The sequence below is a fragment of the Brachyhypopomus gauderio genome, chromosome 4, assembly GCF_052324685.1.
Source record: "Brachyhypopomus gauderio isolate BG-103 chromosome 4, BGAUD_0.2, whole genome shotgun sequence".
Lineage (NCBI taxonomy): Eukaryota > Metazoa > Chordata > Actinopteri > Gymnotiformes > Hypopomidae > Brachyhypopomus > Brachyhypopomus gauderio.
Genome location: NC_135214.1, coordinates 11,927,675 through 11,989,499, shown reverse-complemented (window position 1 = coordinate 11,989,499; position 61,825 = coordinate 11,927,675). Strand labels below are relative to the sequence as shown.

The 61,825-nt window shown below is 44.4% G+C and overlaps 3 protein-coding genes and 1 long non-coding RNA gene across 9 annotated transcripts; 3 read left to right on the top strand and 1 right to left on the bottom strand.

Annotated features, from left to right (window-relative positions):
- Positions 1 to 18,474: 18,474 nt before the first annotated feature.
- On the top strand, positions 18,475 to 29,101 carry LOC143512199 (speckle-type POZ protein-like A). 2 transcript variants are annotated; one of them, XM_077002230.1, is made up of 12 exons: positions 18,475 to 18,643; positions 19,384 to 19,528; positions 20,136 to 20,275; positions 21,088 to 21,209; positions 22,415 to 22,566; positions 22,890 to 23,017; positions 25,517 to 25,694; positions 26,232 to 26,287; positions 26,392 to 26,514; positions 26,790 to 26,932; positions 27,044 to 27,097; positions 27,521 to 29,101. In XM_077002230.1, the coding sequence occupies exons 3-12, from the start codon at positions 20,198 to 20,200 to the stop codon at positions 27,663 to 27,665; spliced, it is 1,179 nt and encodes a 392-aa protein (XP_076858345.1). In that variant the 5' UTR covers positions 18,475 to 18,643; positions 19,384 to 19,528; positions 20,136 to 20,197; the 3' UTR covers positions 27,666 to 29,101. The 2 variants fall into 2 exon arrangements, with proteins under 2 accessions (XP_076858345.1, XP_076858346.1); XM_077002231.1 differs by lacking the exon at positions 19,384 to 19,528.
- Positions 29,102 to 29,288: 187 nt separating this feature from the next.
- Positions 29,289 to 34,905, top strand: LOC143512201 (uncharacterized). 2 transcript variants are annotated; one of them, XR_013130386.1, is made up of 4 exons: positions 29,289 to 29,899; positions 30,423 to 30,536; positions 32,875 to 33,054; positions 34,644 to 34,905. It is a non-coding gene; the product is annotated as an uncharacterized LOC143512201 (long non-coding RNA). The 2 variants fall into 2 exon arrangements; XR_013130385.1 differs by having other exon boundaries at positions 29,289 to 30,536.
- nxph2a (neurexophilin 2a) lies at positions 30,805 to 43,554 on the bottom strand. Of its 2 annotated transcripts, XM_077002233.1 has the most exons (4): positions 43,035 to 43,554; positions 42,813 to 42,910; positions 42,425 to 42,582; positions 30,805 to 32,913 (listed from the first exon to the last, which is right to left on the bottom strand). In XM_077002233.1, the coding sequence occupies exons 3-4, from the start codon at positions 42,545 to 42,547 to the stop codon at positions 32,167 to 32,169; spliced, it is 870 nt and encodes a 289-aa protein (XP_076858348.1). In that variant the 5' UTR covers positions 42,548 to 42,582; positions 42,813 to 42,910; positions 43,035 to 43,554; the 3' UTR covers positions 30,805 to 32,166. The 2 variants fall into 2 exon arrangements, with proteins under 2 accessions (XP_076858348.1, XP_076858347.1); XM_077002232.1 differs by having other exon boundaries at positions 42,813 to 43,554.
- A 2,920-nt stretch (positions 43,555 to 46,474) lies between these two features.
- LOC143512198 (UDP-glucuronosyltransferase-like) lies at positions 46,475 to 57,265 on the top strand. Of its 3 annotated transcripts, XM_077002228.1 has the most exons (6): positions 46,476 to 47,464; positions 53,258 to 53,389; positions 54,920 to 55,007; positions 55,253 to 55,472; positions 55,600 to 55,882; positions 56,670 to 57,265. In XM_077002228.1, exons 1-5 carry the CDS (start codon positions 46,622 to 46,624, stop codon positions 55,877 to 55,879), a joined length of 1,563 nt encoding a protein of 520 aa, XP_076858343.1. In that variant the 5' UTR covers positions 46,476 to 46,621; the 3' UTR covers positions 55,880 to 55,882; positions 56,670 to 57,265. The 3 variants fall into 3 exon arrangements, with proteins under 3 accessions (XP_076858342.1, XP_076858343.1, XP_076858344.1); XM_077002227.1 differs by having other exon boundaries at positions 46,475 to 47,464; positions 55,600 to 57,265; XM_077002229.1 differs by lacking the exon at positions 46,476 to 47,464 and adding an exon at positions 47,501 to 49,918 and having other exon boundaries at positions 55,600 to 57,265.
- Positions 57,266 to 61,825: the final 4,560 nt, after the last annotated feature.

The window sequence follows — 61,825 nt, the reverse complement described above, 5'->3', positions numbered from 1 at the left end:
AAAAACTCTAACAGAACTGCACGCAGGTTCCAGCATGTGCTTGCGTAGTTTTTGCAAGAGCAGGTTTTGTAGAATCAAGAGAGTGATGCAAACCAATACCCGACAGAATTATGGGTGCTCAGTAGCTCTGACAGTAATAAATATCAGACAGCATGACCCTCGAAATCATGACCTCATCATTAATGTGGGAGGTGATGGAGGTGCTCGTGCTCTAGCAGAGCGCTGCCCAGCTCAGACTGGCCTTGGCTCATATATCCACCAACCCAAAGTGGATACCTTTACAGGCTCAGGCAGAACAGAAGTAGATCAAAAAGCCATATTTTAACTTTGATGGTAAGGCCATTTTAAAATCAAGCTGCCTTGCCCCTGCCGGCGCTACGGTGTTCGGCCCATCTTCTGGAGGTCTGCCAGGTTTATCTCCAACCCTGATCTGACACACCTGTTCCCAGTGTTCACAAGGCCCCTGAAAACCTTGTTTATGTGTGTTGGATTCAGTGGTAAATCTCCCAGAAGAACAGTTAGGTGGATGTAGACCAGTGTGTAAACCATCGTAGTTGTTTATTTATTAAGGCTTACAGTGATGATTCTGTTTCAATGACTGCCTGAAATATTCTGTTTTGATGGCTGAAACGTTCTGTTTCGATGACTGTCACCTGTCAAAGACACCCGAGAGGGACTACGGCTCCTGTTCTCTAAACAGAACAGAGCAGTTAAAACCAGGAGACATAAAATGATTCAGATGTTCCAGAGGAAAGACCTGCAAGATAATACAGTGTCCAATAATAAAAGTCTGGTCAGCATACAGGATCTCGTACATATGATGGCAGGTGACGGCATGAGACAGTATTTAAGACATTAGTCACATAGCATCTTAAATGAACAAAAAATGAACAAAATGTGCTGTATCCTAAATAAATGAATATTTTCTTGTTTTATGTTTGTTTGTTTTTTGCCGTTCTTTGGTTTTTCTATCAAACAGTTTCTTCATGTTCTACCCAGTTGCCACAGTAACACAGCATGGATTCAACATCAGGACCCTGAGACCCTGAAACTTCTCTCTGAGATGTCAGTCACCTTTAATGTTTGGTATAATGCCTTCTGTGGCACCTCAAAAAAACTTTACGTCTCTCTCTCCAAATTGCAAATTGAAATGAAAGTTCTACTTAAATTAGACCTATCTGAACTTCTACAGGTTGGAGAAACCTGTTCATCTTTTTCTCTCCCCTTCTCTCTCACTCACTTTCTCCTGCTCTCTCACTCTCTTTCCTTCTTGCTTTCCTCTCTCTTTCTCCCTCTCTGTCTCTCTCTTTCTCTCCCTCTTCCTCTCTCTATCTCTCTCTCCCTCTCCTTCTCTTTCTCTCTCTTTTACCCTCTCTCTCTCTCCCCCACTCCTCCTTGTGCACAGGTGTCAGGAGTCGTTGCGCCCGCATGTCAGAGCTGTTCTGTAGCATGTCTGGAGTGATTCATCTTGTTGCCAGGATCATTAACTTCCTTTTGGAAGGACTGACAAAGAGAAACTCAAGGCAGACTCAGGAAGAGTCTCTGTGCCAGCCAGTCTCCCATATTAATTAGACAGAAATGTCTCAGCTTTTTATCTCCATAAATAATTCCTTTGTGCTTTAGAACATGAAATAATAAAAATTAAAACAGGCTTAAATCTATGAACTATGAAACATTTTTGCGTATATTTGTGTTGTGTTACTCTGCGTGTTTTGAAAGCAGCTCAGTTGTGCTGATATAGGTTATTTTGTAATTTTGCAAGCAAAATAGTTGTGTTGTGTTGTGTTGTGTTGACATAGGCTGCAAAGGGCATAAGTGTGAAAGGAGAAGCTTCTAGAGAAACAAGAGCTTAATGATAAAGCAGTAGACGATGCAAACTAAGAGATGGGCCACGTCACAATCACCAACATCACCCTGGGCAACAGCAGCATCACCCTGAGCTACAACAACATCACCCTGGGCAACAGCAGCATCACCCTGGGCTATGCCAGCATCATATGGGCAACTGTAGATGTTGTCTGTGGTGCAGTTCACCTGCTCACCTGCACTGGACTCTGGAGCAGGAGGAGTGTGTTCTCTGGAGTGATCATGCCCCAGGGGGAGTGTGTTCTCTGGAGTGATCGTGCTCCACTAGTTGGCTGTCAGATGGGCGATTCTGGGTTGGTGGGTGTCAGGAGAACTTTATACCAGCATACACTGTGCAGACAGGGAAGGTTGGAGGAGGTGTGATGATGGTCTTGGTCTGATATTCTATGTTTCTAGGCCTCTCAGCCCCAATGAAGAGATATGATAGACAAAGACATTCTAAAGTAGATATGTCTCTTATGTCTCCTAGTGCGTGGGCAGGGACAGCTATATACTAAAGTGTGTAATAAGACTTAATAGGATAGGAATAGGATGTCCAACAAGCTCATATAGATGTTTGATGGTGAAGTGTCTGGATACATTTGGCTAGTTAGTGTACACTGAAATTACTGTATTGATTTCTGCTTACATTCATTGTGTATGTTGCGGTGCTATTCATTAGCATTCTGTTTGTCTCATTAGAGAAAACGAGAGGTTCTGGATTTGGTCATTAATTGCCTCATTTCATTAATGTTGCTGTTGTTTATTTCCGTCCTGACATGCATTTTGATGTCTGCTTCGTTCCTTCCTTCACAAAGGGCAGCACAAGCTCATCAAAACCTTCAATTAATTGTTAATAGAAATGTAAAGACCAATCAAATTAACCTCTTTTCCAGTACATTACACCCTCTGATTAAAACCAACTGCATGATAGTCCAGGAGTGATAGAAGAGCACACGCTGTCTTGTTTTGGGTGCGTAATATTGTGCAAAAAATTTAACTTTATTATGTTCAAAAAAAAAAACGCAGTTAAGAGCAAAATCCCCAATGCCCAAGGATACACAGCGTTACTTTATACGACAGTTTAGACTTCCTGACTTCACAACAGTATGTGTGAGATCTGGGGAGAGGCTGAAGATCTCAACCGGCCACTCCAGCACAATCCAGCACACTCCATTATTCTCCAGTACACTCCATTATTCTCCAGCACACTCCATTATTCTCCAGCACACTCCAGTATACTCCAGCACACTCCAGCAGCACTCCAGGACACTTCAGTATACTCCAGCACACTCCATTATTCTCCAGTACACTCCATTATTCTCCAGCACACTCCAGTATACTCCAGCACACTCCAGCAGCACTCCAGGACACTTCAGTATACTCCAGCACAATCCAGCACACTCCATTATTCTCCAGTACACTCCATTATTCTCCAGCACACTCCAGTATACTCCAGCAGCACTCCAGGACACTTCAGTATACTCCAGCACACTCCATTAATCTCCAGCACACTCCAGTCTACTCCAGCACACTCCAGCAGCACTCCAGGACACTTCAGTATACTCCAGCACACTCCAGCACACTCCAGCATCACGCTTTCCTTTTGCACAGTTGAAGACGCTAAATGTGTAGACATATGTAGGTGTATGGACAGAGATACACACTAGTGTACACACAGAGGTACACACAGACATTTACACAGGTGTACACACAGAGGTACAAGGGGCAACACTGCTAACAGAAGGTGATCACCAGTAGCCATTAGTGTGTTAGTGTCTGTTGGGTGTCTCTCACCTTCCTTACACTCTGGGAACATTTAAATGAAGGAACACATTGTTGGGCGTCCTGAAGGCTAAGAGTTTCTCAGTGACAGATCCACAGTATTGATTTCTGCTGGGAAATGAAAGGTGCCCATCATCCTGACCTTTCCTCCAACATACGCCTCTGTTGTTGTTGCTTGGTAACACTTATTACTTAGGCTCTACGTTTCCCTCCCTGCGTGGAAGGAGGACCACATGAACATAATGAACATACATGAACGTACTGAACATACATGAACATACACACGGACGTAATTTGGGGGGGGGGGACATGTCCCCCCCACTTTTTCAAAAGCCGGTTTTGGTCCCCCCCAGTTTTTACGGTTAAAACCAAATATTTAAATAGCGACGAATCTAGCGCAAGGACCATGCAGAAAACGACCTCTCCGAGCTCCGCTCCGGTAGCAATTTTCGTTCGCTGAGTTGTTAAGATTTCCTTTGAAGTCACCCTCGTTTTACCCTGTTCCCAATATTATAAAAGGTCAATGAAGACTTGTTGTGTTCCCATGTTTTATTTGGGAGAGGAGTTATCTGGCTGTCGACTCTGAGAAGGCGTCGAGACAAGACAGCACATACATGAACATACATCTTCCAGGACACCTGATTCTTCACATGGCTTTCAGACTGTAGGCTGGTGGTGGGAAATCAGGTTGGGATGTTTGAGACACAGCTCTTTCTGAACAGTGTTAACTGCTTGCGTGTGCACTGTATAGGCCTACAGCATGTTACCTCCGTACAGAATCACCTGATCCTGGACCTGCTCCTGGAGGTCCTCTGCATGACCCTTTCAGTGGAGAACATTTGTCTGCACCCACAGGCCACAATGCATTATGAGTTTAAAATAAACTTATTAGGGAAGACACAAAGCTCAAATGACAGTGCTGTGTGCTGTTAGTCCTGGAGTAGGTTTAGGAAGACACAGAGGACACAGGAAGACACAGGGGACACAGGAACACACACAGGACACAGGAAGACACATTATTTGTCTTTTTGTTTAGTTATGTTGCACTGCTCAGCTTCGAGATTTCTCTAAAGGTGTTTACTCTTCACGGATTCTTGGATCAACTTTATCTGCCTTCTGAGTGTGAATATGATGTGTGTGACTACCAGAGAGAATTGGTTTCACAATGTTGCAGACAACTGAATGTGTTAAATCGTGCGTGTGTGTGTGTGTGTGTGTGTGTGTGTGTGTGTGTGTGTGTGTGTGTGTGTGTGTGTGTGTGTGTGTGTGTGTGTGTGTGTGTGTGTGTGGTAATAGGGTTACAGGAGGGGTGACACCATAATAAGAAAACTAAACACTAAACACAAATGTCATCTTTTGTTCAGCCACTTGACTAGTTTAACAGCTCCGTTGATCTTTCAGTGTGATTGAGGTGTTTAACTGAACCACATAAACTCAGGGGGTGCAGTGTGGGGGTTTGGAGCAGTCTCGTGTATGTGTGGGGGGGTCAGGTGATGGGGGGGGGATCTGCTGCACCTCACACCACCTCGTGCCTACAAGGCATAAGCATCTTAATGTCACACTGAAATTAAAACACTTTCCCATTACCTCCGAGCTTAATTCACTCCTCTACATACAATACAAAGCAGGTGACAGGGTCAGTGATTTTTTATTGAACAGGTGAATGTTGACCTTTGGAGACAGCAAATGAAATAAGAGTTTTAATTCATATACACTTATACATAGCAGGGCCTGTAGGTTTGACTTTTTTTGTGTTATTGACTGACTGGCAACAGATGGGAATAATGACGGAAAATGACCTTTGTGGTTTGCTCAGATTTAAGACAGCAGTTATATTTCTCTCTCCTTCTTATCTGATGTCTGATTGTGATATCTGATTGTGATATCTGATCGTGATGTCTGATTCTGATGTCTGATTTGTTTTGCACCTTTGCCATGTTTCGCAGTCTGTTGACTCATTATTGCTGTGCTTTCATGATGCAAACACAAACACCACCAACTTTATCATGAATCCTGAATCTAAATATTCAGGCATCCATGCTGGAACACATGTACTCCACAGATTTAACTCACAGTGACTTTATTCAATGTCAATGCAGCACACTGAGCTGTAGCAACATAGTGTTGAGTCTCTGCTGTTTGTTGATAGCTGACGCTCTAAAGTCCAGTTAGTTATTTTTGTTGATAGCTGACACTCTGAAGTCCAGTTAGTTTTGGAAAGAATCACCACAGCTTGGGGACCAGGAAACTAATAAAACTAGAGGAATCTCCAAGATACACTCCACAACACAAAACAATTTGATACCTGTAATGTTATGTCAATACATCCTGACAGAAGATAAATGTTGTTATTGTTTGGTCATTTTAGCGTTCGCAGGATTTTTGGGGAGCAGGAGTAACCGTCTCATTCCTTACAGAATGCCAAAGAGCACACAAGCACTTTTAAAAGAGCACTGTATTTGTTATGTCTGACAAAGGCTGATGATGGATCCTGTCTCACCTCTTCAAAGCGGTAACACATCTGCAGCCTATGAGACACATCTGGGATAAAGACCTGCACAACAGCTCCTGGTGTCAAACATTCACTTTCAAAGGATCTGCTTGAGTTCCCAGAGCACCAGCAGGTTTTGGGTGCTAGGGTTAGGGTTAGGGTCCACTGGCTTAGCTACGCAGAAGAAAGCACGCTCAAATTTCCAGAGCCGATTAAACGGATCATCGTCCCCAAGCGCACTTTCTAGGACACGATGCCGGAGAACTGACAGTGGTGTGGAGTGGGTCAGAGGTCAAGTCCATTGAGGTATAATCAAGATCATACCCTCTGTGTTAAAACAATCCCTAAAATCACATTCTGATCAATACAAATACATCTAATTTAAATCAGATGACAAACGTATTTCAGCTCCTAGGCTAATTGTCCTATATTACTAATGAATGTTATTTTTATACGTTTCCTGCTCACAGAGTACAGTGCTTTCAGTAGTTTATATGCAGTTATGCAATTATTATGTATTTAGTAATAACAGTAGTCATTATGTAATATGCAGCAACAGAACCAGTAGTTATTATTGTGTGATCTGTAATAGGAAATTCAGTAGTGCATATAGAAAGCTTGCACCAAGCATGTAGGTTCACATCTAGTTACTGACACATTTAGGATATCGTTTGGCTATGCTATTCAGTATCTGTGCATGAGCTTCCTTAAGAAGTTTAGCAATTTCTTGATCATGCCATGCATGAACTTAACGAATCTTTAAGTATGACTGAGGTGCTTATTAGAAGAGAATAACTCTGTGATTGTCTGTCGGAAACAAATCGCTCCAATTACACCTGCTCCAAAGTGACTTTTCCGGCATCCATCCGGGAATTCTGTTGCCATCAATTAGAATTGTCGCTTCTAATCTTTGCTAGCTTCCCAGACACTGGTCATGTCCCATTACAGTTATTTTCTCCAGCATCCCGTCACACGATAGACATCTCAGAGGTTTGCGGGGGGTGAGGGGTTGGGGGTGGGTGGTGGGAGGCTAGACAATAATTAAAGAGGTGGCATTTACTCCCTGTCACACACTCAGAGATCTGAATCTGCAATTACCTTCCAGAAAATGGCATTGTCAGGACAGGACCAGCGTTAATAATGGTCCCCATCTCTGTGCCAGGACAGCACCGTGTGTTTCTACTGAAGTTGCACTTTGATTGTTTGTGAGTGTAGACCAGGTTACCGGCCTAGTGCTGAGACACCCTTCTCAAAGTGTCAGGGTGGGACACCCCTCTCAAAGTGTCAGGGTCAGACACCCCTCTCAAAGTGTCAGGGTGAGACACCCCTCTCAAAGTGTCAGAGTGAGACACCTCTCTCAGAGCATCAGGGTGAGACACCCCTCTCAAAGTGTCAGGGTGAGACACCCCTCTCAAAGTGTCAGAGTGAGACACCCCTCTCAGAGCATCAGGGTGAGACACCCCTCTCAGAGCGTCAGGGTGAGACACCCCTCTCAGAGCATCAGGGTGAGACACCCCTCTCAGAGCGTCAGGGTGAGACACCCCTCTCAGGGCATCAGGGTGAGACACCCCTCTCACGGCATCAGGGTGTGCCCCCCCTCTCAGAGCATCAGGGTGTGCCCCCCCTCTCAGAGCATCAGGGTGTGCCCCCCCTCTCAGAGCATCAGGGTGAGACACCCCTCTCAGAGCATCAGGGTGAGACACCCCTCTCACGGCATCAGGGTGTGCCCCCCCTCTCAGAGCATCAGGGTGTGCCCCCCCTCTCAGAGCATCAGGGTGAGACACCCCTCTCAGAGCTGTAGCAGCAGCTGCTGGGCTGTATATGGTTCTCCTGCCTGGGGACGTATCGCCATGGTAATGGTGCAGTGGCTCACATTTAAAAATGGGAAGCAGCTTTCTTGATTCCCCCACTCTTTATTCCCTCTTCTGTCTTTCTTCCTGATAGAATTTCTTTATCCCCATTTCTGTCTCTTTCTAAGTCTCTTCCTTCTCTTGCAGACTCTCTCTCACACACACACACACTCACACACTCACACACACTCACACACACACACACACACTGACTCACATTTTCGCGGCATGTCCAAGATCTCCAACACTTGATAAAGTGCAAAAGGACCATTTGCACAGAAGGCAATTAAAGGCAGCTCATTTGCTGGTTCCCAGACGAGGCATGAGTGGCCGCCGTGCTGGAACGGACCGCCTTGCGCACTCAAATGGCGTCAGTAATTTACATTAAATGGGCTCCAGGTAGCAAACAGGAGCCAAAAGGAAGCATCTGCATTAATCAGAATGAAATGAGCCTGCGTTTAATTTGTGCAGCCAGACTCCTTCCCCAGTACCAGACCGCATGGTGCACGCAGCCCGGACACACTCTCCGAATCACGACTGAGAAAACTAAACTTGTGTTTTGCCATTTGTGTCAGTATAAGCAAGGAAGGTATTTTATGAACCACACAACAAAAATGAAAAGGGTTTCTGTGTGTGAAATATGCCACAGTGAACACGTAGCTATGGCACAGTACGGACAACCCTTTGGCTTACAGGTAAAACAGAGATTCTTTATGTTGTCACACTTTGGTGCAGGAGGGTCACCGAGTCAGAACAAGGGCGCTGGGTCCTGGTGTGGGAGATAAGGCCGACCCATCAACCGCTGGAGAGGCTGCTCAGTTTACAAATGGCCAGATAATGAAGACACAAGGAGGGTTAGCACTTTTGCATATCTACCAATCGCATCACCTCTCTGTCCCCCATTGGCTCACTCTCTCTGTGTTTGTGTGTGTGTGTGTGTGTGTGTGTGTGTGTGTGTGTGTGTGTGTGTGTGTGTGTGTGTGTGTGTGTGTGTGTGTGTGTGAGTGTGTCTACATTAGAATCCATCAAAACTAAAACAATCCCTCCAGCTTCCATTTTTCATATGAATTTATTCCCTGTGGGTGAACATGTTGGTAGAGTTTGCGATTGCAAAGAGAAGATTTCAGACTGACTTTTCACCTTTAAACTTTGAGCATATTTAGTAGACTGTTAAATGTAGTGTCTCCATACCTACTAAACACCGTGCTCTAAACTAAAGGCAGTGTGTTGTCTTTGCTGACAGTGAAGTTCATATATTAACATGAAAAGCTGGGTTAGATGACCTTTTGAATTAGATCTCATAGCTATAATGACGAAATATGAAAAGGGAAACGTTTCACGATACCTTAAAAATCTAGATAATTTCATACATACAAATACGTAACTGTAACTCAATATGTAACTCAAATTAACTCCTTTAACTCAAATCAGTATTGCACCCGGCCGGCAGAGTCGAGGCGCTTCACGGTCATGTACCCTAGACCCGCTCCGACTTCAGTATCGCGCTCCAAGCGTCTCTGCATTCAGCCCTGCAGACGGCTGCGCGCGTTATCGCGAGCCACCATCAGCAATCGCTCACTGACCACTCTCGCATTAACGCGGCCCGTCTGAGGAGCTGTCTCGCGCTCACCGAGCTCCGCCGACACAATAGACGTCGGGGGAAGGAATCCAATACGGCGGCGGCTGTAGAAGGCGCACAGGCGCTTTTGAAGACGGATTTCTGTTTTCACAGTTGGGCGGTGAGGCAGCGTGCATGCGTACACGAAGGGACACATTTCATGGTTGAATGAAATCACATTTGGTTCGTTTAGAAAAGCAAAGTAAATCAACATCCTCCTGGCCAAAAGGTTGTCAAAATAGGTTTATTTAAGCACAGAAGCAGACATTTTCAACAAAAGGGTTAAGACATTTGAGAGAGTAGAACGAAAATCAAATAAAGGACAAGAGTTTTTAAAGTAGGCGCTGCCATAATCACTTAATATGTACATCCATACACACGTATTCAGTGTTCAGTCTTCTCAGAAGCTCTAAACTCGGAGGAAGGGCTCCAATCTCCAGAAAAACGCAGCTAAGCTCCCATTAGCTACCAGTGATCAGCAGCACTTGAGATAACAGCGCGCTTTAAGCTTCTCCCGTATCGCTTCCTCCGGGAAATACAGATTTGGACACAGGAAAAATAAGGGGCTCTCTGGTGACCTGTCATAGCAGGAGATTAGAGAGGAGTGAGCCGACAGGAGTTTGTCAGAACAGGAGCATCTCAGCCGCGAGCAGATACATGAGTCAGACTAAAGGTGCTGCCTCTCACTCCCTGCTTGAGAGGTGACATGTACACCTGCTCTTTAAACATCTGACGAACGGACATGCCCGCCCAAGACAAACATTGTGAACACTGCGACAAATGGAAATCAAGATTCCTTTGATTTAGTTAAGTATCCGAACAAAGTATCCAAAAAATCCCTTTACACAGAAACAATACTGATCAGACAGACGGGTACGCGCCAGTGTTGGTGTCAGGGAACATGTGTAAATGAATTTCCTTAATTCCCGGACTAAGACATCTTAGTGAACAGGATTGTACCACGCGATTCTTTAATACATCTCATCAAGTGAATTTGTGTGTTAAAACGAGACAGGCTGAGACACCGCGCATTTTGTTTTAAACGATATCGGGCCTTTTAACAGCATGAATCTTGCGTGCTGTTTCTCTCGTCGTTCTGTGGGAAATGAGCGTTGAAGAATGATTGTGATTGTCAGCGGACATCTCGGCAATAAAGCGTCTGTTCGTGCTCCTGCCCCGTAATCAGACCTTACTCTGCTGATATGTTAAAGGGGACAAACACTTCGAGAGTGTAATCAGATTCCCAGGAAGACAAGAGGTGCGGTTCATTTTAGTGGTGTCAATTGCTTCCCTGTTGTAACATCTCAGGGGAAGGTATCGCATAACTTATACGCCGTCTATCTGCTACCTTTCCTCATGGCCAAAAGCAAAAGGTCAAAAGTAAGTTTGGTCAAATTATCTGGCACAAGTTCCAAAGCCTCTCCTCTAGAGTTAATTTAAAATCATGAACGGGTTTTACAATGTAATTATTTCGTGTAGGATATATCTTATTGATCTCCCCACTAAAATGTTCCTCAATACTATGAACAAACAAACAAATAAATTCGGACAATTCAGGTTGATAAAATGAAACCTGTACTGACACCTGCCTCGGGCACAGTTACGTCATATTTATTTTCGAAAGACTGCCTGGGTGCTAAAATCCAGAGTTTAAGTGAAGATTTAACATTGTTGTCGATACATAACATCTGTTGTTATTAATGTCCTACCATGAGGAAATCAAAAATCTGAAAATAGTAAAGCCTGTAAATCAAAATCACAGTCATCACACCAGTGTAAGGTATCGCCATCGATTGTCATTGTGATAGATGCTGCACGGGACAGACAGACCACAGCCTGGTGTGTTTCTCTCCCTCCAGTGTGTCATCTGCTCCATACATCCTGCTGCAAGAAAACAGTGCAGACTCTAGTCAGGCCACCGTCCACATCAGCTCAGTCTGCAAAATCTGCTCTCCTGCAATAAAAACTGTGCAAAGACCCACAGCCATCAGCGTACACTGGGACACGGAGGAGCAGAAGAGGCCTGGAGCACCTGGTCTGAGCAGGAAGACGGTGCACCAGGTGTCTGCAGGGGGAGAGCGGCTTCCTCATACAGACACAACTAGCATCTGTAGGTCTAGCACACTTTTCTCCTCAACATCTTTCCCATCGGTGAAAGCCTCTGTTGGCAGACAACTACATGTCTTTCTCCATCTTTTGACCTCATGCATGTATTCATCATGCTGGAGAAACACTGTGAAGAATGACAGTGAGCGTGTAGAGGTGCAGGGCTTCAGACGAGGAACTTCATAGAGTGGATTAGTGGAAGAGTGGCAGCACATGCAGAAGGCAATGCGGTGAAGTGGGTCTGCATACACAGGCACTGGCAGTGATGGATTTAGCTGGATCATGCTCATTATACATGCAGTTATTCACAAAGCTGCCAGTGGATTATGTGTGTGTGTGTGTGTGTGTGTGTGTGTGTGTGTGTGTGTGTGTGTGTGTGTGTGTGTGTGTGTGTGTGTGCGTGCGTGCGTGCGTGCGTGCGTGTGTGTGTGTTGTGTGTGTGTGTGTGTGTGTGTGTGTGTGTGTGTGTGTGTGTGTGTGTGTGTGTGTGTGTTGGAGACAATAGAAAGAGACTGAGGGAAAAGGAGGGAAGGAGACAAGGATAAAGGCGTGTGAGAGAAGAGGAGTGTGTGTGTGTGTGTGTCAGGGAGCAAGCAAGAGTGTATGCACATGTGTTTGTGAGACAGAAAAATCTGTGTCTGTGTTTCTCTGTGTACACACCTATTCCAACATGAAAGTACAGTACAGCAGTAGCAGAATGCTTAGAGAGGAACAACACACATATTTCCACATCATGACTGATGCATGTAGACCATTACTCTGAACACGAACTCATGTGATAATAGACCAGAGATGACACTGATGTGATCAGAGATCACGCTGACATGATCATAGACCAGAGATCACACTGATGTGATCATAGACCAGAGATCACATTGATGTGATCATAGATCAGAGATCGCGCTGACATGATCATAGACCAGAGATCACACTGTTGTGATCATAGACCAGAGATCACGCTGACATGATCATGCTGACTGGTGTAACGGTTCGCTTGCGTGCGACTTGTTTCTGTGATGGATAGTGGTGGCTGTATTACTGTTATAGCCCTCGTGTCTGACTAATAGAAGATCTCCTAGCCGCTATTCAATATTCGTAAATGTATTCAAATGAAATTCTATTTACAATCTTAAAAGGACATTTTGGAAGTCAAGGAGAATGAAACATTGTTCCTGGTGAAATGAGTAATTTTCTCTTGACATATGTATTAATGGGCACAGGGGTAAGAAGCGTGAACAGTCTGAATTTGTCGTTTATGTGAAGTAGACAGGTTTTGTCATGCATTTTTTACTGCACTTTAAACAACAGCTGATGAGAAAAAAATCATCAGCTGTTGGTTAAAAACAAAGTCATTGGGAAGAGACTGAGATTAAGAGCTAGTCAAGCTTATCAAAGTGCTGAGTGGTGTGGGGGGGAGGGGTATCTGGGTATCTGGGGTGGGCATCTGCTTCTCCCCGATAACAGACAAGCTGCAAAGTCAAATGACTGTGCTGAATGTCATTTTGTCCACAGTGCACTGACCCTTTGTGGTTATTTGCTGACTTCTTCATTCACTTATTTTAACATTAGATTCAAAGCACCAGAGTAGCTCTGTACATTTAAGGCCATATACTCGAATTTACAGAGATCTTTTATTGCATTGCAGTTTTTGTCACATCTCGAGTGTCATCAGCCACATGTGTGTTGTTACTGTGTGTGTGTGTGTGTGTGTGTGTGTGTGTGTGTGTGTGTGTGTGTGTGTGTGCGCGCGCGCGTGTGTGTGTGTGTGTCCAAATGTGTGTTCTCACTGAGTGTAAAGACTATAAGAATCAAATATGAGAAGAGAAGGTATGGTTTTCTCAGTCCATCTATTAAAGCAGGCTTTTACGACACAGTGTGCTGCACAAACACTGATGGAAGATCAGCTTTCGTTCTGTTGCCATCAGACGGAGTCTCTCTGCTCTGATTAGGTCAGCCTCAGGTCATGTGGTCACCAGTCACATTCTCTGTCTGTCATCAGGTGTGTCTGGGCATTCTGGTAAGGCATTTTGCAGGATGTCATAAATAATATCTCTCTCTCTCTGATTGACAGTCCTCTGAAGCTCGGGCATGCAAGGCTGTCAGAAATACTTTGTAGTTTAGTTGCAGTGGGCAGCTTTGCTGTCATAAAATTACACTGAAAATATTTTCTGAAAGTATCACCTTTGTCATATAATGTATTTGAGGCATTCCTCTTTCTCCATATCATGGTTGATTCCAAAAAAGTTTCCAAAAATGCAAAATAGCAAACCTATATGAAATAGGTTCTTGAAGCTAAATTATGAAGATATTATGGTTATTATAATAATAATTATTATTATTATTACATTTTTTAATATACAGCTGTATGTGCTCAGTATTACCATAAATAACTGGCCATGTTGAAGGGAATGTGTTCATCAGACGTGTAGTACATTTTGTCTTACACATATAATATCAGCACTAAAAGGTAATTATAGATTAACATCATATGTTTTGGCATTGGTATTTAGCTGGAAAACGTCAGTGAACATTGGGTTTCCTGCGGAGGGTTCTTCTAAATGATCCATAATTATCGGTCCATCTCACTGGTCCATTTCACTGGTCCATTTCACTGAACTCTTCCACCTGACCATGTATCTGCTTGCATAAGTACTTGGGACCATGTTTTTAAAATTCATTTAAGAGACACAAGACCGCTAGACACATGGATTTTAGAAATAAACATCACATCCACATTTTATGACCTTTCACCTTGTCTGCAGTAACTGTGTGAAATGGATCGTCCTGACAGGCAGCAGTGAATAGTAGTTTGATTAAATTAGAGGATTATTCTTCTTGGAGGAACTGTTGTTTGTTTTCTTCTGAGTCATCTGGATCCTCTTTAGGTTTTTAATGAATACCTGTGGAAATATCACTGTCCTCTTTTCTGTGTACAAATATTCGCAGTTTGTGATTCTGATTTATTTTGGGTATTTATCAAAGGAAACCAATGTTCTCTTCATCAATAACCCTGTGAAATAATGTTTAAATGCTTAAAGCTACCGTATGACTAGTGTGGTGCACCAACCTGGTGGAAATGTCATTTACACTCTTCAGATGAGATCCCTTCACCTCATAAAGAGATCTCTTCATTTCACGTTGAACCTCTCTGAATCCAGAAGTCTCCATCAAGGCACTCTAGTTATAAAAACACAAAGTCTGAAGGACTTTCTTGCTGGAGTGAATGCAAATGAGATACCATAGGACCCCAGGGTGTAATCACACTGCATTGTTTCAGCATAGCTTACTGAAAGCTTCTTTATCTTTGACAATGGCAGAAGACACAGGAGATGCCACACTAACCTGCACATGGGTTGTGCACCCCATGCACCACAGTGTGTGTTTTGTACATTAAACAGTAAGGCTATTACATCTGAAGTTGCTAACTACAGCCTATGAGAGGTTTGTTAGGTCTGTGCTCTACTGCTGGTGGGGACGTGGAAGTGTACATACGCCTCTCTCACACCTGCCCCAGCGTGTTAGGGACTACATTAGCAGGCCCCACGTTAGCTCAGCCAGGTGTGCCAAAGCAGAGAAATGCAGATGTAGCTCCACACAGTCAAAAGTGGGAAATTCATGTTTTTTTTTTTTTTTTACTTCAGGTATCATGTCCCAGTGGTGGCAGTTTGAAGCAGTTAGGCTGTTTAGACATATTGAAGAGAAAATTCTTGGTGATTGCACAAAATTATTTAGAAATGTAAATTCGGCTTTTATAGCTTCATGTCCATTGTTAGAATGGATGAAACAAACAGACATAAAGATGCCTCTTACAGCCTAAACGTGTCTTAATTTGAACTGATGTTGATGCCCAGAGACCATTGCTAATAGGGATCCAAACAAATAAAGAATAAACAAGCATCCATGAAGAATATCAAACAACAACTTTGTGCTGTAGTAGCTTTAACTCACACAGCAGACGTTTTCACATATAATGAAAGATGATCTGAGTGGGCACAGATCAGTGGTGGACGAAGTACAGCAATTATGTACTTGAGTAAAAGTACAGTTACCTTGCATTGAATATTACTCAAGTAAAAGTAAAAGTATTCACCTCAATTTTTTACTTGAGTAGAAGTACAAAAGTATCTGCCTTCAAAAATACTTAAGTATTAAAAGTAAAAGTAAAAACTTTTTTTTTCTTAGCGTCATATCAAAACCCCTAGGCCTACTCGATCAACAAGTGAACAACGAAACAGTGCCTTACATTTGCCTAGCAAACACAAAATACTCAAAACTATATTATATTTAAGTAAGAACAAGTGCTTTTGAAGCAACAACACAAAAAGCATTCATTCAAGTTTCATTATTTTATTTTTCATTCATTTCGCTTGTCATAAAACTAATAACAAATAACAAACACCATCACAACTGATGAAAATCAATAAAAACACAACTGATAAATCATTCACTATAAACATTACATTTGATGAAGCATTACCTAAGTTTTGAAGAGGCGATACAGTATATGAAGAGGTTATACGTTGTCCACCACATGGCGGGATAGGGAAGCTTAGCACATAGAACTAGAACTGTGTGCAGCCCAACCAACTGAACTCATAATATTAAACTTGGCCAAATAATTAATAATTATTATTATACCACAGTTAGTTCCGACCCTACAATGTGATTGGCTGAGAGGCGATCTAGGAGTGCCAATATTACACGTTATAGCACTGTAACCGAAGCTCTCCATGTATTACTCCGCCACATACAGGTAACCTAGTAACGCAGCAGCGTTTACAGGCCAAACAGCGCAACTACGAACAAGCAGCAACATTATCAAAATGAATTACAGGGAGTTCGTTAAATCTATTGGCTTCGAAAGCATTTGTTTCGATCTGAAACTGGAGGATGAAGCTATAAATGACCAGCCTGATTCCTCCAATGAGCCAAGGTTTGTCACGCTTACAAACAATGATTTGGATGGGCTGGAAATACAGAGAAACGAAGTTAATACCGTAAAACAAACGTCCTGGGCTCTTAATGTATTTAAATCCTGGTTAAAGAGCAACGACATTGCAGTCGATTTTAGTATTATCAACAAAAATGAAATGAATCAGCTTTTACGACGTTTTTATGGATCCGTCAGAAACGTGAAGGGAGACTTATATAGCATCAGCAGCTTCGTTGGTTTAAGAGCTGGACTGAACAGATACCTGAACGAACCTCCAATCAGCAGTGGATGGACAATAATTGTTGTACTTTATTTTTAATAAATACAACTTAATCAACAGTTGTTTTTGTGTATATTTACCTCTATAATATTTTTTGGGTAAGGCTGTTCCAGTGTTGTATTAGCAGCGAGCCATTGAATGGAACTATTTTAACTGGCGGAGTGTTTTTAACCAAACAGGTCGTATTTTCTCGTCCTCTTTAACTCAAAATCTTTCAATAAACAGCGATACTTGAACTGTGGTATAATCACAATAATACACTCGAGGTTCGTGCTATAACGGGTAATATTGGCACTGTGCTGATCTACGGCACTCGGCCTACGACCGCAGCGCCAATATTACACGTTATAGCACGAACCTCGAGTGTATTATTGCTTAAATAATTAATATAATAATAATAATTTTAATAATTTTGCTTCGCTTCGCTCATATTTGCTTGCCTTCGCCTCCCTCATAGGAATGAATTGCGAAGTTCGCTTCGCTTGGCCAAATTCGCGTGTATGTGTCCCCGGCTTTAACGTTTGATGTGGGAGTCTCCTGTGTTAAACTGGTGCTTATAGCATCTCCACAGATTGCAATTTGGGTACTAGCACATTGCTTTGAATAAAAGCATATGTTAAAAGTTGTGTATTTCAATGTGATATAATTAACCAGGGTATATAAACCATAAACCACCCTGTTGGTAGTACTCATCTAATGGCGAACTTACCTCGATGTGTTTTTTCAAGTTTGACGGCGAGTTCATAAATGATGACCGTGATGTGTTCTTCGGAATGCAGAGGAGACACTTGAAGGAATACGAATCATTTTTCTTTTCGAGGAATTAAAACAATTGGGCTAAATAAGTCCAGGGGTGTTGGGGAAAGCCATCTGTTGCAGCCGTGTCAGATCCTCAGCCAATTAGCGTACAAATCTTAATCTCTTACTGAGCGCTGAATTTGGTTATAGTCTTTTATTAAGCGTTGATTTAAAAATAGAAAAGGAACGAGATGTTTCTGTAAATGTAACGAAGTGAAAAGTAAAAAGTTTCGCTTTGAAATGTAGTGAAGTAAAAGTATAAAGTCTTACCAAATAAAAGTACTTGAGTAAAGTACAGATACATGGAAATGTTACTTAAGTACAGTAACGAATTACATTTACTTCGTTACTGTCCACCACTGGCACAGATAAACTAACTGTTACTAAGGCTGGATGTGAAGATGAACTACAGGTATCCGTTTCTGGTAACACTTTACATTAAGTGTTTGCTTACTAACGTGAAGTAATGCTTTAGTTAACATGAACAACACATGAAGTAACACATTAACAGTAATGAACTAATATTAAGTAAACATGTAACAGTTGCAGCTCCTGTTTTGGCTCTTTGTTGCTCGCACCTTTTTGGTGCGACCTTAAGGGTATATATTACATTGTACTGATTTACATACATAAGTAATGAGTAACTTGTAAATATCCATATATATATATATATATATAAACATACATATAAACAAACACAGGTTGGAAGACGAGGCTTTCCAGAAAAGGGGAAAAGGGTCATATAGCTTTTTCAGTGCGCATGCGCATTGAGTGCGCATTTAGCAACAGACTGGTGTGCGTCAACCTCAATGTATTCAGAACAGCCACAAACACGCTAGCTGCTTCACTATTTACGGTGGACTAGATGCGTACACTCTCCAGTTTTGACACTTCGCGAGTTGCTGGATGATCAGTGTTGGCAAGATGGGGAAGAAAGGTTTGTTACCACATCGTTTGACGTTTTATTACCCCCAGTGTTCAAGTGTTGTGTTAGCATAGCTTGTCAACTAGCTCGAGATGGCAAAGCGGATATGGAACTCAAGTAGCTCAACTAGCTCAAGTAGCTCAACTAGCTCAAGTAGCTCCACTAGCTAACGTTAGCGTCCCTTTTTTTATAAACGTGTTAAGGGCCCAGACTGATTATTGTCGCCGTTGATGCTACATGTCTGTTTAGAAGAGCGGTGTAAACGCGTCGCTTAGTTGTCAAGTTGTTGCTAAGTGGCTAACAGGCTAAGTGGCTAACGCTGTAACCATGGCGCTTGGCCTGGGACGATAACATGACGAATTTGTCAACATGTTTACTCGGGATGTCGGATAACATAACTAGTCGTATTCAGTACTGTGGCTGTTATGTGAAAAACCCTTAACTTCACTTCTCCCTGACTCAACTAACGCTGTCTCACAAACTTCTAACCTGCTTTAGGCTAGATATCCAACTCCTTAGATCATCGTTTGTATCTATCTTCTCAGATAATGTGCTTCAGAAGGCCATGGTTGGTGATCTAATCGTGCTGTGTTAGTAGCTACAGCCTTAGACGATGTCAGTATGCACATAGCTAGCTTTTGTGTATCACAGATAAGTTAACTTGGGTTTTTACGATATGGTTGGATTTATTTGGCTTCTTGGTTGGTGCTCTGTATTTGGGGAGCGCTGGTCTTAATCTTGTGTGTCTCCAGATTGGATTGAAACCAGCAGTCTGAGGACCATGCAGTAAATTTGCCCCCCAGCTGCCGTCAGTACTGACCTGCCTGTCCAGGTTTAAAAGCTGTACAGAAACCATGTCTACATTAGTATGAGAGAGAAGACTTTAATAAATTCTGGGTGAGTAATATTATATATTCAATATATCTTCAAATATAGTTGAAATGTTGTACATCACTGTTTTCATTTCTGAAAATGTGAACTCAATGACCTCAGTAAAATTAAGTATAAGAAACCAAATAGTGACCTGGATCAACCTCTATCATACCGTCAACAAAGGCAGGTCTGGGCGTGTTGCATGCTTGTGTAGACAAGTCACAGACACCCAACAATAGTTTGTTTTTGTTTTTTTTTTTTTGTTGAACCTGGAATTAGCCATCTGCAAGCAGCTCCTGTGTCTAGGGGTATCACCTGGTATGAGTCATTGTTTTGGCCTTTTGATGTTAAACTTTTTATTCACTTACGCTTTTCTCACTCGCAGCTGAAGTGTAGCGTCTGCTCTAATGTGTTGTCCATATTGCAATGTCGAGAAGCTACAACACCATAACACCCAAAAACCGTTGTCATAGTTTCTGTGCTCCTGACTCAGGTTAGCTGTGACCCTCATTTGAGTGCCAGTACCTTGCTGCTGGCAGAGTGGAGGATTGGGGTCAGGATGTGTGGAGGGCCAAGTTGCTGGCGTGCGTGTTTCCTGATTGGTGTTTTTGCTCTGCTTGTCCCCATAAAGGTTAAGTGGTGAAAGCTGCGTGTCGGTCAGCTGATCTGGTTCAGGGCGGGGCTAAGCTGACCATGTCACGTGTCCTCACCCCTCCTCCTCCGGGGGACTTGACCAGTGCACCTGTGGCAGAAAGCTGGTGCTACACACAGGTAAGAGCGCCGCCCTGCTGCCAGACGTGTGTGTGCATGCAGCTGTGGCAGTATTGCAGGTGGATTGTCTGTGTGCTGCAGAGCTGCTTCTGTGCTCTCGGCACCACAACTCTGAGGCTCAGTGTGGTTACTCATAACCTTGCTGTTGAATACAGTGACTTTCAGTTGTGATTGCTTAGATAGATAAGACATTCTGTCAACAGACTATTTTTCATGACCAGTACACAGAGCCCATTCCTCAAATTTGCCCTATAGTGGGAGGTGTTAATTTGAATAGTTACTGTGTAATGAACTTGTCAATTTTAGCTAAATTCTTTGCCAAATACCATTTTCTTCATCTGCCTTTTTTGAGATTTGCTGGATAATTTCAGTTGACTCAATACCGTAGTTCTGGCATCTTGTTTAAGGATGCTGACAACACTTGCCTGTATACAGGTTATGATGAAAATTTAAAAACACAGTTAACCAGAAGATCTGTGCTGCTATGAACACCAGCCAACACCAGTGGTATACACCGAGTCAAGCACTACAGCATTGGGAAACTCATTTACACTAGATCTTCCACATCCAGACCAAATATTGTGTTTTGGATCTCATATATTTACCTTAATTTTCAAAATCCCATTTTCTGGTGTATTTCTGAAGAAAACGTACAGGCCCAGGGTGCTCTAGGGTAGAGTCACACCGTCAAGTTAGCTGATTTGTATATCCTGAAGATTGTTTTAAATTGATTTGTATATCCTGAAGATTGACAGTGCAGCTTACTTTGCTGGTGTAAATATAACTGTTAATTAATTCTTTTTGTTCTGCAGGTAAAAGTAGTGAAATTTTCCTACATGTGGACCATTAACAACTTCAGCTTTTGCCGAGAGGAGATGGGAGAGGTGTTGAAAAGTTCTACCTTCTCATCTGGTCCCAACGATAAGATGAAATGGTGTGACTTTTTTTTTGTTTTGTTGTATCTTTTTACCTGAATGTGACTGTTAAAAGTGTTGTTGGTACAGTTGGGTTTAATCTGTGTAAGGTCTCTTATGCCAGACTTTAAGGATGAAGACATGCCACTGTTGCTGTGGGCCTGTTTCCAGAATTCTGCATTAGTCCTTCATACCTTTCTCAAGATTTGAATATTTGCTTGATCCAAAGACAGAAGACTGCTCTTAAAACCATTTTACTGTCATCTCTTACGCTCTAACCTTGTATTTGATGGACTACAAAATACTTCAGTAAGTCTCTCTGGCTTCTGCCAAATGCAGTAAATGATGCAGGTAGCCAACCAGACAGCACTTAAGTTAGGACAGTACGGTAAGTTACTGAAAGCTCTGTCAGTCCTTTCCAAAGTTCTGAGAGGAGAAGGATGTAGTGGTATACACCGAGTCAAGCAGTGATTGACACGCTCTGTTCAAAGAGAAAAGACACTTCATAACAAAACTGTGAAAGCTACAGAAATACAACAGAACACATGGACTTTCACTGCCTCTGCCTGATCACATATCTGCCACCAGTTAGCAGTAGCTGTCTGCCTTTCTCGGACTGATTTACCCTGAACTGTAGGCTACAGACACAGCAGACCAGATGTCTGTTCACCTCAGATATCTGATTCTCAGAATTCAGACATGTGCACGGTGTCTCCTCTGGCTACATGTAACAGCAGTCTGTGCTGACTGAAGACTGTTGGCTTGTCAAAGTGCAACACTATTATTTTGCTCAAGAATTATGTGGATTATACTGGAGCAGTTTGATTTCCTCTGCCGTCTGAGACATACTGGCCTTCTGAGCAGGGAGCAAGTAGCAGTATGGGACAGGGCAGAAGGTGGTGATGGATAACATGATGGTCTCCTTCTGATGCCATCCATCACTGCAGCGCCTGCTACATGAAGAAGTGTTGTGCTACACTGAGTTATATTTTGAAAATGTATTACATACTAATTCATTATGTATACATTCTAAATTCTTCTAATTTTGGGATTTCAGTTCAGGTATCTGTTGAGAGAAATGGAATCTGTGCCCTTAATGGACGTTGACAAAGCTGCTTAACGGAGATGTCGTGTCTCCAGACTTTACACCGACACCGTGTGTGTGTGTGTGTGTGTGGGTGTGGGTGGTCATTCCTTGGTTGGCTGGTTCGTTCTTTCTTTACAGGTGTCTTAGAGTCAATCCAAAAGGACTCGATGATGAAAGCAAAGACTACCTGTCATTGTATCTGCTTCTGGTTAGCTGTCCAAAAAGTGACGTCAGGGCAAAGTTCAAGTTTTCCTTACTCAACGCTAAACGTGAGGAAACTAAAGCTATGGGTGAGTATCTCTCTCCGATTCTCTCACTGAGCTCTTCCACTGCTGTCACTGCACCCAGATTTTCAGAGGCTGGGAACTCCTACCCTACACATGTTTGTTTGTTTTTACACATCTAACATGTCTGATGCAGCTCATTCACTAACTGGCATGACCCCTGTCTGAGTTTTGATAGATGAGCAGGACACAGGCAGCCTTCCCAGAGCCTCAAAAGCCTCCTGCATTTGCGAACTGTGTTGTGGCCTGTAACAGCTTAATGCCCAAACTGCTTGTTTGTAAGTGAATAACATTGCTTTAAATGTGAATAATGTGTCTTTATTTTGTAGAAAGCCAAAGAGCCTATCGGTTTGTGCAAGGCAAGGACTGGGGTTTCAAAAAGTTTATAAGAAGAGATTTTCTGCTTGACGAAGCAAATGGACTTCTTCCAGATGACAAGCTTACACTGTTCTGTGAGGTAGAGTTCACCTGTGAGGGAAAGTACTGCCATTCACGTCTGTCATGCTAACAAGCTAATATGGATGGAGGCATTTGTCAGTTGAATCCAGACTGCCAAAATACTGAACTGTGAGTCTTCACTTGGTGCAGGTAACAAGGTTTCAGTACATACTGTGGTAACCTACTGTTACCATCAAACTTGTCGTTGACTCTATTGGACCACCTGCAACAACGTTCTGTAGATTTCCGAAACCGCTAATGGGAAACATATAAGTGCACTATTTTCTGCTATAGCTAGCATTCTGACTGAGATGGGTAACTGCAGAAGGTTGTTAAGTACACTGTGATTCAGTTCAACATTAGTGACTGTATTGTGGAAGTTAATGATGGTGCCATGAACACGATTGAACAAACATCTGCCATTACCAAGGGGTGCCCACACAAATGAGATTATTTGGCATTATCCCTTCATAGGGGTTCTGATTTGGGGGGGGGGGGGGGGGGGGGGGATTTGGTGTGGCTTCTGTCACCTGGTGTGGAGACGTGGAGTGTATACAGCAGTAGCTGTGAGCTGGCATGGTCCTGCAGTGGTGAGCTGACCCGGTGGTGAGCTGGCGTGGTCCTGCAGTGGTGAGCTGACCCGGTGGTGAGCTGGCGTGGTCCTGCAGTGGTGAGCTGACCCGGTGGTGAGCTGGCGTGGTCCTGCAGTGGTGAGTTGACCCGGTGGTGAGCTGGCGTGGTCCTGCAGTGGTGAGCTGACCCGGTGGTGAGCTGGCGTGGTCCTGCAGTGGTGAGCTGACCCGGTGGTGAGCTGGCGTGGTCCTGCAGTGGTGAGCTGACCCGGTGGTGAGCTGGCGTGGTCCTGCAGTGGTGAGCTGACCCGGTGGTGAGCTGGCGTGGTCCTGCAGTGGTGAGCTGACCCGGTGGTGAGCTGGCGTGGTCCTGCAGTGGTGAGTTGACCCGGTGGTGAGCTGGCGTGGTCCTGCAGTGGTGAGTTGACCCGGTGGTGAGCTGGCGTGGTCCTGCAGTGGTGAGCTGACCCGGTGGTGAGCTGGCGTGGTGGTGAGCTGGCGTGGTCCTGCAGTGGTGAGTTGACCCGGTGGTGAGCTGGCGTGGTCCTGCAGTGGTGAGCTGACCCGGTGGTGAGCTGGCGTGGTCCTGCAGTGGTGAGCTGACCCGGTGGTGAGCTGGCGTGGTCCTGCAGTGGTGAGTTGACCCGGTGGTGAGCTGGCGTGGTCCTGCAGTGGTGAGCTGACCCGGTGGTGAGCTGGCGTGGTCCTGCAGTGGTGAGCTGACCCGGTGGTGAGGTGGCGTGGTCCTGCAGTGGTGAGCTGACCCGGTGGTGAGCTGGCGTGGTCCTGCAGTGGTGAGCTGACCCGGTGGTGAGCTGGCGTGGTCCTGCAGTGGTGAGCTGACCCGGTGGTGAGCTGGCGTGGTCCTGCAGTGGTGAGCTGACCCGGTGGTGAGCTGGCGTGGTCCTGCAGTGGTGAGTTGACCCGGTGGTGAGCTGGCGTGGTCCTGCAGTGGTGAGCTGACCCGGTGGTGAGCTGGCGTGGTCCTGCAGTGGTGAGTTGACCCGGTGGTGAGCTGGCGTGGTCCTGCAGTGGTGAGTTGACCCGGTGGTGAGCTGGCGTGGTCCTGCAGTGGTGAGCTGACCCGGTGGTGAGCTGGCGTGGTCCTGCAGTGGTGAGCTGACCCGGTGGTGAGCTGGCGTGGTCCTGCAGTGGTGAGCTGACCCGGTGGTGAGCTGGCGTGGTCCTAGCTGCGGTTCTGCCCGTCTGCAAGCCACACATCCTTCAGACGAGCGAGCCAGCCCCGATTTCCTAACATCTTCCAGGAAAGCAAACAGCGCAGTGAATCTGTAGATAATTAAGAGGCTATTGTCTGGAGAGAGAGCCTGCAAGCCCGATGAGATCAGCAACAAGGTTCAGCATTTACTGGGAAATTGGCAATTTAGTAAGCAAATTAGATGCAAATTGCAGATAGACGGTTTCCCATCGTTAATTGCACAGTTCTTCAGATGAGTGGGAGGTGCTACCACGCACTGTATAGGCTTAAAGAGCTACATGCAGCACAAGGCCATTTGTTTGATGGTGGAATACAAGATAATTTCTGTTATAATGATGAGAGAAATATTTAAAAAATGAACACTACTTGGCTGTAGTAGGTCCAGATTGGATTTTGTTGAAGGTTTGTAGCAGTCTTGATTACCCGTGCACCATGGTGACAGAGCATGCTGGTCTTTATATGCTGGTCTCTAGATGTACTGACACACTGGGTGACCACTGTATTTGTTTTTGTTTATTATACTTGTTTATCTTGCAACAAGACAGTCAAGTGGCAGATATTGAAGATTCTATAGTTGGTCTCATCATTGCGTATTGCACATGTTCCAGGAGACTGGCACCTTTGAAAATGAGTGGTGTGTGTATTCATTTTGATTAGCAGCTGAGGTCTTTTAGTGAACTGTGTTTACAGCACCCAGCTAACATCCACCTGTCCCTGCCTACCTGTTCAGGTGAGCGTGGTGCAGGACTCCGTGAACATCTCTGGCCAGTCCAACACAAACGTGCTGAAGGTTCCTGAATGCCAGCTGTCAGAGGACCTGGGCACGCTGTGGGAGTGTGCGCGCTTCACAGACTGCACTCTGTACGTGGGGGGACGGGAGTTCAGGGCCCACAAATCCATCCTGGCAGGTATAGCGCCGGGCCACAACCTGGTCTCATCTACACCCTAACCCAGCTGACCGCTTTAGCGCACAGTCAGCAGGTGTGTGTGTGTGTGTGTGTGTGTGTGTGTGTGCGTACACACAGATGCCCTTTCGCCCTTGATTTGCTATACCTTTCTGAGGTTACAATTTTTCACTGTAGCATTTTTTAATTTGTCATTTGAACACGTGTACCACACACTGGAAAATGAATTTTTCTCTCTGTCTCTCTCTCTCCCTCCATCTCTCCCTACCTCTCTCCCTCGCTCTCGTCCTTTAAAAATTTTAAGCAGATTTTAGGAACATCACTGTTGGCTTTCCTCAGTAAGCATGACCAAAGGTCAAGATGAAAAATAGCTGGAGGAAAAAAAATAATGACTTAGGGGAAGTTTGTTCTTCACTTGTTTTCTCTCTCTCTCTCTCATTCTCTCATTCTCTCCCCCTCTCATTTTCTCTCTGGCATTCTAAATAATCTATATATTGAGGTTGTATGATGCGTCTGACGGATTTATTGCTTCTCTGACAGCGAGATCCCCGGTCTTTAATGCCATGTTCGAACATGAAATGGAGGAAAGCAAGAAGGTGTGGTTTGTCTTGGTCATACACACATCCCCTAATATTGAAACCAGATATACACTCCATTCTTTTATCTGTCTTTTATTCATTCTTTGTTTCTCCGTACACAGAACCGGGTAGACATCAGCGACGTCGAGCCAGATGTCTTCAAAGAAATGATGGGTTTTATATACACAGGAAAAGCACCAAATCTGGAGAAAATGGCCGACAGTTTATTGTCAGCGGCTGATAAGGTAAGATCTGAGCTAACGAGCTGGGGCTGTGCTTGTTCCCATGAGTTCAGGGTGGTGTAGAAATGCTGAGGGGTGTTCTGTGTGCTTTGGTGTAGTAATGATCCTAAATAGTCTGGTTGGAAACACCAGAAAAGTTTGCGTTCTACTACATTTACTCCAGTGTAGCTTCATGTAGAGCTCATGAGAAGCTTGAAGAGCAATTCAGATTCATGAGAAGCTTGAAGAGCAATTCAGATACACCCCAGATGAATAAGGTGTGCGTGTCCCCTCTGCAGTACGCTCTGGAGCGTTTAAAGGTCATGTGTGAGGAGGCTCTGTGTAGCAGCCTGTCTGTGGACAATGTAGCCGACACCCTCATCCTCGCCGACCTGCACAGCGCCGAGCAGCTGAAATCACAGGCGATCGACTTCATCAACAGGCAAGCACGTCTCCGCACGAGTGGTGCAACCGCCTGACCCCCCCCCCCCCCCCCCCCCACCCTCCGTACTCCACCCACGGTGCTAGTGGACTCTCTCTGTCCTCCCCGCAGGTGTAGCGTTCTCCGGCAGCTGGCCAGCAAGGATGGAAAAAACTGGAACAGCAGGTATGTGATGGCGTGAGGCGTGTGCCAGGAGCGGGTGAATGACAGGCTGTTATCAGCCTCCGCGAGACGCGGTAGAGTCGGTGTTGTGGGGTTTTGACAGACGGGTCTTTGCACAGGCTGGTCCTGCATCTGCAGGGCTGTTAACACGTACTCTCTCCTCACAAGGCGCAATCGCCTTGTGTTATTAAGAGGAAAATACCCACATTGGTGTTTATGTAAATATTTTGTCTTCCCATTTTTAAGAAGGATTATGTTGTCTTTTCTTTTTCCCATTTTCCTTTTATAAAATGATCTCTCTTAATCTTTCTTCCTCACCCACCTTTAATCATCCTCTCCCCGGCACATTTGATTAGTCTGCGCTCTCCGTTATCGATTTTTAATGTCTTGTGTTAATGCCCTAATGAGTTTGCTCTTTGCTTGTAGCCACGCAGCGGACGTAATGGAGACTCCAGGCTGGAAGTCAATGATCCAGTCTCATCCTCACTTAGTGGCCGAGGCCTTCCGCGCTCTGGCGTCCGCGCAGTGTCCTCCCTTCGGGCTGCCCCGGAAAAGGCTAAAACAGTCCTGACTCGCTCCGGCTAGACCCGGGCACCAGCGGCTGGGTGAATGCGTGTGTGTGTGTGTGTGTGTGTGTGAGAGAGAGAGAGAAGGGAGGTTTCTCTCCCCCTTCAGTCCAAGGGAGAGTAGGACAACTGCTCTCTTCACTGATTGGTTTGGTCTTGGAGCATTGTTTCTCTCATGAAACCTTTCCCATCATGTCTGATGGCCTTAACCTATCGACTCTGTCTCCAGGACGTCTCTGGAGTGGGTGGGCCTGTCCTCTGTGCCTGCCTTGTCCCAGTGAGACCAGACCTTCACACCCATGCACTTTACCCAAAGGCGCTTGCTCTTTTGGTACAGGATCTGTACGAGCGTGTGAATGGTTGGACTCATGGGCAGATTTCTATATATTCCTAATGTTTGGTCCATTTTGCGATGAGACGTTAAGTGACCGTGGAAATGTCGCAAGCAAGGGCAATGCTTTACATTTTTAGAAGAGACGTAATGCCCCATATTGATGGCACTATTTCTATGTAAAGGCATATTTGACATTTAAGCATTAAAATATAAAAAAGGGAAACACTAGTTCTCTTGCATATTGTGGAGAAAAACGCATTTCATTTATTTGTATTGCTGTATATGACAAAAGAATTTATTGTCTGTGTTGTTCTACCTGTAACTTATTCAACCATGAGATAACGTTACACTGTGAGAGAAGCAAGTGTTATTCTGAGCTCCACATCCATCGCGTTAGTCAAGGTGTTCACACACACAATCCTGTTGTTGCTTTGAATTCGGCCGGTAAGGCATAACGCACAGTCCCAACACGGTGGCACCTGATTGGTTCCGGTCCTTAACCCTTACTGAAAGCCTGAAGGAGTGTGAGCTCAGTGGACCGAGGCCTTGCGGAGACGCTTCACCCGTGCTGGCCTTCACAGCACGCACGCTGGGGAAACCCTGCCCTGCCTGTAGAGACTGAACTTGTGTTCAGACCAGGGGAGTCGTTCTCGGGCCAGGAGAACCCGTCCCTGCAGAACCTGGTGCTTCCTCTGTCCCCGTGCGCTGCCTCCAGCTCCTCTGCCCGAGCCCTGGGGCTGGCAGCCTCGTGCGGGAGCAGCTCTGCTTCTCCCGGACCCTGAGCAAGACGCCCCTGAGTCAGACAATCCACCGTTTAACGTACTGTCCTCTGGAATCAGGAAATACAGGATGCTCAGCATCGCCCAGTGGCATTATTACAATATATGTTGGACAAAGTTAACTAGAGGGGTTTTTTGTCCTCATGAACTGTGGTATTATGGTCGAACTGACAATATTTGGAGTCAGCAGCATGAAGTTGATGTCACGTTACACTGACCTGTTCTGCTAAAGGACTTCTTTTCTGGACTTTATTCCTTAAAAAGGATTTAAAGGTTCATTGTAAGAATGCCTGTTAACTCATTAAAAAAACCCAACTTTTTCAGCATACTGGTGTGTTCGTCTTCAGCATTTGTTTGCTAGTCTAATCACGACTATAATTTTACTATCTAATTAGGTATATTTTAATAGGATTTTATTTTTAGCGGGAAATAATTTGTGGTCGGTAAGCTTGCCTTGCCTACGCACGGCCTCAGCGCGCGCAGGTGCTTCTCACGCGGGTCCCCAACACCTTATGTGCTACTTGTTTAGTAACAAAACCCTAAAAAGCCCATCACTTTCTAACAAAACATCAACCACAAAATAACAAACTTGACGTTTTTAGTTTACTTGTACCTACTTGGTATTTAAATAACCAAAGAGTGTAAACAAGCGCGTATATTCGAGCTTTTTAATTCCGTAATGCCAACTTGGCTGTTGGCCCCTCAGACGCCAGATTTAATACGCAAACTCGAAGCGCATCCGCTCCTTCAGCGGATTTACATTTCAATGCACGCTGTACTGCGCGTGCTGCACCCTCCGACCTGCGCGCGAGAGCCCATTTTGCTTGCCGTGGCAGCTTCAGCGCGTGCCGCTTAAGCGTTTCCTTTATGTCTTCGCTAATGCCCGGGCTAATTAAAGCGAGAGGCGTGCAGTAATTGCGCCATCTCGGCTGGGTTCGTCTCCCGTGCTCCCGGGCCGTTTCGTGCCGTTTCACGCCACGCGCGCGCCGCCGCTCCCGGGGATCCCCCTGATTGCATCCCTTACCGGGTGTCTCTCGTTTTGTCTCGCGCCCTTCATTCCATCCGCGAGACAATTCTGGATCGAGGAAACGAGGAGCTGTCGTCTCGTACAAAGAGCCACTTAAAAGTTGAGCCGTTTTTAAAGATCGTTTATTTATTTAGCTTTGTCATTTTGTGGTGTCTCTGAAGTTCAGTGAGTGATGTAGCGCTAGTCCATTTGTGGCGGGTTCTAGGCAATGGCAGCTAGATATTCTAAAACTACAAATGCGGCCCTATAATTGTAAATCGGCTTTAACTAGTCCTGCCAATTATATAAAAATATAGTCAAATTTGAAGGCCCCAAAAACTGATTTGACTTCCAGAAATTCACTGGGATTAAATGTGTAGTGAATAAAACGGGGTGGGGGTTGTCTAAGCAGCGCGCGCGTGCGTGCGTGTGTGTGTGTGTAGTATTAGCCTACCCCAGGCCTGCGCATTTCACAAACACCGGTTCACTTAGAACCATTGACTACATAATGGTATTAAATATTAACGTAAATGTATTCATCACAAATGAATTTGATTTAGTCATTCATTAAATACCAGCTACAGTAAATCAATGAAATAATCACCAGAATGATGCATGCCCTGTGCTTTCGGGTATATTACAGAAAAACACAGGAGGGCCAAGGAAAACAGACGGTTAGAAAAAAACAACCCAATATGATGGTCATAGTAGCCCTGAATGTTCAAATCTACGTCTAATATTACAGTTTACACCAAAGGTACGTAAATATGCGTGTACACCTACAATATGAGGAAAAAGTTACATTTTGAAAGGCGTTTTCAACTCACTAAATTGTACATTAGAAATACATGTTCGGGTTGAAACACCACACAACACCACATAAAAGTGAACTGATAAATCTCACCCTCCCCTTGATATATATATATATATATATATATATATATATATATATATATATATATATATATATATATATATATATATATAATTTATTTTTTTCAATATAACCGACCAAATCAAGTTGGGCCAGATATGCCAAATAGGTGAGTGAACTTAGTAATGCATTTGTCATTCACACATAGAACCTGAGTATTCTACTACTCAACTGTTTAAATCAGATTCTGACCATTTTAATAGGCATTACAGCACGGGTAGAACCACACAGCATGTATACGATCATGGCAAGACAAACGGGAGCATGGTAGATGTGGGTTGTAAGATACACTGTAAGGATATTGTTAGCGCTATATATGATTCATGAAGTATTTCAGGAGCATAGTATACACACCAGCTTCTCATGGGCTTGAAATCACCATGGAACTGTATTTTGGGGTTTGTGTTGTACTGAACTCCATACCATATAAAATGGTCTGAGCTCAGAAGTTCAAAGAACTAAAGTTTTTTTTTTCGGCTGGCATATATTATAATCTATTCTTAAAACTGTTATGAGGTGGATGTTTGACCAAATAGCCACACTACATGTTTATTCATTATTAAGGATGTTTGGATTGAATTTGAGCAGCCAAATATCCTTTCTGGATGATTCTTACTTTTCAGTTTGCTGTTTATATACATGGGGTTAAACTGGATGACAAACCTGGTCTATATGTCAAAACACATCTTTGCAGTTATTTGTTACAGTGTGAATGTGAACGAAGGGCTAAATTCCACTTTTTTGGCTTCGTTCCTCTCGTTTACGGTGGGAACTGAAATGTCCCACTGTAATTAATGTTAATTAGAGCCTCTAAATGCGAAGCACTGTGGCAAGACCATGACAAAGTGTTGTTAATTGGCTGCCAGATTCACTAAACCCACCTGTCCGATGAATAGTGCTCTCATGGGGCAACTTGAATTTCCACACACACACTTTTTTTTATGATGGAGAATGCCAAAAGATGTCCTACCCAAGTAAAATGCTTCAAACAGATCACAACATACATCTTAGCAAACAATCTCCATATGATTATTCGATTTTTTTTTTTTATCAATAAGTAGATGTGGGCTTAGTTAGACGCACGTTGTTTGGATCACAAACAAAGACCTTTTTATTTTGTGTCCATGAAAATTTGATCCTTAAGCTGGCTCTAGCTCTGTTTGGACAAAAGGCAACATTTTTCTTTGACAATCAGATTGTTGTCTTTTTGTGTGACATTTGTAGCTTTTGATACAAACAGAACATGAGCTCGACCGTCTCCTTTAGCATAGCCACGTGGGCATGAAGACGAACGGAGGTGGAGCACACGATGGTCTCGCCTGATGCACAACATCTGGACCCTTTTTAATTGCACCCAGTTCACACGGAGCACATGGTAGTGATGTGGAGGTCAGTGCTGCAGAAATACAGTGATTCTGCAGAGCTCACCCTAGGAGATATGTCGCCTGTGAGATCACCCCGTGGAGGAGTAGGGCGTGTCACTGTGGTAGTTGTAATCTGGGCAGATTTTCTGCACCAGTTTGTAGTCGACGCTGTAGAAAGCGATGTAGATGCAGATGACTTTAAATGGCTTTGAGCACAGCCATGATACGTGACTCTGTATATGTTCCTGGTAACATGTCTTCGTAGGGTCAAAGCTGCAAACCGAGGTCTTCTTGTTACGGTCTGTTTTTTCGTACTCAATGCGACAGTTGAAGGCTTTGGAGTCCTTGGTTTCCAGTGTGCTCTGCTGGGGTATCTCAAACTCCACCACCTTGGACGGAGGCACCAGGCTCACAGAGACATTCCCCAGACCTGTGGAGTTATGGCGGAAGTAAACACTGAAGGTTCCATTTCCGTGGTCCACTATCTTGCCTGTAATGAGGAGGTTGAGCTTCACGGTCTTAATGTTGGAGTTGAAGTCGCCCCAGCCAAACATTTTTTTGAACTTGCCTGTCTTCACGATTGGTCTGCGTTTAGTCCTGCTCTGGGTCTGCAGAACATCTGTCTGGTTAGATAACCAGTCCCACGAGTCCTCCATGTTTTCCAAATATGTAATCTCCCTCACTCCACTCTTCAGTCGGCCAGCGCTCTGGGAGAAGACGCGCAGGGACTGAGGGACGTGGGGCCTGTCCCCCTGGGGACGAGCAGCGTCCTTGTTAACACTCTCCTCCCACTCCAGAAACTCCAGCTCGGGAATCTGCAAACGCCTGCAAGTGACCTTCACACACCACAGATGGACAAAGAGAGAGAGAGACAGAGAGAGAGAGAAACAAACACATCCAGCGAGCCTGTTAGAGCATGAAGTCTCGGTGGAAACATTTACTTTCAAAATCAACCATGAAACGGCTTATGGGACAAGGTATGATGCAATTGATCTGTTTTTTGGAGTTTTAGGTTTTCAAGAGTGCAACAGTAAAGTAAAACTTGTACAATATATAAAACAATAATACATGGAAAAGGAATATGCATATATTCCATGGGACAAACTGCTGTAAATATTTGATGAACTAGTACAATATCACAGCATTTTAAACCAATAACCTACTCTGACGTCTGTTTATGAGTATTAGTAAAACTGCAATTCACAAATATTATGAAAAAGTCTTATTATGCAAAGTCTGAAAAGCACAAAAGTTGGGACATAATTCCCATGATCGTGCTACAATGATTCTATGCACCAAATAACCTTTTCCCTTCAGGACTGAGTTCTGGTCCACTTAAGATAAAGTCTTAATAATTTGTAGAAATAAGCCAAACTGGTTTTAGTGGTAATTAGCAGTCCTGAGGCACAGAAGAGGGGATCATTTACTACAGCAGATGCGAAAGCTTTAAGCAGGGCTGTTTGAAATCTCACAACACACACTCTCTCCCTCTCTCTCTTCTTTCCCTCTCTCTCTCTCTGTCCCTCTCTCTCTCTGTCCCTCTTTCTCGCTCTCACATACACACACTACAAGTTTCTCCCTAATTACACACTTTGCTGTAAGCTTAATTGTAGCATATGTGAACTCAGTCTGCAGAGCAGTAACCTCATTGCAAACATTACCCTATACCCAAACATTACCCTAATTGCCCTATACCCAAACATTACCCTATACCCAAACATTACCCTAGTTACCCTATACCCAAATATTACCCTAATTACCCTATACCCAAACACTACCCTATACCCAAACATTACCCTATACCCAAACATTACCCTAGTTACCCTATACCCAAATATTACCCTAATTACCCTATACCCAAACACTACCCTATACCCAAACATTACTCTATACCCAGACATTGCCCTTTACCCAAACATTATGCTATAAAATCATCTGAACAGTTTCACGGTTTGAGAGCTGTACACAGGTCCCAAGCACCAGCACCAATCATAACACAATGTTGCTATGCAGTGTCTGTATGTAAACGCCTAGCAGCAACACTGTTGCTACTCCATATAAATCCCCATTCACATCAAGTACACCTGTATAACTAACGCAGTCCGCCCATAACAGCCCTGTGATTTGAAAGGCCTGCACTTAATGCGAAATCAATTTGCCTCCGAAGTGCTAAAGGGTTGAGTTGTTTATCATACTTCAGAATGGTTAATTAAGACAATATGTCACTAAATGTTTGCCGTGTGAGTCTCACTACACCATTCTGTTAGTCTGAGTACACCGTTCTGTTAGTCTCACTACACCGTTCTGTTAGTCTGAGTACACCGTTCTGTTAGTCTGACTACACTGTTCTGTTAGTCTGAGTACACCATTCTGTTAGTCTCACTACAACGTTCTGTTACTCTCCCTACAAAGTTCTGTTACTCACTACACCATTCTGTTAGTCTCACTACACCGTTCTGTTAGTCCCACTACACCATTCTGTTAGTCTGAGTACACTGTTCTGTTAGTCTCACTACACTGTTCTGACATGCTCATGTTCAGAGAAGATGTGGTGCGACACCTGCAGGTGAGAGGGGGCGGAGTCAACGCCAGGCAGGATGCTGCAGCAAGGTGATGAATGACTGGTAAAATTGCCATGACAACTGAGGGATCATATGAGGAAAATAAAATGCTGTACTGCCTTGAGTGGAAAACACTGAAGGTTTGTCATCTGAGCTGCTTCTCTCTCTCTCTCTCTCTCTCTCTCTCTCTCTCTCTCTCTCTCTCTCTCTCTCTCTCTCTCTCTCTCTCTCTCTCTCTCTCTCTCTCTCTCTCTCTCACACACACACATATACACACATATAGCCTACATACACAAACACACACACACTCACATATATAGACACACGCACAGAAATTCTTCATGCATGCAGTCTGAGGTATGCATGAAGAATGAGACAGGAACTTTGGGTTAAGGAACCTGCAAAGTTTGGCAAGGTCCTTTAGAGGAGAACATTCACAAAATTCATTAAAACTGCACAACTTAATCTACACAGTGCTTTAAGCTAATGTACATCTCAACATTTCCTCAAAGCATTTTGAGTGTACAAAGATGATATTGCCAGTCAAATTATTTGTACAAGAGAGACTTGTTCAGTCATGTTTCTGCAAATGGAAAAATCATGCATACAAGCATATTATGGACCAAATTCAGAAATACTGATTAGTCCTAAACCTAGACTAAACCTGAACTAAACTTTGACTAAATGTAGATTACAAGTACACTTTACCTAGAATGACCCTAGACTACATTTATAAAATAAAAAAAGACTTTCAGTGGTAAACCACCACTGGTATTTAAATTAGTCAAAGTCTAGGCTAATCCAGCCATAGGAAACCAGTTATATATAAAAAAAAAAAATAATAATAATAATAACAACAACAACGCATAACAGATCAGTTCATCTGGTTAACACAAGAGGCCATAAACCACTTCAGCCTGGGACACACTGACATCTGTGTAATTCACAAGCACTTGATGCACCCAAACAGTGAGACCCTGCTAGCTAGATGTGGTTGATTTTAATGCGAGGGTCACAGCAGGAGATGTGCTAAAGCGCGGAAGGAACAGGTCTGCACATCCATCTGCACCACGCTGCTCCGCCGCTCTCTGTCTCCCTGGGGCGGACATCTCTTACACGGCTTGACAGTAAAAGGTAATTGCTATGGTGACCAACACTAGCCAGCTAGAAAGTTATTAAGAAGCCAGACTGCATCTCTGGCATCTCCTGGACAACTACGATGTTGGAAGGATGTCGTTAGAATGGTGATGTTGGAAGAACGATGTTAGAACGGCGATGTTGGAACTCTGTTTGGCTGTAAGATCAGTCCTCCCTCCACCCACACCCCCATCTCTCTCCCACCCTCCACCCACTCCTCCATATGTCTCCCCCTCCACCCACACCCCCATCTCTCTCCCACCCTCCACCCACACCCCCATCTCTCTCCCACCCTCCACCCACTCCTCCATATGTCTCCCCCTCCACCCACACCCCCATCTCTCTCCCACCCTCCACCCACTCCTCCATATGTCTCCCCCTCCACCCACACCCCCATCTCTCTCCCACCCTCCACCCACTCCTCCATATGTCTCCCCCTCCACCCACACCCCCATCTCTCTCCCACCCTCCACCCACACCCCCATCTCTCTCCCCTCTCCACCCACACCCCCATCTCTCTCCCCTCTCCACCCACTCCCCCATCTCTTCCCCTCCTCCACCCACACCCCCATCTCTCTCCCACCCTCCACCCACTCCTCCATATGTCTCCCCCTCCACCCACACCCCCATCTCTCTCCCACCCTCCACCCACACCCCCATCTCTCTCCCACCCTCCACCCACACCCCCATCTCTCTCCCCTCTCCACCCACACCCCCATCTCTCTCCCCTCTCCACCCACTCCCCCATCTCTTCCCCTCCTCCACCCACACCCCCATCTCTCTCCCACCCTCCACCCACACCCCCATCTCTCTCCCCTCTCCACCCACACCCCCATCTCTCTCCCCTCTCCACCCACTCCCCATCTCTTCCCCTCCTCCACCCACACCCCCATCTCTCTCCACCCACACCCCCATCTCTCTCCCCTCTCCACCCACACCCCCATCTCTCTCCCACCCTCCACCCACACCCCCATCTCTCTCCCCTCTCCACCCACTCCCCCATCTCTTCCCCTCCTCCACCCACACCCCCATCTCTCTCCCCTCCTCCACCCACACCCCCATCTCTCTCCCACCCTCCACCCACACCCCCATCTCTTCCCCTCCTCCACCCACTCCTCCATCTCTTCCCCTCCTCCACCCACACCCCCATCTCTCTCCACCCACTCCCCTGTCTCTCTCCCTCTCCGGCATACAACCTCAGCTCATTGTACAACACAGGATTAACACAGTTTGGAGTTTATAGAGAATTGATTTTCCACCTGTGCTTTAAAGTCTGCTGTGCTCACCATCTGCACAGCCGGCTGGTCTGTAGCACTGAAAACAACTGCTTACACTTTCAGACTTAAGCACGTAGGTCTTTATGTACTGCAGTGTTTGTTTTTAAAACAATCGCTAAGCTAAATGCTGAATTTCACACTGCGTGTATTGTGCTTTAACTACACTATATGTTTATGACATCTTTACTGATGGTGAAACCTGCCCTCTGCCCCCGGAGAATGGTCGTTTCACTGGGAACAGCTCGTGTAATATGGCTCCAGAAAGAGGAGCAGGAGGTGGTGGATGAGGAGGAGGATGGTGCCTCCGCCTCGAGAGGCTGAAGCAGCCTTATGCCCAAAGGCCTTCACTCTTCATCAGCAACTAACACATGGCAGGTGTTCAGCTGAGAGGACACGGAGAGCAAGCCTGCAACCACTCCCTCCTGTCTGTCTGACGTCCTCCTGTCTGTCTGACAGCGTGTAAGCGCCACCTCGTTGGTCACTTGGCTAACCCTCCAGAACGCTATGCCAATAGTGCACAAGAGTGACTGCTCCACCTTACACAGATGGGGAGGAATTAATTAACTCGCACATTAGTGAGACGTGAGACCACGTGGCTTTACCATTTATATATTTATTTTGGAATCTAAAAATCTACCTTTTATAGTTTTAATTCTGTGAAAAATTCAGTGCCATATGAAATGTGGAAAAAAAACAATGAACATCTTTAATTTCCACGTGGATCTGTTGATGAAGACGTGAGAAACGGCAACCAAGATGTCAGATCCGGCTAAAAAGGACAATAGCCTGGTGTTGACAGGGCTTGACTATGTTACATGTGATTTTAATAAACTGAATATGACCTTAATACAAGCATCTGAAAGCTTTCGTGTGTGAGTATGTGCACACACGTGACTCGCACTCAGCAGGTAGACGTTAACAGCACATCAACACTCCTGTAATCCCATTACAATGATCTGATGTGTTTCTGCTGAGGTGTTTGACACGCTCTCAGCTGCAATAACCATGAGAACTAAGAAGATATAGCAATCAGATAACAGTTGAGCTTTTTTGTTCTCATTACTACCTGATCTTCAGTTTTTTCAGTATAAATGGCATTCTGTACTAAATCACAGACACAAGGTGGTGTTTCTCAGCACCAAGCAATGGGGTGTTTGACAATGTCTGTGTGCTCCTCTATCTCAGATTGATGAAAAACTACAGTATATGTGAACAGTCAGCACAGGACAGCAGCAAAGCTTTCGTTGCTCAGCGTGTCAAGTCAGATTTGAGGGCACAAGCTTTAGTCGTTTTATAAGAAGACTAGACGTTATTGGACTGCTGGTGTCTTTTGAAGAAAATTCGAGCAGAAGCTCTTTAATCTTCCATCTATCAGGACAGCACGGCATGTGGTGAAGAAGTGTGTGTGTGTGTGTGTGTGTGTGTGTGTGTGTGAGAGAGAGAGAGAGAGAGAGAGAAAGAGAGAGAGAGTAGTTTGAATGGAGGCAGCACATTAAACTGGAAAACGCATTAGGAGAAGATGATGATGGGAAAACACCAGACGATTAAGGAAATCATACTCCGTTTACTCCTGCGTTGTCCTGGCTCCGTACTAGTGCCAGAGATCTAATTAAGGAGGAAGGATATGCGTATGGTATCGGCCCACACACACGCGGGGCCACACGCGGGACCACTGCAGGAACACCGGCCGGAGCCGTAACGGCAGTAAAGCCACTCCACACCTACTAGATAAGAGGAACCCGGCGGTCAGGAGCAAGAAGGGCTTTTCACTGTGAGCCTCAAACATGAAGCAGCCGTTTGAAATCCGCTGAGAGGGGGAAGCATCTCTGTGGCCCATCAGGACTTTACTGAGGACTAATCGCACACTGCACCCAACAAATCACCCTTAAGCACCACAGGCATACCGCGTGTGACTGCCCCGCTCACGTCACCGTATGCCATCATCCAGCCCGGATTTATAACCCTGCCCCCTGGATTTCTGCTCCATGTGACGCTGGAGACACCATCATCAGCCTATCAATCGCACATCATTGATTTTCTGCTTGTTGGAATGAATGCCGTCGACACAGATGCGCAAGAAATCGAAGGGCCAACTTTACTAAACATAGGGACACTAGAGGTGGGAGCTGCCTCCTCCCCATCTGATACCAATGTTCTTCTGGGAGCTCTTGAGGCAGGCTGTATGCTCACTACACTTGTGTAAAGACACCACTTTTTCAGTATAAAAGCTATAACTGAACCTGAAACATTTACATCACGTCATGTGATAAAAAGAAGAGACCAGTTTTCAATTCACCTTTTGAAAGTTGAGTTGAGGATCATCTAATTATGCACAAAATCTCCACATCACCCTGTATTCACAAAGGTCAGCTTGCTGAGGAAATGTACAAATGACTAATAACAGCATGAGAGAGAGAGAGAGCTTCTACTTCTTGAAGCTTCTTTTTTTCCATGTAAGTGGTAAATACATAATATCACCCCCAAACCTCATTTAGTATCATTCAACTGCAGATAATACACACATCTATAAAATAACACACTTGGTGTTAGACCGTTGTGTTTTGTGAAAAGCACTTAAGTGATGGGAATAATGAAACATAATTAAGCTTTACATCAGTCACCATTGTGAACACCAGTCACTACTGATTCATAAGCGGTTCACCAGTTTATCACCAAACCACTAAGACGTTTAGGAAACATGGACACCCTCAGAAACATCAGCGCCTGAAACAGAAAATACCACAGCCAGAGTTGTTTATGAGGGGATTACTGAATCCTCAAGCAAACAGGAATGACCCCAATATGGGCCCAGATACGCATCACTGGTGTGTAAGCCCAACACTGATAATGTCACTGTAGGACAGGGTGCTCATGTTTACAGACAAACTTACTTCAATCCGTGTGTAATCTGTCCCAGAGGAACGGCTGGGTTACTGGCCCCTGCAAACCCATTTAATGATTTCACTCCACCGTCGCTATTTGTATTTATTTATTTATTTTTTCACTTCTTTGATTCGCTCCATTGGTTCTGTGCACAGAAAGTTTCTTTCTTTCTGTAAAAGGCAAATCTGGTGAGGAGTCTGCAGGGAAGACTCACACCACAGCAGGTTCTGAAGAATACAAACAGAGTTTATATTGTCCGGCGGGACAGGCGTGTGAAAGCCACGAGCTTCTTATCACCGCCCAGCAGCTCTGGAACTCAGCGCCGTGATAAAGAGCCGGAGCAGGAGCCCTTACAAGCCTGCCACAGTCCAAAGACGGATTAGGGATTTTTCCCCCTAACGTAAGCTTCCTAAAAAACGGCTAATCAATCAGTCCATGTGGTGGTATTATCAGAGCCACAAGATTAAAGTATTCCTCTTAATCCTGCCACTGTACGATTTATGATGCTTTGCGTTGCCAGTTTTCTGGTGAAACGTATGGTAAATAATGGACTCAAACCAAACTGCACGCGAGGATGAAAGAGAGAAGCCTGACCTGTGTGTGTGAGCGGCTGCATGTGGGTGTAGAACCCAGACTACTGCGGCCAGCAGGACCACTACAGGACACCCAGCGGGACCACTACAGGACACCCAGCGGGACCACTACGGGATGCCCAGCGGGACCACTACGAGACGCCCAGCAGGACCACTACAGGATGCCCAGCAGGACCACTACAGGACATCCAGCGGGACCACTACAGGATGCCCAGCGGGACCACTAAGGGACAGAGGACGGGCTTTGGGGAGGATGAGGGGGAACGCTTCCACTGAGAATAAAACCTGAAATTACACTGACTACCTCTTGGACAAAAAAACGTCTTCCTATTGGAAGATACAGATCTGGAGATATCAGTAGGTTTGGGTCAGGGAGTTTTTTCTCTTCAGTCCGTTCAGTTTTCTTCAGCTCATAAATCACTCTAGCTCTTATTTCTCTCTCTATCTCTGGCTGCCTGTTGGACCCACTGCCCCACTGTCTTTCCTAAACTATAACAATTACTCAAATACACAAGGTTCAGTTTAAAAACTATACATATGTATAATTATCCTGTTGTTCAGTAATTGTAACATGACCATTTTTCCAGAATGATGGGGATGGTCAACCCACGGGAACATGAACTAGCTGAGCGCACCTGTCATGAAGAAGCTTCCTGTCTTCCAACGTGTGCTCAGGGAGCCCAGATTCCACCCTCCTCCCCACTGAGTGTGTGTGTGTGTGTGTGTGTATTTATGGCATGTAACACACCTTTCCATCCAGAGTGACCATGATAGGTCATTGTCTCAGTGTATGATGGGGCTTTTATGTACATGCTGGTGTTTCTGTGGGCTAATGCACTGGTGTCTTAGTAGATGTTCGTGTGTGTGTGTACACTAGAGAATGTATGCAGGAGTACTGGCCAATCAGGGGCCTCTCTGTGGAGGCTAAGTGAAAGGTGAGGATAGGCCCGCTGGACTCAGAGACTTGAGCAGTGCAGAGGCATCAGGTCCCACTGGCATCTTTACCAAAGCAACCAGCACCAGTGACCGCAGACACACACACACACACACACACACACACACACACACACACACACACACACACACCTTGCACTATTGTGCTTCACCTGTAACTGCAGGATCAGGTTTTTGAAGAAGGTATGAATAAACATTTTATCTGTACTTTATTTCCTTTGATCTTTTTTCTTTGAATTGAACAGATTGAGAATATGTTTTAAAAACTAAACAATTATAAATACCTCACATCCAGACCAGCTGTACATCAGCATAACATTTATGCTCACAGTACTTTGGTTATTTACCTTTCAAAATGGCCTTTAACTTATTTACAATAAAACAATTTTAGATATAATTTTTTAAATGTTTATTTTAAAAAAATGTTTTTTTTTAAGGCTCCTAACCAAACTGCAAATTTTGGTGAGAGAGGCGTTCCATTGCGCGTGTCACTGTAAAAATGGGTATGATATGCTTCATTTAGATACAATTAAGAAATGTAATTGCATTCTGCATGTTAATTTAAACCATGGCACTGTCCTCGCTACTCAGTCCAGTAAAATTAAGGTCTTTCAACTGAATTGCAACAGAGAATAATCCATGATTGTCTATATAATGACACACTAATTATAATTTGTAAAGTGATATTTCCAATATCTATAAAATGACGGTATAATGTGCCTTACATTACGGCGAATAAAAACAGATGAAAATTAGCTGGAAAATAACGCCTGATGATGGTAAGATCTGCTTAAAAAGTAAAATCCCGAAACTATAGACACGACCAGATATGACTCAGAATTTCATTATCCATGGCATTTCTGTAATTATCCTACTTATTCAATTATCAAGATCAAATTAAATTGCGTTTTTTTTCTCCAACAAAAACCAAAGCGCACTCACCGTGTTAAAAACGATGAAGAAGAAGACAGCCGGTAGTTTTCGCATCTTGGCTGGAGGGATTTCTCTCTTAACTCTTACACGAGATGGGGGAAACAAAAGTCCAGTTTTTTTGCTAAAGGACATGTGGACGCGTTCGTGGATGTCATTTCTGTAATTATCTGTATTAAAATGGAGAAACGAAAATAATGTCACATTGAAAACACATACAATATATTCGAAGCATCCTGGCAAACTTAAAAAAAACATCAGTCACTAAAACAAGGGACCAAGTCGCCATTGCCATTGTTAAGAAATCTTTAAAATGCGTGTGTGTGTGTGTCAGCGTGTTTAAGAATCCCTGTGGCAGTAGTGGTAGGATGACAGGGTGGGAAAATAAAGTACAACTCACCTTCATCACAGTAAAATATCTGCCTCAAGTTATAAAGTGTTTGAGACCAGTGGGGTGTACCGCAGTCAACTGAAGATGCTTCCCCCGGTGTGAAGATACTGAGTGTGAAGGCAGCAGTAAATAGAAGCCCACTTCAGTGAAGTGAAACAGGTTTCATCGACAGCATTACCAGGATGCCTATTTAATAGATTAACTGCATTTAAGCGACTTTACGGTTCTGACCTTCACCGCATTTCGCACAGCTGACGATGTCGTTCGTTTCCCCGACTGACTTATTGTGAGTTTTTGTGTGCTCTTCAATCGTCCCTCCACACTTCTCCTCGTTGGTGTCGGTGCACTCCGATTCCGCAGCGGTGCGCAGTGCCGGTTAGTTTGCGCCTCTGGAGTGAAGTGAGGATTTCTCTTTGAAGTCTTCACACTTAGCGCGCGCGTTGGGCTCCGTGCAGCGACACGTCAACGTTTTAACCCATTGAGACCCTCAGTCTGATCTGCGTGGTCGTGGATTAACGGAGGGACCAAAGGGACTACAGACTCTGATAAAGGGGTTATGTTAATTTAACGTCAAATGACGAAATTAACATGCATACCACCAGGAATCCAAAATGGTGTTTAACATGGACGTAATTTTGATTTCAAAAGTGGGGGGGACATGGATTCGTCGCTATTTAAATATTTGGTTTTAACCGTAAAAACTGGGGGGGACCAAAGCCGGCTTTTGAAAAAGTGGGGGGGACATGCCCCCCCCCCCCCCCCCCCCCCCAAAATTACGTCCGTGGTGTTTAACCTCATCAAATACGAAACAAGTGAAAATTTTGCATGAACGTATCATATGTGCTTCAGTCTCCATGTTAAAGTCATATCATTAACACAAAGCGAAAACAAGCCCTTGGAGTACCTATTTCTCTCTTCTTGTTTTGAGCGTGTAGGGGTCAACACTTCAAAATTTTGTTAGTTAAAATCCAAAAATCAACATGCGGACGGTAAACATTATCGACGCCTAGAATTTATGTAGAGGTACGTCAACACGTGCGTCAATAGCGCCACTGTGCGGCTAAAAACAAGGCTACCCTGAAATGCTTTTAAATTTTCGTCAACCGCTCCAAGCTTCCAAGCAATGAGAAGGAAGCGTCTCCGATTAGCTCTTCTCGCGCGTGACCCCAACACCCCGCTGCTTATATTGTCACTACGTCATTTTGTCCCAAAACATTGAGGTTAGTTTAAATTTAAACTGTCCTGGTGAATGTGAATGACTGTGTTTACATACCCATACCCAGTGATGCCTACACTCATAGAATTGTGGTGGATGGTGCTCTGTCATGGGTGTGTTGTCGTGGAAATTCTCAGTCACAACAACCGGGCTCTCTGTGAGAAAAGACACGAGCGCTCGGCTCAGAGAGTGATAGTTAGCAAAAGCAACACACACACACACACACACACACACACACACACACACACACACACACACACACACACACACACACACACACACAGGATGGTTACTTTACCAAATCACTCTATTGTTCAAACCTCCAACCCTTTTATACAGTAAGGGCTGGTCGGTTAATCATGTGAAACATTGTCAGCACAATTACAGTCAGATGATGTATTTGTCATTAAATGTCAGGATTAAATATGTGTGTACCGGATATAGGAATGTAAGAATAAATTCTGCACTCTCAGAGGAACATGTTCTTTATCAAGCATGGGCCTTCTGTCTGTCTGGAACATGGAACATGTCACCTGCCTGGCACATGTCTCCACTCCCGCATTCTCTCTGTCTAGTCTCCTTGCAAAGGAGAGTTTCAGCATTTCTATCACAGTGTCCTCTCTCCCCTCCCTGTGTCTGTGTGTCCAGTGGTGGGTTGTGCTCTGTCCTGGGTGTGTCCTCTCTCCCCTCCCTGTGTATGTGTGTCCAGAGTTGTGTATGTTAATTGTGATCTTCTCTTCTTTGAAAGGTGCTATATGACTATAACAATATAAACTTAACTAAGAAAACATAAATACAACTTTATTCATTCATATGTTGCTGTCTCTGTCTCTGACTGTTTTTAAATTCTTCTACATTTTGCCCTCGGTGTGCTCCTCTTTAATGATAAGTAATAGTGTTAGTAGAAATAATTATAGTGTTCATAAGCCACACAAGCGTTGGTGACCTTGGCTTCTTTGAAATGTGCTATATATAACCATATAAACCTACCTAAATAAACATAACTTCATTCATTCATATGCTGCTCAGCACCGTCATAATTGACCATTTTGATAAATTAACTGTTCTAACTGACCGTGTCTTCCACTCAATGCTACAACAATAGATACATCTTTTCTGGTTCCTATTTTGTGTTTCCATTTCTCTTGATATAAATAATTATTTAGCATTTTACAATAAATTGGTGTAAAAAGCAAGATGTCCGTTAATTCTTTAAACACACACGATATGGCCGCAAGTATGTGGACACACCTCATAATTTCTATTCGGAAGTTCCAGTCAAACCAGTTGCAAACAGGAATGAGCCACACCTTTCACCACAAAGCTTATCAGTCACTACACATCAATGCCAAATCTGCACTGTGTCAGAGGTCGTCTCCAAAATGCTGCATCATCGGGGGGGCTAACACTTTTGGGTAAAAGAGTCCAGTTTTAAGGCTCCTAACCAAACTGCAGTAAAACAAGTCTATTTACTTCACTGTACTTCACTGACTGGTCTCTCCTCATTCCTTCTAGCAGAGATTAAGGCTGTCTTCCCTACTGATGCCGAGTTGGAGAGACAGGCAGTTTCAGGAGACATAGTGCACTGCATTTCCTCTGGATTTGCTCAGAATGGGAAACGTGTTTTTCCGGTAGTTGTCAGCCGTGGGATTGGAAAGAGGATTTATGTGAAGACTCGAAAGGACAAGTCACCAAACTGTAGTTCCCACTCAGCTCAGGATCAGGAGGAGCAAATAGTTCAGCATCTATCTGGTGCTGTTGGGCCACCTGAAACAACAACACTGCAGAGGAATCCTCTGTTCTACACAGTCGCAGGTTAGACACCTGAGCAAGCTGGGAATGAGTGAGTACGCAGAGCAGAAAGCCATCAGAGGGGGATTCACACATGCACACTTACACACACACACACACCATCTCCATCACCCAGATACCTCTACCCTGTCAGTCACCAACCCTGACTACCACTCCCATCACTTTTACTGCGCCGCCATAGACACATAACGTTAGGACTCAAACACATCATGACAGACCATGTTCACCAGAATTTGTTCAGTAAAAATCTAAGAACCTTTTTAGGCTCTGGTAATGATCTACTTGGAGAGCACAGGGCAGTGCTGAAGGTCCACTTTGCAATGCTGTGTAATAGGAATTGTGACAGAGCCTTTACAAGTTGCACTTTATTTAGGAACTATATTGTACACCTTACGCACTTTCAGAAATTATGTTTAATTGTAAGTGTAAGTGTGAAAGTGATTCTATGTGCGCTTATGTTTTAATGGTAGAAACTGAAGTTGTAGTTGGTAAAGTGTGTTATATAGCTAATCCCATTTGTTGTGTAGACAGTTGACTGCCTCTAACCTTTATCCTACTTCCTATTCCATGCTGTCAGCACCGTAACACATATTTGAATAATGAAGCCCTTCCCACGTGCATAGTTGCAACACCCCTTTTTGAGCACGGTCACCTAGTCCAGGTGATATATATACCTGTCTCAGGTTGAGTGTTGGGCTGAGTCTCCTTTCATTTTGATTTCTGTCAAGCTGAAAACAAAGTATTTTTTAATTAGAACCTTAGAGTCAAAAAGAGGAGGTTCCTGGTAAAGATGTCTGGTGTGCTGCTGTGGCTGTGTTTGTTCGTCTGCCTGGGATCAGCTCAGACTGGGAAGCTGCTGGTGATTCCTGCAGATGGCAGTCACTGGTATGACATCAAGGCTGTAGTGGTGGAACTGGGAAAGAGAGGGAATGAGGTGGTGGTCGTCATCCCCAATGAAAGTCTGAGTTTGGGTCCCACAGAACACACGACCACGCTTACGTATCCAGTGAACTACACCAGCGCGCAGATAAAAAAAAAATTTGCAGCAAATGTGGAAAATTTCATCAGCATGGACACCTCTTCTGACCTGGTCAGATTTTGGAAATTTTTATTCACGATTGACATGCTGAAGATTGTTTCAGTGAAAAATATTGAGAGCTTGCTCCTCAACAAGGATTTGATGAAGACCTTACGGGACTGGAACTTTGATGCTCTTCTCACAGACCCCTTTGAGCCTCTTGGACCCATCGTTGGAGAATATCTTTCCATCCCTTCCATTTACATGCATGGAAACCTTCCTTGTGGTGTCCAGTTTCTGGCCACCAAGAGTCCAAGCCCACCTTCGTACACCCCACATCTGGTCACTGGGTTTACCGACCGCATGAACTTTTGGCAGAGGAGCATAAACACGCTGAGAGCTCTGGTACAGCCTGCAGCCTGCAGCCATTTGTACGCCCATGCAGACAAAATAGCCTCTAAGATTCTCCAAAGAGAAATGCCCATGCTGCAGATCCTGAGCCGTGCAGCTCTCTGGCTCGTGTACCTCGACTACACCACCGAGTTTCCTCGGCCGCTGATGCCCAACATGGTCATGATGGGACACATCACTCACAAGGCAAAGCCGCTGCCTCAGGTAACCGCACCAGCTGCGCCTTGTGCCAGGCTGTTCAGGAGAGTTCAGTCATGTCTGTAGATCAATGAGTTCCATAACGCTGCTCCCTTCCAGTAGGCTGTGTTGTTAGCAGGCATTTACATTAGGGCCACTGCATTGCCGATACTTTAATTTAGCACAGCAGATCTGATTTACACAGTGGCAGATGTTTTTGCAAACTGTCAATAGAGTGGTAGATCTAAACGTGACACAAGGAGGTGACTCTAATGTAAAGACAAATGCCACAGATTTCTTATTGATCACATGATTCTGCCGTTTTACTGTGTTTGTCGGGAGGTGCATTGGGCGGTTTTTAAAGAGACTCCAGAACACATCAGCACAACATACTACACAAAAGGTTATCTACTGCCTATCTTTTACTAACCACATTTTTGCCATTTTCGCTGATGTTACTGCAGAGTGTGACATCCGTCCTGATCTCATCATTACAGTGTGTGCTTATCACCCAGGCTCGTCCCATTGCTGACGGTGCTCATTCTAATCTGCCCAAACACACCTGTATGTGCGTAGACTGTATTCCTCTGGGCCAAAACTGGTTGGATCTTCAGTGACCCAAAGATATTAGTCAACATGTTTCAATGTGAAATCACTATAAGCTTCTTGAATTTCAGAATCAAATGCAGTTGGATTTCGACCCTCTCATTAATGCCCTGTGCTTTCAAGTCATACCCACCAAACCTACTTTTAAATGAGGTCACATATCTCATCCATTACTGTCCTTTATATATTACTACATTAATATCAATTTCAAGGTAGAAATGTTCTGTAAAAGCTACTCTAAGTGATTTATTTTATGGAAACAGCCTGGATGTCAACCTGATAGCCATCACCAATATACAGGCTCTAAGTCTCAGCCACTGCCTTGTGCTCTGTAATTCCTGTAGCCCAGCTCTATTAACCAATCAGAAAACGTATCTATAATGAGGCGGTTCAGCCCCCCCTCCAGTCTCTGAATTATTCACCATACATCTATAACACATAGAGGGCAGGCTAAGCATGCGTGGAATGAGGAGAGGAAGGATTAGAAGTGCTTGAAGGAGGAGTGTTGACTCCTTTAGTGGCAGAAGCTAGTGGCACACTTGACTACTGCAGCTCTAATACTGACACATAGACTGGGCTCCAGGCCTTCACTGTGCTTTAATACTTACACAGAAACTGAGCTCCAGGCCTTCACTATACTTTAATACTGACACATAGACTGGGCTCCAGGACTTCACTGTGCTTTAATACTTACACAGAGACTGAGCTCCAGGCCTTCACTATACTTTAATACTGACACAGAGACTGGGCTCCAGACCTTCACTATACTTTAATACTGACACAGAGACTGGACTCCAGACCTTCACTATACTTTAATACTGACACAGAGACTGGGCTCCAGACCTTCACTATACTTTAATACTGACACAGAGATTGGGCTCCAGACCTTCACTATACTTTAATACTGACACAGAGACTGGACTCCAGACCTTCACTGTGCTTTAATACTGACACAGAGACTGTGCATTCAGAGTGAATTTGATCTCAAAGTTGCACCCACAAGGAACTTCACAGAGTCTTACTCTCATGCGAAGGTTTGGGAGAGGCATGCTAACCGCACAGAGTGCAGCAGCTCTCGGGCTGTTGACCTTTCTGTGTGGCATCATGGGGGTTGTGCACGGTGGGAAGGTGCTGGTCATGCCCGTGGATGGCAGTCACTGGCTCAGTCTGAAACTCCTGGTGGAGGAGTTGTCCCATAGAGGACACGAGGTGGTGGTCCTGGTGCCCGAGACCAACTTTCTGATCCGTGGTGCTAACACGTACACCACTCTGAACTTCAAGGACACTAGTGTAAATAAGCTGAAAGAGGGAGTCATGAGGACTCAGAAGACTTCTGATCTTCTAGAAACTATTAGGCTACTTCTGAACCTCACCAATATGTATGTGAAAAGCTGTGAGGGGCTGTATGATGAGGTCATGATGAAGAGTCTGAGGGAATACAGCTTTGACCTCATGCTCACTGACCCTCTCCAGCCATGTGGTCCCATCATTGCCGAAGCCTTCTCGCTTCCTGTTGTCTACTTCCTGCGTGGGCTCCCCTGCGAACTTGACATGAGAGCGGTCCAAGCCCCTTCACCTCCTGCCTTCATCCCACGCTTCTTCACAAAAAACACAGATGTTATGGATTTTCCCCAGAGGGTGAAGAACGCACTGATGGCAATGGTGGAGCTTTACATCTGTCAACTAATGTTTGGGGGCTTTGACGAACTAAGCAGTCAATACCTGAAGAAGGATGTCACCTATGAGGAGCTCCTCAGGAGAGGAGCCATTTGGCTTCTTAGGTCTGACTTCAGCTTTGAGTACCCCAGACCCCAAATGCCCAACATGGTGATGATTGGGGGAATAAACTGTGCCAAAATGCATCCTCTCTCAGGGGTGAGTAGGGACAACCACTACCTGCCTTTTTCATGTGTAGTGTGTTTTGACTTGATCTGCAATCATGATTTACTTCAGTTATTTGTAATTACTTTAAGAAGAAAAGAATTTCACTAGGGCTTATCTGTGTTTATATACTATCGTTTCAGATCAGATGTAAAAATGAGGCTATGGAAGTTCCTTTAATCATAATCACTATTCTTAATGTATCTATAGCAGGCTATATGTATCTATAGGTTATTAAGATTAAGCACCAATTCCAGTCCTAACATCCTAACCAGATAATTCATATTAACTTATAACCAGATAATGTAGTCATATTACTGGTTATTTTAAATGAACATCTTCCTCAGTAACTTTAAAAAGTCTGTCATTATTATTTACCAATTGTCACATAAAAGTAATATAGCTGTCCTCTTAATTAATATGATTCCCCTTTTCACCCTTTTTTCTATGAAGAAGAGATTGAATATTACAGATATCACACATTTCAGTATTTTCTGCACACTTGCAAGTGTGTGTAAGCGTATGTGTGTTTTAGGTAGAGATGAAGGCAGTGGCTGGAATCTGTTTAAGAAATTAAATGTTCTAACCGTAATTTCTGCTGGGCAACGATGACTTGCAACATTTGTGAAGAACATGAACCCTGTGTTGAAATTAGGGTAAAGGGTAGAGCAGTCTGACTGCATAAAGTGTGGGGAAAGCCAAAAAACTCAATTTGCCCTGCTAGTTCTGCTAGCCTGACTATTAGTTGTTAGGTTTTTTCTCCAGATGTTGGGTATGGTATGATGCTGCCACCACCATGTTTGACAGTGGGGATAGTGTGTTTAGGGTGATGAGCTGTGTTGCTTTTACGCCAAACATATCGTTTTGCATTGTGGCCAAAAAGTTCGATTTTGGTTTCATCTGACCAGAGCACCTTCTTCCACATGTTTGGTGTGTCTTTAAACAAGAGCTTTTATGGATATCTTTAAGAAATGGCTTTCTTCTTGCCACTCTTCTATAAAGGCCAGATTTGTGCAGTGTACGACTGTTGTCCTATGCACAGACTCTCTTACACCTCAGCTGTAGATCTCTGCAGTTCATCCAGAGTGATCATGGACCTCTTGGTTGCATCTCTGATCAGTCTTCTCCTTGTTCAAGATGAAAGTTTAGAGGGATGACCGGGTCTTGGTAGATTTGCAGTGGCCTTATACTCCTTCCATTTCAATATGATCGCTTGCACAGTGCTCATTTAGATGTTTAAACCCTGGGAAATCTTTTTGTATCCAAATCTGGCTTTTACTTTCTCCACATTATCTCGGACCTGCCTGGTGTGTTCCTTGGTCTTCATGATGCTTTCTGCATATTAAACTGAACCCTGAGACCATCACAGACCAGGTGCATTTATACGGAGACTTGATTACACACAGGTGGATTCTATTTATCATCATCAGTCATTTAGGATAAAATTGGATCATTCAGAAATCCTCACTGAACTTCTAGAGTGAGTTTGGTGAACTGAAAGTAAAGGGGCTGAATAATATTGCACGCCCCACTATTCAGTTTTTTATTTGTTAAAAAAGTTTAAAAATAACCAATAAATGTTGTTCCACTTCACGATTGTGTCCTACTTGTTGTTGATTCTTCACAAAACAATGTATATCTTTACGTTTGAAGCCTTAAATGTGGCAAAAGGTTGAAAGGTTCAACGGGGCACTGTAGCTCTTAAAATGTAAAAGATGAGCGGTTAAATAGCTCTTAAAGTGTAAAAGTTTGGGGGGGGAGTAGTGGCCACGCTCCCCAAGAGTGGCCAGCTCGGTTACCCGAGGCCCAGGAGCAGCCTATGACCGTGCCAGCAGCCCAGGAGTGGCCTACTAACGCTCTCGCGACCCAGAGGGGGTCACCACCTGTCCTTGTGACCCTGAGGGGGTCATCATTAACCCAGGTCTCCATGCCCGATGACGTCAGTTCTGATGACGCCGCCTCGGCGTCCCCACATCCTGATGACGTCTTATCGACGTCCCCTACACCTTCGGGTCCCTCCTCCGCTCCTGCTACTATGACCTGGAGAGGGTCAGTCCCTATCCCCGCTACCCACCAGCGGGCCCCAGAGGGCCCCACCGGTACCGATGACCCATCAGCCTGACCCCGCAGCACATCAGCCGGTCCCGCCTGTCCCCACAGACCGTATTCAGGCTCCTCCAGCTCCTGCAAAGGCTGATTTCCCCACCTGTGGGCCAAGGTCTGAAAGTTTTGTCTCTGGTGTTGTTTCCCGTACTCTGCCTGTGTTTCCCTTGTTACCGTGCTCTGTCCCTGGTTTTTTGTTGGTCCCTGTTCCGGTTGTTGTGTCCGCCCATGTCTATGTTCCTGTCCCTGTGTCGTTCCCGTTCCTGTGTCTGTAATCCAAAGTATACTTTCCTCCGTGTCTACCTCAGCCCAGCTTCCTGGCCTCAGTCCTGTGTCTAACCTCTGTCCTGACCCATCCAGATCTGTTCCCATGTCTTGTCCTGGTCCTGTCCAGTCTCCCTTTACCTCAGGTCTTTTTGATAATGTTGTGGCCCTGTCTGTCTCCATACCTGTCTCCTCATCTCTCTCCTCTGCCATACCCCAGGTTCTGTGCCCCGTCGTCTCCGGTCCTCTTTCCTGGCCCTGTCGTCCCTGCAGGTTCCCCCTGTCTTGCTCCGATCTGTCCGGCGATGTTCTGTCCCGTGTCCGCTGTCCCTCGCCATATCCCATGGTCTCCTGTTTTGTCCTAGTGCCTTGTTCCCCGTGGTCTGTCTTTTCCTTTCGTCGACCTTTGAGGAGGTTACTGTCACGTAAGGCTACCCCCCCCCCCCCCCTCGCTGTCACTCTGGTTCCCAGTTCCACGTGCTTGTGTTTTCCTTTGCCTGTTTATCCTGCCTCGTTATCCATTGTCATAGTTCCCTCTGTCAGTCACACTCCTGTCGTCAGTGTTCCCACCTGTCCGTATGCCTTCATTTTTGACCATGAGTTCGGTATTCCCTTCATTAAATCTCGCTCTCCTCAGCATTTGTGTCCGCCTCCTCGATCCGTAGTGCATGCTGCGTTACAGGTATACTACTACTATAATACTGCTGTTAAAAATAAAATGGTTCTGGTCATGCCTTTGGTATATTTGTGTTTGTGTGTGTGTGTTCCTTTTTGTTGTATCCCATGAAATGTTTAAATACTGTATGTTACATCATCCAGGTGTATTAAGCCATCTTAATGCTCTTTTATGTGATTAAGAATTAAAAAATGAATTGAATGAATCTGAAAATGAATCTGAGTAGAAAAAAAATGTTAATTCCACTGTTAATTCCTTCGTGATTTAACACAAATGTCCCAACACTGCAGGAGCTGCAGGAGTTTGTGAATGGCTCTGGGGAACACGGGTTTGTCGTCTTCACTCTGGGCTCCATGGTGTCCGAGCTGCCCGAGGTCAAAACCAGGCAGTTCCTGGAGGCCTTCAGACACATCCCTCAGAAGGTGAGCCCAATTCAGACACATCCCCCAGAAGGTGAGCCCAATTCAGACACATCCCCCAAAAGGTGAGCCCAATGTGAGCCCAAAGCATCAGCACCACCACCATCCAGACAAACATCCGAAAGCATGTCACACAACCAGCGATTAGTAAAAGTCAGACACTGCACTGTCTGTCCTTGTATGGCTGTTACGTTTACCAGAAACAAGGGTGACGCAAATGCAAAGTGATGAATATTTATTAAAAGGGGAACGACAAAACACTAGACAGAAACACAGAACACAAATTGGGACTACACTGTACAACAAAAGGCTAATACTATGGAACGAGACCAACCAGACAACTAAGCAAAGTCAACACACATAGGAACTTTACCACACGCACGCTACCTGAATGGAACGCGGAGAACCATTACACCAAGGGGAGTAATGATGAAGGGGAGAGAGAGTAACAAAACCTGACAGCTGATGAGAGAACAAACCAGACTACAACTAAACACAACAAAGGAAGGACTACAACAGAACACAACGAGGTTAAACATAAACCCAAAATACAAGACGATAGACAAGACCGACAACACAGAGCGGAGCAGAAGGGCAACGGGATAAAACCATACACAGGCAGAAGCGACCAGAGTAAACACAGAAACATAAACCAGGGACATCAAAACCTAGAACATGCAAGAATCAGGAAGGCAAGGAGACTCACATACAATGACCGACGACAAGGGGTAGAACAGAGGGGTTTAAATACACAGAAAACATGGAGGTGAAATGAGACGCATGTGGGAACAATGAGGATAGGGGCGTGGCAGACAGAGGGGAAACCAAGGGAACGGGAAAACTAGGCGGGACCAGGGAGGAGGGAGGAGCTGGACATGACAATGGCCATGTGATTGGCTTTTATACAGTAACAGAGGCCCAGAATTGTACATGTGAAGACAAATGAAACCCAAACTACAGGACTGCTCTTTTAACTAAAAGAGCACAGATTTCTAATAAATGATTAAAACACTAACCGGACTACATACAAAAACTTTAAAAGCTCATTAAAACATAACCAGTGCAATCAGAGCCGGAGTGGCTAATCGGGAAATTCGGGAGCATTCCCGATGGGCCGGCTGATGTCAGTCACTAGTTTGGGCCGATTCGAAGGGAAAAATAATTTTGGGCCGGATTTGGGCATGAAACTCCCGGGCTGAAAAAGTGTCCCACTCCGGCACTGAGTGCAATACTATTTTTAACAGAGTGCAATAATTATGTGCAATAGCTCTTCTGCTGGACACTTTGGCACGTATATTCTATTGTTTTCTTTATTATTTATTATTAGTAGTACTAGTTTTTTAATCTCTTTAATCTGTATATATCCATTCTTATTTCTCCTACTGTAATGCTGGAATCTTAATTTCCCTGAGGGAAAACTCCCAAAGGGATTAAAAAAAACCTATCTAACCTATCTATCTAAATCCAAACTGCATGCAGAGATCCCTGTTACAAAGCAACATTTCACTAATGTTAATGTTCCACTCTTATCAGGTTGTGTGGAGATATACTGGGACACTTCCCAAAGATATCCCAAAGAACATCAAAGTGATGAAATGGCTCCCACAGAATGATCTTTTAGGTTTGTTTATACTTTCACACTACAGGCAGGAAGATATTTTGAGACCTGGTACTGTAGTGATCATACTTATCAAACTCAGAACTGAACTTTTTGTTCATTATGTCCTGACGCATATGTGTGTTATTATAAGCCAAACATAGCCCCCAACACTGTTACTACGGACTGCAGCTAGAATATTTCTAAGGAAAAACCCTTTGGATTAATGGTCAATTTAAGGACTTAATCAGTTTGTTTGTCTGTTAAAGCACACCCTAAGGCAAAAGCATTCATCACACATGGCGGGACACACAGTATCTATGAAGGCATCTGTAACGGTGTGCCCATGGTGACCATCCCGCTGTTCGGAGACCAAGCAGACAACGTACAGCGCATGGTCGTCCGTGGGGTTGCAGAGAGGGTGAACATCTTTGACATGACCTCAGAGAAGCTGCTGGTGGCTCTCAAAAAAGTCATCAATGACAAAAGGTTGTAGGCTTGCATCAGGCTTAGAATTTAGAAGGACAAAGAACTACACAAATGACCAACTATACATGGGCAAATTAATCCTATCTGTGCTTCCACTGATTAACTGTACATTCTTTTGATTTCACAGCTATAAAGAGAAGATAATGAAGCTGTCTGTCATGCACAGAGATCGGCCAATTGAACCGCTAGATTTGGCTGTGTACTGGACTGAATATGTTATGAGGCATAAGGGGGCGGAGCATCTCAGACCAGCTGCCCATGAACTGAACTGGATTCAGTACCACAGCCTGGATGTCTTTGCGTTCCTGCTTTTCATCCTGGTCACTGTCATCTACGTTACTGTCAAAAGTTGTGTGTTCTGTTTCAAGAAGTGTTTTGGAATCAGGCAGAAGAAAAAAAAGGAGTAACTGGTGAGTGAGTTGCACTATCAAGTGATCTTAAGTATAAAGTATTTATATTTTCTACACTGGATGAATGCTCTGGTTTGTACAAAAGTGATATTTAGCCAACTGACTGACATATATCACCTGAACACTTGAATATCTTCACTTTCTGTCTTTGGCATCATAGGTGTTAAAGTATAATGGCTTTTTTTTAGCTTGTATTTGTCTTTGATTACTGGAAATGGTCTGATTATGAGGATATAATGTTGTATGCCATAATAATGTTCTTTGTTATAATAATGCTCTATGTTTAATGTTCTGTTATAATAAATGAATGAATACATTTTTTGATCCCAAATTTAGGAAATTAAGTTCCTACGGTCCTTATAATGTTTTATTTTCTATGCTATGATGATGCTCTATTCTCTATGTTTGTGATGGCCCACTAAGGCCCACACGTGTAACTGCATATGGGTTGGGTGTGTGGGTTGGTAGTGTTGGGGAGTTTATGGGGTTTTAAATGTTTGAATGTAGCTCAATGAGCTTATAGGTATAAAGACACAACATAGACACCAGTGAAATGAAACCATACACTTGTATGTAGGTAGATGTAGGTAGCTCTTTTGTAGCTCTCTGTATAATGTGTAACACTGTTCATACCTTGTGCCAATGGTTTAGCAATTTAAAAAACTTGTACTTTTCTATGCTAGGAGGGCACACCAGCAAGAAGAGTCAGACCATAGGTAGGGACAGTGGTAGCATTTTATTGAGCTTACCCAGATCTGTTTTCCTGCCTTCTGTGTTTGTTCCCCAGGAGCCATGTCTGCAGCGTGGGTCAGTGGGGGTGCCTAAGAAGGAGTGCGGGTTTACTGAGCATGTCTTATAGACCCGCTTGGAATTCTGGGAAATGTGGGCTAGACTATCTGGAACCTTTCTAGGGGGTAAACCAGATGTATTCAGTGAGTTAATAATGTTCTATGCTCTATGATATAATACTGTTCTTGTTATAATAATTTTCTTTATTTTATGTTCTGTTATAATAATGCTCTGTACTATAATAATAATGAACTTGACTTAGTAGGATCATCCCATATGACAGAGAGCAGTCAATGCTCATGTGGGGTATTTCAGAGGTGGCTGATATTAAATGGTGTTGTTATCATGTTATAAAATAAATTATTCCATTAGTGACAATTTCAGTGTACATCTATTCTTTCAGAGGAAACCAATGCAGAAACCAGACACCTCTTAATTATTATTATTTTTTTTTTTTTTGACACCTCTTAATTATAGGTAATGATTTTGTTTGTTTGTTTTTGCATTGGCACAAATACTGTATATGCATGTTAATTCTTACACATGTCAATTCTTAATTCTTACAAGTATGGAAGGGATTTTCTATATTTACCTTGAAATGACCACACTGAAAAAAAATAAAGCATTGGCTCAATGTAATAAAATGTAATTAATCAATCACACAAATTTTTTTTCATTGACTCAATCCAAAAAACTAAATTCATGACTAAATGGGGCAGCGAACACTGTCCAGCATATGGCAAAGCTTGTAAATCCTGTGGAACAAATAACCACTTTGCAAAGGTGTGTTTAAAAATCAAGAAAGAACGCAAAGAAAGGAAGATATACTGCAAGGAAAATGCAGCTGAGGACAGACTGGCAGATGACGACATTTACATGCATGAGTCGATTGGGGCATTAGAAGCGGAGGGGAAGAAATGGTTTGTCACACTGCGTCTACACAACGACAAACCACAGCGTTGTCAGCTGGACTCTGGGGCCACCTGCAACGTGATGAGCTATAAAGACAAGACCAGGCTGGCACCCGACACACAACTTCGCCCTAGCAACACCAAATTAAAACTGTACTCAGGAGAGATATTGAGCTCCTTGGGTGTTTTTGACACTGAATGTGTGGTGCGTGGCAAGAAACACTGTTTGTCATTTGAGATAATGAAGACCTCACAGAGTCCACTCCTGTCAGGCTGCACTTGTGTACGTTTAGGGCTCATGCAGTTCACAATTCCTGAAGACATTCAGAAAATTGAACACGCACAGTCTATATCACTGACCAGAGAAGTACTGCTTGGCAAATTCAGTGATGTATTCAACTCACCTGTGGAATCTGTCCCTGGGGATGTCCATTTCGAGCTGGATCCCACTGTGACTCCGGTTCAGTGTGCCCCTCGCAATGTCCCCATAGCAATGAAGGCAGCTGTTAAAGCTCAACTGGATGAGTATCAAGCTGAGGGTCACATTGCAGATGTTACAGAGCCGACAGACTGGATCAGTAACATGGTTATAGTCAAGAAACCGGGGAAACTGAGAATATGTCTAGATCCCAAGTTTCTGAACAAAGCACTGAAGCGATCACACTACATCATGCCGACACTGGAGGATGTGCTGTACAAGCTACCAAAGGCAAGAGTATTCACCCTCGTAGATGCCAGGCATGCATTCCTACAATGCAGGTTGGATGATGAGAGCAGTTTTATGACCACCTTCTGGACCCCGTGGGGTAGGAAACGCTGGTTGATGCTACCATTTGGTGTCTCGGTCGCACCAGAGGTGTACCAACGCAAGCAACACGAATTGTTGACTGGACTTAAAGGTGTCGAACCTCTTGCTGATGACATCCTTATCGTAGGCTGTGGTGATACAGATAAAGAAGCGGAGATTGACCATGATGCCAAGCTTTTGGCCTTGATGGAGCGCTGCCGAGAAGTCAAGTTGCGCCTGAGCTTGAAGAAATTACAGTTCAAGGTAGCTGAAGTACGATTTCATGGCCACATTCTCTCGTCCAGTGGTCTTAAGCCCGACTCGGAGAAGGTAAGAGCCATCATCCACATGCCTAACCCCACAGACGCGAAAGGCGTGCAGCGTCTTATTGGCTTTACAAATTATTTAGCCAAATTCATGCCACATTTATCAAGTGTATGTGAGCCATTGCGGCGCTTACTGGATAAAGACACACCCTGGCACTGGTTGCCCAAACACGAGGCAGCTGTCAATGAGCTGAAATCTTTGGCAACATCCACACCTGTCTTGCGCTACAATGACGTCACTAAAACCTGTCACTGTACAAAGTGATGCCAGTCAGAGTGGACTTGGATGTTGCCTTATGCAGTATGGCCAGCCAGTTGCATTTGCCTCAAGGGCACTAACTGCTACAGAAAAAAAACTATGCGCAAATCGAAAAGGAGTGTCTCAGCATAGTGTTTGCTTGTCAGAGGTTTCACCACTACTTATACGGCCGTGAGACCGTTACGGTGGAAACAGACCACAAGCCGTTGATCACCATCTTCAGTAAACCTCTTCTCAGTGCTCCGAAAAGACTTCAGAGCATGCTTCTGACTTTACAGAACTATAACCTGCAGGTTGTTTACAAGCCAGGCCCAGACATGTTCATCAGTGACACACTTAGTAGAGCCATAGGAGAATGCAGAAGCAAGGAACCGGTATACCAGCGACATGCCATCTGCTCCTTGCAGCAAGTGCAGGAAGATGTACAGCACATCAACCAGGCAGACTACTTAAACGTGAGTGACCAGCGGCTAGAGCAGATTAAACTGCACACTGAAAGAGATGAATGTCTTCAGGCTCTAAAATCAGCAGTTTTGTTGGGCTGGCCTGAGGTAAAGGAAAAAACGCCCCACATAATCAGGGAATATTGGTCATTCCGAGATGAGGTCAGTGCACCGAATGGTATTCTGTTCAGAGGGCAGACGGTCATCATCCCAAAGTCACTGCGCCCAGAGATGTTAGTTCGTATAAATTCAAGTCACATTGGAGGAGATGCCTGCTATCGGCAGGCTCGTGAGACACTGTACTGGCCCAACATGCAGGCTGAAATAAAAGACTTTGTGAGTGCATGCTCAACCTGCAATGAGTATGCACACAAGCAGCAAAAGGAATCTATGCTCTCACATGAAGTGCCAAGCAGGCCATGGCAGATCCTTAGCATGGATTTGTTCAGCCACAGACAGAAGGACTATCTCCTTGTAGTGGATCACTACTCAGACTTCTGGGAGATTGATTTACTGCCTGATCTCTCTGCAGAAATGGTGATCAAGCGCTGCAAGGCACAGTTTGCCAGATATGGTCAGCCAGACAAGGTAATTACAGACAATGGCCCACAATTCACTGCCAAGTTCAAATGCTTTGCCTCTGACTGGGAATTTGAGCATGTGACCTCCTCCCCAAGATATCCCAAAGCCAATGGCAAAGCAGAATCAGCTGTTAAAATAGTTAAAAACCTCTTGCGGAAGGCGATGCATGACACAGATGATCATTGGAATGCCATACTGCACTGGAGGAACACCCCTACAGAAAACATGAACAGCAGTCCAGCGCAGCGTCTCATGTCCCGGAGGTTAAAGTCTTCAATTCCAGTGACAAATAAGCTTCTGGAACCATGCATTGTGACAGGAGTCACTGAAAATCTACGGCACCGCAAACAGCTTGCTAAATTCTACTACGACAGGTCTGCTCGTGACTTGCCAGAGCTGGAAATTGGAGAGACTGTCAGGATGAAACCACTGTCTGGGGATGGTTGTGGTAGTTGGAAAGTGGGCACCTGTCTTCGCAAAGTGGCACCCCATTCTTATCTGGTGGATGTTGGTGGCTACATCTTCTGCCGCAATAGAGTGGATCTCAGAGTAGCTGAACCGAATGCTCACAGATCACGGGAGGTGGGTGAGCGTGAAGCACTTCCTGAGCCAGAGAGTTACATGGGGGATAGTTGTTCTCCCAGCACCACACAGACTGCTGTGGCTGAGCAAACTGTGCCTGTGTCGGTTGATGGATGCACATACACCAGGGTTGGACGCTTATCTAAGCCACCTGAGAGACTCAATCTATAATAGTAACTTTGAGACTTCTAAAAAAAATAAAATAAAAAAAATTTAAGAGAAAACTTGTTCATATATTCATTCATGTTGTAACCAGACTGATTCCCTGCCCCTCGAATGTGTATTGCCACAAGTATCTGCACGTGTTCTCTGTATCCAAGGCGCTGGATGAATTGCTTTGCAGCCACTGATTTGGTTTGAAACGTTGCCTAGTAACGGTGTGAGCTGCGTCTCCAGTAAGGCTTGCTAACGTTATGTCCATCGCTCTCATACGGATATCTGTCTGTTCAGACGCACGACACATGTCTATTGGACTAAGCAGTGTTAAAGTTTTTTCTCTTAACAACCTACGACGTGTACCCTCATTTGCAACACCCAGTACGATCTTGTCTCGAATCAGTTCATCTCTCAGTTCTCCATAGCGAGAATCCACCAACTTCTGACACCATGTTATGTGCCGAGGCACTTTGTTTATTGTTGGACCGAAGCGTACAGCACCCTAACAAAGCGGGTTGCTAGGCAACACCAGGCAAAGCAAATAGAATACAGAGCAATAGATGAACTACACCCCGTGACAGTCTTCGCAAGACGTATGTTTGCGTGACCACGCTCTGCCCCGTTACATACGTTACATACGTGTTAGCGCGCTGTCCGACAAATATCACATCACCTACAAATGCCTAAAAGAAAATGCGTTGAACATGTATTCACATGTTTGGCAGGAAGTATAACTTCATAACAAAATTCAATGTATTTTTATAAACGTTACTCTTTAGTAAATACTCAAAGCACAGGTTTACCTGCAATATCATTAATAACTGGCATGTTATTTAGCATCTCATTGCAGTATAAATGTCCATATTAAAAAAATACCGACATTTAAAAACGAATTCTTCGGCCCGTACACTAGACTCCGCCTGTTTATTGTTCATAGAGCAATGAATCCTGGGATATGGTGGGACGCGAAGGATACTCAGATGCATCCTTCGTTTTCGGGGTTTTGAAGGCTACATTCGTCGGCCGCATAAGAAGGAGCCCACGAATTGGGACAGCCTCGTCGCGGCGCAGTGACGTAACTGGCCTACAAATGCGCACTTCGTGGGCT

Bases quoted from the DNA above. Each gene is read 5' to 3' on its own strand.
- LOC143512199 (XM_077002231.1), top strand. From the start codon at position 20,198: ATGTCACGTGTCCTCACCCCTCCTCCTCCGGGGGACTTGACCAGTGCA. The intron at 20,276-21,087 runs GTAAGAGCGCCG...TTTGTTCTGCAG, and splicing joins AAAGCTGGTGCTACACACAG to GTAAAAGTAGTGAAATTTTC. The intron at 26,515-26,789 runs GTAAGATCTGAG...TCCCCTCTGCAG, and splicing joins TATTGTCAGCGGCTGATAAG to TACGCTCTGGAGCGTTTAAA.
- nxph2a (XM_077002232.1), bottom strand. From the start codon at position 42,547: ATGTCCTTTAGCAAAAAAACTGGACTTTTGTTTCCCCCATCTCGTGTA. The intron at 32,914-42,424 runs GTGAGTGCGCTT...TGGTGTGTGAAG, and splicing joins TCTTCATCGTTTTTAACACG to GTCACTTGCAGGCGTTTGCA.
- LOC143512198 (XM_077002229.1), top strand. From the start codon at position 49,070: ATGCGAAGGTTTGGGAGAGGCATGCTAACCGCACAGAGTGCAGCAGCT. The intron at 49,919-53,257 runs GTGAGTAGGGAC...CCAACACTGCAG, and splicing joins AAATGCATCCTCTCTCAGGG to GAGCTGCAGGAGTTTGTGAA. The intron at 53,390-54,919 runs GTGAGCCCAATT...CACTCTTATCAG, and splicing joins TCAGACACATCCCTCAGAAG to GTTGTGTGGAGATATACTGG.